The sequence below is a fragment of the Triticum aestivum genome, chromosome 2D (assembly GCF_018294505.1).
Source record: "Triticum aestivum cultivar Chinese Spring chromosome 2D, IWGSC CS RefSeq v2.1, whole genome shotgun sequence".
NCBI classification, from domain to species: domain Eukaryota; kingdom Viridiplantae; phylum Streptophyta; class Magnoliopsida; order Poales; family Poaceae; genus Triticum; species Triticum aestivum.
Window position 1 is genome coordinate 161,282,907 of NC_057799.1, and position 72,089 is coordinate 161,354,995.

Below are 72,089 nucleotides of genomic sequence, written 5' to 3' on the forward strand. Positions count from 1 at the left end.
TTAGCGAGGAATGCATACATTGGATTTCAACATAAAGTGGTTTCAAATATTTGAAAATCCAAATTGATGGATACAACCTTATGAATCTGAGATCATGCCATTTGTAAACCATATTTATGTATAAATGGTGTTGTGCTTTCGAAAGTATATATAAAAAAATGATGTATACAGAATGTAATTCCAATTGAAAATGGATCCCGCCCGAAAAAAATAGAATACAAACGGGATTCGAATTGAGTTGGCACAGTAAACGTGCACTCTGCAAAATTTGAACGAAGCGGGGAAAGTTGCAGTAACCGCCCGAAACCAAAATCTGCGAGATGGAAATCACTACTGCCTATCCCTCCCACGCAAAGCCTATCTGCTGGATTTCTATAGGTTTCGATAGGGGTAGGTTTGTAATTTCACCCAAACGTGACGTAACCGCCTCTCACCCGGATTCATACATAGTGGGCGCCAAAACACAGTGTGTCCTCGGCCGAAATCGACTCCCTCCCCGATTCATATTCATACACGGTGGGCGCCAAAAACAAACTCTCGTCGGCAAATATTCGGTGTATGCGAGATTACCGTCTTATCCCCAACCGACTAATGTTGCTGTGATGTAGTAGAAATTTGAAACGGGGGCTAAGTTTGTAAATTTCCTCGCATTTGAGACAAGCGCACCCTGAATACATGGTTCCCCCCTTCCTCTCTACCTCCCTTTTCCCCATTCGTACTCCGTGGGCGCCAAAACACCCTCTCCACCCCACCCTCCTCCATCCGCCACCCCATCCACCGCCGTCCTCCTCCACCATGCCGGAGCTGATACCCCGACGCCGCCGTCCATTACAAGAGATCGACCTCTCTCATCCACGGCTTCGGACCAGGATCCTTGCATCCCGTCCTCTCGCTTCATCCCCGCCGTCGTCCACCTTACCGGCGCCGCTCCTACGACCGTCTCGTCCACCGCGCCCCGCCGCCACCGTCTACCCTCCTAGATATGCTTCCACGCCGCCGACAGCCATCGCTACCACAGCACCGTCAAATTCTCAGCAAATGCGTACACGGCGCCGCACCAGAGGCGGTACTCTTTCGTATCTGCTCAACTTATTTATCGCAGCAAGGAAATAGATCGCCACTGCTTTACTCTGATTTCTTGTCTTGGTTGCGAAGTTGCCTTTGTCCGGTTTGCACCTTCAGATCCGCCATGGCATGCTCAACACTATACTCCCAATGCTTATGGTTTTCCCCTTTTATATTCCACACTAGTTAAATCACAGTAGACTAAATTTCAAAATTGGGTCAGTCGATTTTTCAGAGCTCGCCGGAGTTCGCCGGTGCGATCGAAGGGGCTCGGGTGGTTGTGGCGCCTCGCCGAATGAAGAAAACTCGACGCGGGTGGGGTTGGGGCGGTGGTGGGGGTGGGGGTGGCGGAGGAACACAGGCGGTGGGGGCCAGTGGTCCGGCCGGCGGCCCGTGCGGTGTCCTGTATGGGAAGAATCAGAGATGAGGAAGAAGAAGGGTTAGGAGACGTAGGATCTTCATCCAACCGCCGGAAATGGTCGAGAGACAGCTGGGAGTTGCAGTCTTAATGCGCTCTGGTTCATCATGTGTGGGCACTGCGCAACCAACATTTTATTATCCAAAATCTGCTTGCTCTTCTTTACCATGTTCCTCTTCCGTTCTTCTTTAATATGTACTCTCTCCGTTCCTAAATACAAGTCTTTGTATAGATTCCACCATGGACTACATATGGAGCAAAATGAGTGAATCTACACTCTAAAATGTATCTGGATACATCTGTATGTGATCCATAGTGGAAATCTCTACCAAGACTTATATTTTGGAACGGAGGGAGTATGATAGTAGTAAAGTATGTTCCTTATACTGAAGATGAGCAGGGACATTTGCAGTGTAGAGGTCTATACGGTCGGTTGTGATGGACACTTTGAGCCTCTTTGATTCGTAGGATCTTGTAAACATAGGAATAGGATTTGTAGTGGCCTGCCCACTTGAATCCTATAAGAATAGCAAGGAAATGCGGGGAGCTGTGTCGCCTTTGAGAGTTACACTGATATTAACAGTACCGCACCTTCACTTGAAGAGAGCTGGTATCCGAAGCCTTTCTAGCCGTACCTGCAATACTAGCACATATATTCCAGCAAGTTCCACTTTGCTGATTTTACTCTGATGCTTAAGGTGTTCCCGTTATATCTGCACTATAATCTGTGTAGCTGCTTTGTGTCGCACTAGCAGCAGTCCACTCTTGAAGCTAAACACTGCAATGACTTGCAAAATTGGCACCAAGGCATTGAGTGCCATTCTGGATGCAATGAAACTCATACGCTCCCCACCTGTTGATTCTTGTTCAGAATATGACCCTAATGACTATTCTAACCTCGAGGAGTCAAAGGCAGATGGCCTGTCCTATTCACCCATCAAGGTGCCTGTTCTAATTTGGCAATGTTTCATTGATTGCGGGTAACTTGCTGTTGGGGAACGTAGCAGAAATTTAAAATTTTCTACGTATCACCAAGATCAATCTATGGAGTCATCTAGCAACGAGAGAGAGGGGAGTGCATCTACATACCCTTGTAGATCGCGCGCGGAAGCGTTCAAGAGAACGGGGTTGATGGAGTCGTACTCGTCGTGATCCAAATCACCGATGATCCTAGCGCCGAACGGACGGCACCTCCGCGTTCAACACACGTACGGAGCGGGGACGTCTCCTCCTTCTTGATCCAGCAAGGGGGAGGAGAAGTTGATGGAGATCCAGCAGCACGACGGCATGGTGGCGGAAGTAGCGGGATCCCGGCAGGGCTTCGCCAAGCGCAAGCGGGGAGGAAGAGGTGTCACGGGAGGGAGGGAGGCGCCAGGGCTTGGGGTGCTGCTCCCATGCGCCTCCCCACTATATATAGGGGTGGAGGGGCTGGTTTCTTGCCCTCCAAGTCCATTGGGGCGTTGGCAAAGGTGGGGGAAAGAAATCCCATCATTTCCCTTCCCCACCGATTGTTATCCCCCTTTTTAGGGATCTTGATCTTATCCCTTCGGGATATGATCTTATTCCTTCTAAGGTGGGATCTTGGTGCGCCTTGACCAGGGGTGTGGGGCCTTGCCCCCACTACCCACGTTCATGTGGCCCCCCCCCCCATGCAGGTGGGCCCCACTTCGGAACCTTCTAGAGCCTTCCCGGTACAATACCGAAAAATCCCGAACATTTTCCGGTGGCCAAAATAGGACTTCCCATATATAAATCTTTACCTCCGGACCATTCCGGAACTCCTCGTGACGTCCGGATCTCATCCGGGACTCCGAACAACTTTCGGTTAACCGCATACTAATATCTCTACAACGCTAGCATCACCGAACCTTAAGTGTGTAGACCCTACGGGTTCGGGAGACATGCAGACATGACCGAGACGACTCTCCGGTCAATAACCAATAGCGGGATGTGGATACCCATGTTGGCTCCCACATGTTCCATGATGATCTCATCGGATGAACCACGATGTCGAGGATTCAATCAATCCCGTATACAATTCCCTTTGTCAATCGGTACGTTACTTGCCCAAGATTCGATCGTCGGTATCCCAATACCTTATTCAATCTCGTTACCGGCAAGTCACTTTACTCGTACCGTAACACATGATCCCGTGGCTAACTCCTTAGTCACATTGAGCATATTATGATGATGCATTACCGAGTGGGCCCAGAGATACCTCTCCGTCATACGGAGTGACAAATCCAAGTCTCGATTCGTGCCAACCCAACAGACACTTTCGGAGATACCTGTAGTGCACCTTTATAGCCACCCAGTTACGTTGTGACGTTTGGTACACCCAAAGCATTCCTACGGTATCCGGGAGTTGCACAATCTCATGGTCTAAGGAAATGATACTTGACATTAGAAAAGCTCTAGCAAACGAACTACACGATCTTGTGCTATGCTTAGGATTGGGTCTTGTCCATCACATCATTCTCCTAATGATGTGATCCCATTATCAATGACATCCAATGTCCATGGTCAGGAAACCATAACCATCTATTGATCAACGAGCTAGTCAACTAGAGGCTTACTAGGGACATGTTGTGGTCTATGTATTCACACATGTATTACGGTTTCCAGTTAATACAATTATAGCATGAACAACACACAATTATCATGAACAAGGAAATACAATAATAACCATTTTATTATTGCCTCTAGGGCATATTTCCAACAGTCTCCCACTTGCACTAGAGTCAATAATCTAGTTCACATCACCATGTGATTAACACTCAAAGTTCACATCGCCATGTGACTAATACCCAAGAGTTTACTAGAGTCAATAATCTAGTTCACATCACCATGTGATTAACACTCAATGAGTTCTAGGGTTTGACCATGTTATGCTTACGAGAGAGGTTTTAGTCAACGGGTCTGCAACATTCAGATCCGTGTGTGCTTTACAAATCTCTATGTCATCTTGTAGATGCAGCTACCACGCGCTACTTGGAGCTATTCCAAATAACTGCTCTACTATACAAATCCGGTTCACTACTCAGAGTCATCCGGATTAGTGTCAAAGTTTGCATCGACGTAACACTTTACGACGAACCCCCTTTCCACCTCCATAATCGAGAAAATTCCTTAGTCCACTAGATACTAAGGATAAGTTCGACCGCTGTCATGTGATCCCTTCCTGGATCACTATTGTACCCCTTGACTAACTCTTGGCGAGGCACACTTCAGGTGCGGTACACAGCATAGCATATTGTAGAGCCTACGTCTAAAGCATAGGGGACGACCTTCGTCCTTTCTCTTTCTTCTGCCGTGGTCAGGTCCTGAGTCTTACTCAATACTCACACCTTGTAACACAGCCAAGAACTCCATCTTTGCTGATCTATTTTGAACTCCTTCAAAATCTTGTCACGGTATGTATTCATTTGAAAGTACTATTAAGCGTTTTTGATCTATCCTTATAGATCTTGATGCTCAATGTTCAAGTAGCTTAATCCAGGTTTTCCATTAAAAACACTTTTCAAATAACCCTGGATGCTTTCCAGAAATTCTACATCATTTCTGATCAACAATATGTTAACAACATATACTCATCAAAAATTCTATAGTGCTCCCACTCACTTCTTTGGAAATATAAGTTTCTCATGAACTTTGTATAAACCCAAAATCTTTGATCATCTCATCAAAGCGTTCATTCCAACTCCGAGATGCTTACTCCAATCCTTAGAAGGATTGCTGGAGCTTTGCATACTTGTTAGCATCTTTCAGGATTGACAAAACCTTCTGGTTGTATCACATACAACCTTTCCTCAAGAAAATCGTCGAGGAAACAATGTTTTGACATCCTATCTGCAAGATTTCATAAATAATGCAGTAACTGCTAATATAATTCTAACAGACTCTTAGCATCGCTACGAGTGAGAAAGCCTCATCGCAGTCAACTCCTTGAACTTTCCGGAAAACATCTTAACGACAAGTCGAGCTTTCTTAATGGTGACACTTACCATCATTGTCTGTCTTCCCTTCAAAATCCATCTGTACCCAACAGCCTTATGACCATCAAGTAGTTCTTTCAAAGTCTATACTTTGTTTTCATACATGGATCCTCTCGGATTGTATGGCCTCGAGCCATTCGTCGGAATCCGGGCCCACCATCGCTTCTCCATAGCTCGTAGGTTCATTGTTGTCTAGCAACATGACTTCCAAGATAGGATTACGTACCACTCTGAAGTAGTACGCATCCTTGTCGTCCTATGAGGTTTGGTAGTGACTTGATCTGAAGTTTCATGATCACTATCATAAGCTTCCACTTCAATTGGTGTAGGTGCCACAGGAACAACTTCCTGTGCCCTGCTACACATTAGTTGAAGTGACGGTTCAGTGACCTCATCAAGTCTCCACCATCCTCCCACTCAATTCTTTCGAGAGAAACTTTTCCTCGAGAAAGGACCCGTTTCTAGAAACAATCACTTTTGCTTCCAGATCTGAAATAGGAGGTATACCCAACTATTTTGGGTATTCTATGAAGATGCATTTATCCGCTTTGGGTTCGAGCTTATCAGCCTGAAACTTTTTCACATAAGCGTCGCAGCCCCAAACTTTTAAGAAACGACAGCTTAGGTTTCTCTAAACCATAGTTCATACGGTGTCATCTCAACGGAATTGCGTGGTGCCCTATTTAAAGTGAATGCAGTTGTCTCTAATGGCTAACCCATAAACGATAGTTGTAATTCGATAAGAGACATCATGGTATGCACCATATCCAATAGGGTGCAGTTATGATGTTCGGACACACCATCACAATATGGTGTTCCAGGCGGTATTAGTCGTGAAACAATTTCCACAATTTCCTAATTGTGTGCCAAACTCGTAACTCAGACATTCATCTCTATGATCATATCACAGACATTTTATCCTCTTGTCACGATGATCTTCAACTTCACTCTGAAATTACTTGAACCTTTCAATAATTCAGACTTGTGTTTCATCAAGTAAATATTCTCAGCATCTACTCAAATCATCTGTGAAGTAAGAACATAACGATATCCACTGCGTGCGTCAGCACTCATTGGACTGCACACATCAAATGTATTACTTCCAACAAGTTGCTCTCTTGTTCCATCTTACTGAAAACGAGGCCTTTCAGTCATCTTGCCCATGTGGTATGATTTGCATGTCTCAAGTGATTCAAAATCAAGTGAGTCCAAATGATCCATCTGTATGGACTTTCTTCATGCATATATACTAATAGACATGGTTCACATGTCTCAATCTTTTCAAAAACGAGTGAGTCCAAAGATCCATCAACATGGAGCTTCTTCATGCATTTTATACCAATATGACTCAAGTGGCAGTGCCACAAGTATGTGGTACTATCATTACTATCTTATATCTTTTGGCATGAACATGTGTATCACTACGATCGAGATTCAATAAACCATTCATTTTAGGTGCAAGACCATTGAAGGTATTATTCAAATAGACAGAGTAACCATTATTCTCCTTTAATGAATAACCGTATTGCGATAAACATAATCCAATCATGTCTATGCTCAACGCAAACACCAAATAATTATTATTCAGGTTTAACCCCAATCTCGATGGTAGAGGGAGACTGCGATGCTTGATCACATCAACCTTGGAAACACTTCCAACACATATTGTCATCTCACCTTTAGCTAGTCTTCGTTTATTCCACAACTTTTATTTCGAGTTACTAACACTTAGCAACCGAACCGGTATCTAATACCCTGGTGCTACTAGGAGTACTAGTAAAGTACACATTAATATAATGTATATCCAATATACTTATGTCGACCTTGCCAGCCTTCTCATCTACGAAGTATCTAGGGTAGTTCTGCTTCAGTGACCGTTCCCCTCATTTCAGAAGCACTTAGTCTCGGGTTTGGGTTCAACCTTGGGTTTCTTCACTAGAGCAGCAACTGATTTGCCATTTCATGAAGTATCCCTTCTTGCCCTTGCCCTTCTAGAAACTAGTGGTTTTACTAACCATCAACAATTGATGCTCCTTCTTGATTTCTACTTTCGCGGTGTCAAACATCGCGAGTTGCTCAAGGATCATCATGTCTATCCCTGATATGTTATAGTTCATCACGAAGCTCTAATAGCTTGGTGGCAGTGACTATGGAGAACCATCACTATCTCATCTGGAAGATTAACTCCCACTCGATTCAAGTGATTGTAGTACTCAGACAATCTGAGCACATGCTCAACGATTGAGCTTTTCTCCCTTAGTTTGCAGGCTTAAGAAACTTGTCAGAGGTCTCATAGCTCTTGACGTGGGCATTAGTCTGAAATCCCAATTTCAGTCTTTGGAACATCTCATATGTTCTGCGACGTTTCAAAACCGTCTTTGTTGCCACAATTTTAAACCGTTAGCATCACACACTGAACTATCACGTAGTCATCAAAACGTGTATGTCAGATGTTTCGTAACATCTACAGACGACGCTCGAGGTTCAGCACACCGAGCGGTGCATTAAGGACATAAGCCTTCTATGCAGCAATGAGGACAATCCTTAGTTTACAGACCCAGTCCGCATAATTGCTACTATCAACTTTCAACTAAATTTTCTCTAGGAACATATCTTAGTAGAACTAAAGCGTAAGCTACGACATTATTTGCAAAGAACTTTTGACTATGTTCATGATAATTAAGTTCATCTGATTATTTAATGAACCCCCACTTAGATAGACATCCCTCTAGTCATCTAAGTGATACATGATCCGAATCGACTAGGCCGTGTCCGATCATCACGTGAGACGGACTAGTCATCATCGGTGAACATCTCCATGTTGATCGTATCTACTATACGACTCATGTTCGATCTTTCGGTCCTTTGTGTTCCGAGGCCATGTCTGTACATGCTAGGCTCGTCAAGTCAACCTAAGTGTTTTGCTTGTGTTCCGAGGCCATGTCTGTACATGCTAGGCTCGTCAACACCCGTTGTATGCGAACGTTAGAATCTATCACACCCGATCATCACGTGGTGCTTCGAAACAATGAACCTTCGCAACGGTGCACAGTTAGGGGGAACACATCTCTTGAAATTTTAGTGAGGGATCATCTTATTTATGCTGCCGTCGTTCTAAGCAAATAAGATGTAAACATGACAAACATCACATGCAAATCATAAAGTGACATGATATGGCCAATATCATCTTGCGCCTTTTGATCTCCATCTTCGAGGCGCGGCATGATCACCTTCGTCACCGGCATGACACCATGATCTCCATCATCATGATCTCCATCACCGTGTCTTCATGAAGTTGTCTCGCCAACTATTACTTCTACTACTATGGCTAACGGTTAGCAATAAAGTAAAGTAATTACATGGCGTTTTTCATTGACACGCAGGTCATACAATAAATTAAGACAACTCCTATGGCTCCTGCCGGTTGTCATACTCATCGACATGCAAGTCGATTCCTATTACAAGAACATGATCAATCTCATACATCACATATATCATTCATCACATCCTTTGGCCATATCACATCACATAGCATACCCTGCAAAAACAAGTTAGACGTCCTCTAATTGTTGTTGCATGTTTTACGTGGCTGCTATGGGTTTCTAGCAAGAACGTTTCTTACCTACGCAAAAGCCACAACGGTGATATGCCAATTGCTATTTACCCTTCATAAGGACCCTTTTCATCGAATCCGATCCGACTAAAGTGGGAGAGACAGACACCTGCTAGCCACCTTATGCATCAAGTGCATGTCAGTCGGTGGAACATGTCTCACGTAAGAGTACGTGTAAGGTCGGTCCGGGCCGCTTCATCCCATAATGCCGCCGAATCAAGATAAGACTAGTAACGGTAAGCAAATTGAACAAATCGTCGCCCACAACTACTTTGTGTTCTACTCATGCATAGAATCTACGCATAAACCTGGCTCTGATACCACTGTTGGGGAACGTAGCAGAAATTTAAAATTTTCTACGTATCACCAAGATCAATCTATGGAGTCATCTAGCAACGAGAGAGAGGGGAGTGCATCTACATACCCTTGTAGATCTCGCGCGGAAGCGTTCAAGAGAACGGGGTTGATGGAGTCGTACTCGTCGTGATCCAAATCACCGATGATCCTAGCGCCGAACGGACGGCACCTCCGCGTTCAACACACGTACGGAGCGGGGACGTCTCCTCCTTCTTGATCCAGCAAGGGGGGAGGAGAAGTTGATGGATATCCAGCAGCACGACGGCGTGGTGGTGGAAGTAGCGGGATCCCGGCAGGGCTTCGCCAAGCGCAAGCGGGGAGGAAGAGGTGTCACGGGAGGGACGGAGGCGCCAGGGCTTGGGGTGCTGCTCCCATGCGCCTCCCCACTATATATAGGGGTGGAGGGGGCTGGTTTCTTGCCCTCCAAGTCCATTGGGGCGTTGGCAAAGGTGGGGGAAAGAAATCCCATCATTTCCCTTCCCCACCGATTGTTATCCCCCCTTTTTAGGGATCTTGATCTTATCCCTTCGGGATATGATCTTATTCCTTCTAAGGTGGGATCTTGGTGCGCCTTGACCAGGGGTGTGGGGCCTTGCCCCCACTACCCACGTTCATGTGGGCCCCCCCATGCAGGTGGGCCCCACTTCGGAACCTTCTAGAACCTTCCCAGTACAATACCGAAAAATCCCGAACATTTTCCGGTGGCCAAAATAGGACTTCCCATATATAAATCTTTACCTCCGAACCATTCCGGAACTCCTCGTGACGTCCGGGATCTCATCCGGGACTCCGAACAACTTTCGGTTAACCGCATACTAATATCTCTACAACTCTAGCGTCACCGAACCTTAAGTGTTTAGACCCTACGGGTTCGGGAGACATGCAGACATGACCGAGACGACTCTCCGGTCAATAACCAACAGCGGGATCTGGATACCCATGTTGTCTCCCACATGTTCCACGATGATCTCATCGGATGAACCATGATGTCGAGGATTCAATCAATCCCATATACAATTCCCTTTGTCAATCGGTACGTTACTTGCCCGAGATTCGATCGTCGGTATCCCAATACCTTGTTCAATCTCGTTACCGGCAAGTCACTTTACTCGTACCGTAACGCATGATCCCGTGGCTAACTCCTTAGTCACATTGAGCTCATTATGATGATGCATTACCGAGTGGGCCCAGAGATACCTCTCCGTCATACGGAGTGACAAATCCAAGTCTCGATTCGTGCCAACCCAACAGACACTTTCGGAGATACCTGTAGTGCACCTTTATAGCCACCCAGTTATGTTGTGACATTTGGTACACCCAAAGCATTCCTACGGTATCCGGGAGTTGCACAATCTCATGTTCTAAGGAAATGATACTTGACATTAGAAAAGCTCTGGCAAACGAACTACACGATCTTGCGCTATGCTTAGGATTGGGTCTTGTCCATCACATCATTCTCCTAATGATGTGATCCCGTTATCAATGACATCCAATGTCCATGGTCAGGAAACCATAACCATCTATAGATCAACGAGCTAGTCAACTAGAGGCTTACTAGGGATATGGTGTGGTCTATGTATTCACACATGTATTACGGTTTCCAGTTAATACAATTATAGCATGAACAATAGACAATTATCATGAACAAGGAAATACAATAATAACCATTTTATTATTCCCTCTAGGGCATATTTCCAACACTTGCATATGTTGTCTTGCATTTCTTCTACTTTGTTGCACCGCCATCTGCTTAGTTTACTCATCATATATGTCGAGATGCCATGCCCATCCATTATCAATACATATTCCATCTGTCATCATACCATGTTTTTCCACTCAAATGCTGTTCTTGTGCATCAGACATCAAAAAGGAAGAGGGTGATTGCCGAACCTGAAGGAACACCAGCAAAGTCCTTGAAAAACATGGTGGTGCCGAAGAAATCAGACAACACCCCACTTATATTGGTTGTACAACCAGTGACACAAAACGTAGGACCGACTCTAGCAGACTGTACCCATACTTCACTGGCCACACCACTAGCCCCACCACACAGGACCTGCACTCCAGCAAAAGGTATACCGATTTCATTTGCCATAGCACCAGCTGTACCACAGAAAAATCCCACTCCAGCAAAAAGTACAGCAAGTCCATCGGCCGAAGACCTATCCCAACTGTAGAGACAGCCAATTCCTGCAGATTGGAACCCCATTCCATTTATTCCCAGTTTAAAAGACAATGCTTTCAATGTTGTTAGGGACTACGTGCATATATTCCCATCATGAGAAGATTATTGTGAAGACAAACACCATTTTCACATCTTCCTGTCCAACTTACGTGTAAGTGCTATTATTCATGGTTATTATTTTCCTGTTTTCTGCTGATTGAACACATCAATGATTTACATTACATTGTTGTAACTAGGCGAGGGTCAATCTGGATAGTCATGACGAGCAAAGCTTGCTTGTGCTTTTCAAGGAAGCATTGCAGCAGTATCGGTGTTACCTGAGGAAATCACACTTTGATGGCAAGTCTATAAACGAATTTCTGGTGAAGTCTCCTGTGCTAAATTTAGAAGACATTGAATGGAATAACCTTGTTATGCACTGGTCTCATTCCTAGGATGAGGTACTATCTATGAAATCACATGACAATTTGAACTTCTACTTTTCCGCATGTGCCTTACAGATCTTTTTTGCAGGAAATCTGCTCGAAGAAGAATTCCGGTTTGACAAGAACGACAGGATATCGCAAATATGCTGCCCGCTGCTTTGCTCTTGTTAGTACCTGTTGTCCTGTATCACTGTACTTGCATACATACCTGGTTCATTATGTGACAGCAGTATGCATGATAGCTTGCTTATCAATTGTTCGCTCCAAATTATCTGATCTGTATGAATGGTTACATTAGTGTAGAATATATCCAATGCCAATGTTTTTTTAGCTCTACATTGTTCTTGTAAGTACATGCTGTCCTTTATCAGTGTACTTATAATGACAGGTAGTTGTTCATGTACCATCACTCTGCATCTTATTTTCCTTTGCCCTCCATTTTCTACACATCAGATCCATATTTACTCTTACCATAAGGTTGGTACTGAAGAAGTTTAGCTGTGCATTGCTCTTGGCTGTATCTTTTGCCGGTATCGCTGCACTTACATTTATAGCTACTTGGTTATGTAGCATCACTCTTCATCTTATCTTAAATATTCTCCATTTTTTCGTATATTATCACATCTATATTTACTCTTAACAAAATGTAGAATAAAGGCAATGCTTTTGAAGAAGATTCTGTGGTAAACTTCTTGAATTGCCCCCATCAGCATGGACAAGGCCTTTATAGAGCCTGTCTTCACCAATAATCTAAGTTTGTCCATCTCAAGCCTTCAAACTTTGTTGTATATATTTGGTTAGGCATGACTGCAACAGCTGTTTATTTTTGGTGTTTGCATCAAATTGCTTGTTTAAAGTTTATTATGTAGTTCATAAACAAAAGTTTGTCCTTTCTCAATTTAAGTTTTCAGTTGTACAACCAAGTTCCTTCTTCATACCATGTAAATTAAACTATACAGAGCAAGTGATCTTCTTTTGCACTGCATGTATGCTTCTGTTCTTCATCCCTAATCCAGTGGTGTGGTGAACCTACCCACTAGAGCACAATGTCATATTCTACAATGTCTTAACTATGAACAATGTCATATCATTCTACTATTATTTAAACCGTCTCTTTATTTGCCAATCTGAAATGGTATAAATTGACAGCACACTAACCATTGATACTTATGAGTTCTTGATCTGTAATCCAGTGGTGTGGTGAAGCTGCCAACTCCTTCACAATGTCATTTCCTGCCATGTCTTGACCTGAACAATACCATATTGTGTTAATGCAATTTTAAACTATGTCACTTTATTCGTAAGTAAGAAATGTGATGAATTGTCAGCACTGATACTTTTATGTGCAAAACCTGTCATCTGTCAGCTTGTTTATCTTTCAGAGTGAGGAAGATATAAGTGTGGAACAAGCGCAGTCTCATCATCTTGCTCAGCTGCTTGCGCTGCAGCTCCCCAGCAGGGCTAACCTTTCTTGAACTCTATTAAAGTGCTGTCGGTTTTGTATATTATTTTGTCGGCATGTTTATTTGCACTCGTGGCAATCTTTGATGCCCAGTGTATGTAATCTGCTATCTGCTTGTGCTTTATTATCATAGTGGCGAACTTTGATGCCCAGTGGATGTAATATGTCGTAATTTCTTTATTGTATAGTCTAGGTTTTTTCTTATTCACGATGCTGCAGTTATTTTACTATATATATATATATCCTGTCTTCGTAGTAAACCGGCCAAACCGTAAAATTACGGTACATAATCGGCCGTCATGCAATCACGATGTAGGTTGGGCCTGAAACATGCCGAACAGCTCACGGGCCGGCAGCAGCCCGAAATGAACCCCGGCCCATGATTGTGCGAATCAAATCACGGGCTTTTAACAGGCCAAAATTGTCTCGGTCCTTGTTTGGCCCAATCAGATATCAGCTGCGAGCAGGCCGGATGCAAACCGGGCCGTAGTTAGGCCCAACTATATGATGGGCTTTTAACAGGCCGAAATTAATATAGGGCCAAAATGTTAAACGGGCCTTTAACAGGCCAAAACTAATATCAGGCCGAATTACTAAGTGGGCCTTTAGCAAGTGGGCCCAAAAGTATAGTGTCCAGTTGACGGGCCGAATCTGATATGGGCCATAATTGAGCCCAAAGCCTCTTAAAGGGCCGGACCTTATTTGGGCCGTAATTTGGCCCAGAACGTGGTAGGCTTTTAATGGGCCGGATCTCATATGGGCCACTATTAGGCCCGGAGCGTGGCAGGCCATTAATGGACCGGATCAAATATGGGCCGGCATTTGGCCCAAAACATGGCAGCCAGTTAATGGGCCGGCCTACTAGGGTCTTCAAAATCTTGTGGGCCTACAGCTGGGCTGGCCCGTTAATGTCGGCGAAATCTCGTGGGCCTTTAGCTGGGCCGGCCCATTATGATCCGCAAGAATCTTGTGGGCCTTTACCTAGGCCGGCCCATTATGGCACACAAAAATCTTGTGGGCCGGCCCATTATGGCCCGCAAAATCTTGTGGGTCTTTAGCTGGGCCAGCCCATTATGGTCTGCAAAATCTCGTGGGCCTTTAGCTGGGCCGGCCCATTATGGTCCGCAAAATCTTGTGGGCCTTCAGTTGGGCCGGCCCATTTAAACTTGATGGGCCGGTCCACGTGTCAACATATCATAGGCGCGTCTCGCCCATTGGATGAGTGACACCTGTGCCAACGCGGACCTGACACGTGTCTCCTCCAGCCAATGATGATTTTACACGTGGAAAATCCCCATTGGTCGGGGCTATTAACGGGTTATCGGATCCAAAACCCGACCCGATAGCTTAACGGCGTTCCGTTACGGTGGATGCCACGTGTCGGTCACCCTTGACGAAAGCACTTCTGTGACGCGCGATTTATCGTCATGGAAGTGGACACTTCCGTGATGATAATTTTGGTAATGTCATGGAACACTTCTACGACAGCACAGGTATGACTATCTTGATTCTGTCATAAATTTGTCATCGATGTACATGCATGACAAAAAACGCGACCTACTGTGACAAACACGTATCATCACGGAAGTGTATTTTTTTGTAGTGATATGCACCACAATCATGTGCATGAAGATTTCTTGCTGATGTACATACTGTTTGCAAGAAGGACTCATGAACATGAAGGTACATTTCCTATATTCACATCATTTGCTCTGATGCATATAGCCAAGATACATGTAACACATGGCTTACTCTGTCATGCTTATGCATTCACATGCTCATATGTTCCCTATTCATATGATTGCATACATATAGGGGGAGCCTATGCATGTTACACATCTTTCCAAAGCTTTACTTGTTGTTCTCTATATCTTTATCTAAAGCTGTGATGTATGTTGTCATCAATTACCAAAAAGGGGGAGATTGAAAGCACAAGTGCTCGCTGGGTGATTTTGGAAATTAATGTCAACATATCTCTTGTTGGACTAATACTTCTACCTAGTATGTTTCAGATAAGTTCAACAATGGAGTGGCATGGACTAGAGGACGTGGAACCCCTTCAAAATGCTGAAGACAAAGGATTGGTTCAAGCTCAAAGCTCAGGACTCTACATTTTCTATTTTAGTGGTCCAAGATCACATTGAGTCCATAGGAAAGCCAATACTATTAAGAGGGGATGAGGTGTTGCTTAATGGCCTGCTTGCTCAAAGTGCTTAGTGATATGCTCCAAAGCCCTCAACCACTTTCTCACATCCACATATGTCCCAAACCAAAAAGTCCAACTCGGCCCCACCGAAACTTTCTATCCGGCGCCACCGAGTTCAGTTGACATAGCCACTACCAGAAACCCTAATCAATTCGGTCTCACGATGGGATCTCAGTCTCATTGAGATGGGCTTGCAAACTCTCTGTTGCCTATTGCAATAATTTCGGTCCCATCGAGATATGCAATCGGCCCCACTGAGTTTGCTTGGCCAACTCTCTGTTTCGCTTATTAACCAAATCGGTCCCACCGAGTTTGAGTAATCGGTCAAACTGAGATGTGGATTTACCCTAACCCTAGCACATCGGTCCCACCGAGTTGATCCATTTGGTCCCACCGAAAATCCTAACGTTCACATTTTGAACTAAATCGGTCCGACCAAGTTTCATGATTCGGTCTCACCGAGTTTGGTGATTTGTGTGTAACGTCTAGATTTTGTGTGGAGGCTATATATACCCCTCCACCCACTCTTCATTCGTGGAGAGAGCCATCAGAACATGCCTACACTTCCAACACATATTTTCTGAGAGAGAACCACCTACACTTGTGTTGAGGTCAAGATATCCCATTCCAACCACATAAATCTTGATCTCTAGCCTTCCCCAAGTTGCTTTCCACTCAAATCTTATTTCCACCAAATCCAAATCCTGTGAGAGAGAGTTGAGTGTTGGGGAGACTATAATTTGAAGCACAAGAGCAAGGAGTTCATCATCAACACACCATTTGTTACTTCTTGGAGAGTGGTGTCTCCTAGATTGGCTAGGTGTCACTTGGGAGCCTGCGTCAAGATTGTGGAGTTGAACCAAGGAGTTTGTAAGGGCAAGGAGATCGCCTACTTCGTGAAGATCTACCCTAGTGAGGCAAGTCCTTCGTGGGCGACGGCCATGGTGGGATAGACAAGGTTGCTTCTTCGTGGACCCTTCGTGGGTGGAGCCCTCCGTGGACTCGCGCAACCGTTACCCTTCGTGGGTTGAAGTCTCCATCAACGTGGATGTACGATAGCACCACCTATCGGAACCACGGATAAAAAATCTCCGTGTCTCCAAATTGCGTTTGCACACTCCAATCCCTTCCCTTTACATTCTTGCAAATTGCATGCTTTACTTTCCGCTGCTCATATACTCTTGTCATGCTTGCTTGATATGTATTGTGAATGCTCAAACTTGTGCCAAAACTCCACTTCAACTTAAGGAAACTAAAAACTGCAACTTTTCTTGATTAGAGTCTATTCACCCCCCTCTAGACACCTCTTCTCGATCCTTTCAAAGATTAGGTTAGTGCGAAGCTTACCTTAAACCCTACCGACGTCGTTGAAACGAGGCAAGCGTCAAGGGAACCATGGAGAACGGCGGGGAAGCGACGTTGTGCCATCCGGCCTCCTCTTGCGATGGGAGAATGAATACTCCTGTGGCTCAGGCTGGCTCTGCACCCTCACGAACGGCACACCGTACTCGATCGATTCGTTATCCTCTGGGTGCTTGACCTTCGACCTGTATGCCCACCACCTCCACCTGACTTTCGCCTCGGGCAAATCTGTGTGCTCCATCGCCTATGGGAGATACTTGATGAAATCGAAGGACTGCAGCGTGACTGCCGCCGAGGAGTACATCGCCGCCGTCTCGCTCTTTCGTATACATTGCCACATGGCCCTCACCATCCTCGAAATCTCCCACTCATTATCAAACCAAGTAAGGATCTCCTTCAACCTGGCTAACTTTGCCTGGTCGCCGCCGGCGATCTGCCTGATTCGCTACTGCATCCTCTCCATGGATGTCCTTCTAAGGGGTCCGGTGCTAGCTTTGGAAGATGGGAGTAGAGATGGTGGTCTTGCAATAGAGAAGAGGGAGACGCGAGACGGTGGTTTTGGAATGGAGATGATGGAGAGGAGAGGGGGTGGTTTTCAAATGGAGAAGAGGGAGAGGCGAGACAGTGGTTTTGGAATGGAGATGATGGAGAGGAGAGGTTTCCCTGCCTTTCGGTCGATGATAGGTGGGCCCCGCGCTTGGTGGGACCCATGTGTCAGTGTCTCAATGGAAGGATGGGCTACGTCAGGGGATCCTTGCCCGAGGAGAGAGGAGGTGGTTCTGCAATGGAGAAGAGGGAGAGGCGAGACGGTGGTTTTGGAATGGAGATGATGGAGAGGAGAGGTGGTGGTTTTGCAATGGTGAAGAGGGAGAGGAGTGTGCTGTAGCTATTTAGGATTGGACGAGAGGGCCGGTGTGCTGTGAGTGGATCAAAATCAAAATCAATTTACCCTTCAATTAAGGAAGCGACCCCACATTAACTAGTCTCCTTTTATTCTGGGTCATAATTGACCATGATTTTCACAAAATAAAATATATGGTATACGTTGCAAAAATAATATAATTTGAAAGTACATTCATATACGAACCAAACGATACAATTTTTGGTGACATGCATTCACATTTTGCTTGTCAAATACAGTACGTCGTCAAACTTTGACCCAAAATACGCAAAACAAAAAAATACTTCCAAGACTAGCGCCGCTCCTCTCCTCTTAAACCACCGCGCTCCTCTCCTATTCCAATCTAAATCCAGCGCCGCTCCTCTCCTCTTCCATTTCAAAACCACCGCCCCTCCTCTCCTGTTCTAATCCAAAACCAGCGTCGCTCCTCTCCCGTTCTAATCCAAAACCAGCGTTGCTCCTCTCCTCTTCCATTCAAAACCACCGTCGGCGAGTGAAGGTGCTGTGGAGAAGTAGATCGATGGAGGAGTACAACCGATACGTGAGGATCGCAGACGGCGACCCTATGAAGCTAGCTAGGATGTTGGAGATACAGTCTTGGTTTGACAACAAGGACCAACTAGCGGCGACGGCGACATCCATGGCCAAATATCTGCAATAGAGCAAAAAGGCAGCGATACTCCCGAAGGGAGTCGCGCGGGAGTACATAGAGCTGCTCCTCTGGGCCATGGAGCAAACAGATTCACCGAATCCGATCGTGAGGGAGCGGTGGTGGGAGTATCGATCCCAGATGGAGCATCCACCAGAGATTGAAGGATCGAGCATCTACAGGGTGCCGTTTGAGATGGCGTCGTTCCAGAGCGAGCCGGTGGAGTCTTCGTCGACCGAACCCAGCTGCAAGAGAAGAAAAGCAGTTGGCCCGACGACGCTTCCGCGCCATCCTCTCCCTCGCCGTTCACATCGTCTCACGGGGCGGCTGTCTGCCGCCGAGGAATAGGAGGGGACTGCCCCCCCCCCCCCCCAGCCCAATAGTCGGGTAGGTTGTGAATTGTCAGGAGGAGCTTAGGGTTGTCAGTATTTGCAGGTTGTGAATTGTGTTTTGTGTTGTGTATTTTGAGAGTACTTTCAGATATGAATGTCTTTTGAATTTCAGATTTGCAGTATTGAGCATATGAAGTATTTTATGAATTCTAGAGATCTATTTTTAGCACTTAAAAAAATGTAGTTTCATAGGAGTATAAAAGTGCAGACAATGTGATTCTCAGAGAAGAAACTGCAAGTTTCAGGTTCAGATAAGAAACTGCATGTTCAGTTTTAGATAAGAAACTACAACTTTCAGAGGCAGAGCATTTATATTAACACGGCCTTTTCAAACAGGGTTAACATTATGTTGGAAGTTTTATTCATGGTCGAAAATGGAACTACCAGCCAGTTAACATCATGATGATCAACATTCATGCATAGCACATCTTCATATGATGCACAGTCAAAAAGATATGCTATTTTCAAAATGCCCACACAACGTCGAGTGTGCGAAAAACAGAGAAAACGAGGGACGAAGTTTTGGCAAGTGTTGGACATGGTGTGCGTAGATGACAATGGGGGCCCACATGTCAATAATGGCAGAGGCAAAAAATTTGGAGATATTTTCCCTGCATCAGGTGGAATCGAACCCGGGCGGAACAGCTGTCGGGTAGTGTCACTTAACCACTGGGCTAGTTCAGTAATTTCGTTACAAATAAGGCACTGCCTTGGGTGGTCCGATCACCTCCTGCACCTTTGTGCGCTCGCCGTGGCACCGCTGTCTGCCATTGTGAACATGCTGAACAAACGAGAGGAATCTGGAGAGGACTATACGTGGAGAGGCGGACAGTCGGGACCCACCAGGTCTATGGCCGTACGCAAGCAAGTGCCTCATGGAAAAAAACTTCCTCCTAATGCTATACTGACGTTGGGGCCCACGGGTTTGTCAGCATAGTTACATTTTTTAGGTGCTTCAATGTAGGAGATAAATTCACAACGAAGCTATGGAGCTAGCGGGTAGTATCATTTATTATCACTGGGGCAGCAAGTATCCGCTGGGTTTTGGGCTGCCCCGTCTAGGCTTTCTTTTTTAACATGCGCAACCCACAACATGCCGGTTTGTATTTTTTGAGGGCCATCATGTATCGACCGGCCTATGGACCTCCCATCCAAGGTTTTATTTTTCCTAAAACATCGGCAGCCCAATTTATGCATTTTTTTGAAGAAAACGCAGAGGTCTGTTCTATTTTTCTATATAAGAATAGGAACGCTTGGTCCAACTTTTGTTTCCCTTCTAACTATATTATATATATTTAAATTATTTTATATGTTAATATATATCATTGTTATTGTCATCATATATTTAACAGATACTTACAGATGTAAGAAAACAATATCCCACATCTTATTAACTTATAAAAATAATTACTTAACCATAAAATCCATCGATTTTTTTGGCAACAAAAATCCTGGTGATTGTGTACAAAAGCTTGTTAATATTTAAGGACCAATGTAATAATAAATCACTTATTATTTAAATATATTTATAACAAAATTCTCAGCCGCTGTTTATTTTTTGATAACATTGCTGCGCCCAACCCAACATTATAATTAGAATCAGCCCAGCAAAATCGTGTATTTCGAGAAAGTGCAAATGCCCTGTAATTTTTAGGAGTAAAATAAATGGGCCGCATGGACGCTACATTATTTGTTCACCCAGCCCAGCAAATGGACTGTAATTCCAAAAAAAGAGATCAAATTGACTGTAAATTCTGAAAAAATGGGTTGAATACGTGCCACATTATTGGAGGCTAAAATGTGGGCCAATAGGTCGAAGCCAACGCAAGTCGTTGTCAACTTTGTCAACAAATGATTCTGACATTGTTAGCCGTTGGATTTACATCCAACGACCGGCATCCATCTTCAATCTCTCGTCTTCTTCCTCCAGCGCCGCCGGGACCACCTGCTCCCGCCTCCGGCTGCTAGCAGCTCTGCTTAGCACGCTTCGCTGTGAAGCGCTACCCCACCGTTGGCCAGGCCATCCCTCCACCCTCCACACCTCCTGTTCTTCTCCACCGACTGCTGAACCACACCGCACCAGAACCAGTTAACCCTCTACACCTCTCCGTCTGCGACTCTACTCCCGCGTCTTCCCATCTTCGGCTCGTCGCCGTCCGGGGCCTCGCCGTCGTCCACCACCTTGGATGCGCTCGGTGCGGCGTAGTCAACATGGTCAAAGAACGACATCCATCAGAAGTAGACTGTGCATGGAGAGGCTGACAGTTGGGTCCATGGTCGCACGCAAAGAAATGCCTCCTTATTACGCGCAAAATAATGATTCCTCCACCTGACAGTTGGGACCCACCGGAAGGGCCTCTGTATTTCGCGGAAAAAATGTTCCCCCCGCTGACAGGTCGGACTCACCAGCTATATCTTCGCACGCAAGGAAGTGCCTCCTTATTACGCACAAAAAAGGAATACCCCTTGCTAGCTGGTACCCACCATAGTGGGAGGCTGACTTGTGGGCCTACTAAGTTGACGGGGACGGAGGGCTTTGTCAACTTAATCAATATGAATGATTCTAGCTCCAGTGACCGTACGATGTCCATCCAACGGTCGTAGTGCTTCTTCAACCTCTGGTCTTGTTGATCCAGCCGCCCAAACCAGCGTCGGTCGTGCCGGTGCTCCTGCTTCCCATGGCCGGCTATGATGCCGCGGAGGCCTCACCGCCCCCTACTACTCCCACCGCTGGCCAGGCCCTGCGGCGACGCAGCCTCACATCGCAGCCGAACCAGTGAACCCTCGTACTCCTCTCCGCATGGGCATCCACTGTTGTGTCTTCCCCGGCTCCCCGTCGTCCCCTTCCTAGGCCTCGCCGTCTTCCACCGCCCTGGTGCTCTCGGCGCGGCGTGGTCAATGTGCTCAAGGAACGACTTCCATCGGAAGAGTACTGTATGTGGACAGGCTGACAGCTCGGTCCACGGTCGCAGCAAGGAAGTGCCTCCTTATTACACGGAAAATAATGATTCCTCCACCTGACAGCAGGGACCCACCGGACGGGCCACCGTATTTCGCGCAAAAAATGTTTCCCCCTGACTGCTAGGACCCACCAGCTACATCTTCATACGCAAGGAAGTGCATCCATATTACGGGCAAACAAAAATGATTTGCCCCCCTGACTGCTGGGACCCACCAGCTACATTTTCGCACGCAAGGAAGTGCCGGACAGTCGGGACCCACCCGGTCGAAGTGTACGTAGCGTTGTCATTCTGGTCACGAATGTGTATGTACATACTGGTCGATGTGGAGGCGTGCACGTGTGGTAGTAGAGGTGCGCACGTAGCATGTACACGTACGTACATCGGCCAGGGTGCAAGAAAGTAAATACGGCCACGTACGTACATACGGGCGGGGTCTGGAACGCCACTCATGCATACATACGTCCAGGGCTCGTGTACATGGCTGTGGCTGGGTCGGAACGGAGAAACCGCGTCATCGTCGTGTTCATGGGGAGGCAACGGAATGCGTCGTGTTCATCGGGAGGCAACGGAACACGTGTTGTTCATCAAGAGCCAACCGGCTTGGACGGAACAGCCGATCGAAACGAGGCCTGGCATACCACAGAATGGAGGAAATGGCCTTGTGTTCGACCGACCACGGTGGAAACGGGATCTTGTTCATCGGGAGGTGTCTGGCGTACCGCAAAACGGAGGAAACGGACCTGCTACGATCGAAATGGGGTCATGTTGATCGGGAGGGGTGTGCCGTACCACAAAAAGGAGGAAACGGACTTGTGTTGGAGCGCTACGGTCGAAGCGAGGGTCCTGTTCATCGGGAGGGGTGTGGCGTACCGCAAAACAGGACTCCACGGGATACTGTTCATCTCCACCGTCGACCTCCTCCAGCCTCCACGGGCTACTGTTCATCCACCGTCGACCTTCTCTAGCCTCCACGGGCTCCTGTTCATCCAGCCTCCATCGGCTATTGTTCAACCAGCCCTCTCCACGGGGTCCTGTTCAACCACCCCTCCACGGGCTAATGTTCATCCAGCCCTCCATCGGCTACTGTTCAACCAGCCCTCCACCGGCTACTATTCAACCAGCCCTCCACGGGGTCCTGTTCATCCACCGGCTCGATCGATCGGGGTACTGTTCATCCAGCGGCAACAGCCTCTACTAGCACGGGGTCCTGTTCATCCAACCTCCACCGGGAACTGTTCATCCAAACCACCAACAATGCTCACTGTTCATCCAGAGGCTGCATTGATCGGCTTCAGTTAGCAGCAGTAGCGAAGGAATCGCTCGATCGGGTTCAGTTAACAGCCATCGATCGATCGCTCGGGTTCAGTAACGCGTAACCTACAGTGCAATCGCTCGGGTTCAGTTAGAGCCCAACGCCTCACTCGGGTTCAGTTAGAGCGCAACGCCTTGCACACACGAGCGTACGTACGAGAGAAACGCGCATCGCTCGGCCCCGACCACCCACCGTAACCGGGAACTCCCCCGATATTTTCCTCGCCCTCGCTTCTACCACGGTTTTCTCCGTCATGGACGGCCCGAAGAATGTCATGCAGCTGCGTCGCCGGCCCGCCCAGGATGAAAAGCCCATTTTCTGTCATGATTTTTTGTCATAGAAGTAGGAGCCCACCACATCTATGATGATACCGGGTTTTGTCACAATTATCTTCCTCCTCGAGGCTCCGAGGACGCCAGCTGTGGTGTTTCCTCAATGGAGCGTTGGAAAATTCAGGAAGGCCCATTCGGACTGGGTCGGGGAGAGCGACATCTTCAATATAAAACTACTCTGAGGGCCAGTCTTCGGACGCCTTCTTCGACGTGCCAGACAGGTATCCGGTCCCGGCTATGCGCCATACCATGGCGCCGCCCGCCTCAAATACAGATCCCTTTTGGGTGCGAGGGAAGAGGCAGAAAAGCTTCCTCCATAGCTCAAAATTGGCCTCGCAGCCCAGGAATAGCTCGCAAAGAGCAACAAAGCCCGCGATGTGCAGGATAGAGGCCGGCGTAAGATTGTGCAGTTTGAGGCCGTAGTACTCCAGAGACCTAGGAGGAAAGGGTGGATTGGAAATCCGACGCCTCTTAATAATAAGGAGATGAAGCACACTCGCTCCCCCTGGTTGGATTGGGGAAATTTTCCGCCAGGGCTTTGCCGGTGAAAGAGGTCAATCCTGCCCGAACCGGGACTAGCTCCGCTGGGGGGAAGGAATCCCTGCGTTTAAAGCTTAACCAGCTGGTCATGGGATACTGAACATCTCTCACAATCGCCTTTTTGGAGCCATGAGGGCGGGAGGAAGAACTGGGAGCGCTAGCCATGTTTGAATGTTTTCTCCTAGCAAGCTCTAAGGATTTTCCGCCTGGTGTGGAATGGCATCTGAGATCCAATCCCTTTAAATAGACGCCTTTCTTACATGGCCAGGGTGTTATGTGCAAAAAATACTCTGAACTTTTGTATTCGCTCGACACGTGGAAGCAGAAGCAACGGAGGCGCAGAAGCCAAAGGGTATGACATTAAATGAAAAGCCGAGTATAACTCTTCGGGTCAGATGCTTTGAAGTATTTGGAGGAGGAACCCGCCTTGCAATGCCGAAGACAATCTGCGCACCGGACACATCGTCATTGAAGCCTGGTTCAGGGGCTACTGAGGGAGTCCTGGATTAAGGGGTCCTCGGGCGTCCGGGCTACGTGACGTGGGTCGGACTAATGGGCCGTGAAGATACAAGACAGAAGACTTCCTCCCGTGTCCGGATGGGACTCTCCTTTGCGTGGATGGCAAGCTTGGCATTCGGATGTGAAGATTCCTTTCTCTGTAAACCGACTCTGTACAATCCTAGGCCCCTCTGGTGTCTATATAAACCGGAGGGTTTAGTCTGTAGAGGCAATCATAATCATACAGGCTAGACATCTAGGGTTTAGCCATTACGATCTCGAGGTAGATAAACTCTTGTAAACCCCATATTCATCCAAGATAATCAAGCAGGAAGTAGGGTATTACCTCTATCAAGAGGGCCCGAACCTGGGTAAACATTGTGTCCCTGTCTCCTGTTACCTTCGATCCTCAGACGCACAGTTCGGGACCCCCTACCCGAGATCTGCCGGTTTTGACACCGACAGCTTCCTTGGTCGCGTAAGTTATGTAGGCTAGATTTAGAGGTACCTCCCACGTGTTCAGGTCCTTGGTGTCGTTGTCTTCTTTCATGTTGGCATAACAGGGGTCGATGATGGTCTCGGCGAGGTCAACCACGGAGTCCTTCTCCTGCTCGTTGCCGATGATCTTGTATTGCTTCTGGATGACGACAAGCTTGTTGCACCAGATGGCCGAATCGTCGCGTTCTTCCTTCTCTCCAGCATAGCGAATGTGCAGTCGGCTCTGCCGATGAAACGGGCGAATGCTCCAGAACCTCTGATGGCCCTACAGCAGTGGTAGACGAGAACCTCGTCCCGCACGCATACCTGGGTGACGGAGATCCGCTAGTCCCTGTCAGGAGATGAATGGATGGGCACAAAGTCTAGTCCCGCGACCTTGTGCTTTCTCATCTTGTAGGTACTGCTTGAACTCGGCGAGGCAGAGCTTCACCGAGTCCAGATCATTGATGTACATCACATTCAACTTGGTGCAGCCATGGGACTGAACGGCGAACTCAAAGGTGAACTCCTTGCTAAAGTCCAAATCCAGCAGGCTCACCCCTTGGATCGCCATTGGAGTCTCTTCAAGGGAACGAGTGGGTAGGCGGCGGCTGCAATTCATTTTTCAGCTCTTGGGGAACTTGATTCAACAGCAAACTGAGTGTGTACAGGAGACAACAGTTACTACCCCTCCCTCGCCTGCTGCACGCCCGGCAGAACATGCACCCTCAGCGCATTCAAACGCCTCCATTAAGAAACCTATTCCGGCCACACGTCGGTTCACGAGCGGGTCTGTATTGGTATTGTAATAACAAGTGTTAGTGGTCACTTTACTTAATTTTAATTAGCTTTAATTAAAATTTATTCTTAAAACAAGCAATGCATTGGCTCGTTCTATCAGTGCCACAGGATCAACATCCGCAACAATTAGAATTATTATTCTCAGGACGCACCCAATCAGTTCATTTTTCCCACTTTCACACAAATAATACTACCAAGTTTGAACTGTTTGTTATGGTTGATGTCCTGTGCATCATCATGACGTGTTTCCTAGCTTGCAAGTTTCAGAACCAACAAATAAGATTCAAATAATAAGTACAACAAAGATGTCCACACATCTCATTGATTCCTAGCTTGCAAGATTCAGAACCAACAAATAAGATTCAAATAATAAGTACAACAAAGATGCCTACGCATCTCATTGATTCCCAGCTTAATTGCAAGATTCAGAACCAACAAATAACATTCAAATAATAAGTACAACAAAGATGCCTACACATCTCATTAATTCCCAGCTTGCAAGATTGAGAACCAACCCATTAGAGACTCTAATAAAGTGAATATTGGGATTAAATCCATCTTGGCTAGCCATGTCATACAACCCAAAAACTTGGCGAATGCTCTTGACCATCACAACATCTCTAGTTGAGTATTCCTATTTGCACAGATAAGAAAGAGCATGATTACTATAATAGTGGCACTAGTTGAAGTCAACCTGCAGCTCCACTCTATGATTCAATTGATGCGACTTTTTCTGCAATTCACCTGAAATGAAGCAAAGATTGCATTTTCAGCTGGCAAGAAGTACTTGCTCTCGTGAGCTGGCAGGTTTTCTTTAGTAGTTCCACTAAAATTGAGCAACATTAAGGTTGGTTGTCCTGCTCATGTAAGGTGCAATTATAATTTTCTTATCCTTTTGTGCAGTTCCACTGAAATAAAGTGCCATTGTGGTGACAGTGATGGCTCATCTTGCAAAGGCTAATAAAATGTTGCAAGAGATTACCAGCAGAATTTGATGGAGATTTTGGAAACTCCAATCACCATTTTGTGCAGTTCCACCAAAATTGAGAGATGTTGCCCACGTGACATTTTAGTTGAACTGCACAAGACACCCATTCAAAAAAAGTGTTTTGTGTAGTTCACCAAAAGGTCACAATAGCAACAAGGTGAAATGGATATCCCTATCTGCACAAAAAGATAGAAAGAAAACAGTTGTTGGTCAATAACAAGATACGAAATATACATAAATGAAAAGAAGCATCTTGATTATGGTCATGGCAATCACGCAAGGAGAGTAGAAAATTTAAAACGTCAGCAATGCTTCATGTGACCGGAAGCATTATGATCAACAATGACATTCGTCAAATATGGGATTACTTTAATGGTGGCATTGCTTGTTTACCAGATACAGTAGATCAACAGTAGCTAAAGAATTGGTTTAAGGGCATGGGATCATGGGGACACCAGGACACTCAGCAGCGTAAAGAATCAACTTACTTATCATACTGGGGAAAACAACATGATTACCATTTGTAACACAGTTTAATTGCATCATATCACTGGAGGCATTAGATTAACAATAACACTGGTTAGACATGTCCTTAAGGTAACAGTGTGATCGCTTCATTTTACATGTGCCCTTACATTAAAAACAACAAAAAGTTGGTATAAGGACAAGCGACAGTGGACGCATCAGCACAATGTACCTACAAGGAGGCATAAAGTGGTGATGCCGAGTTTGTTCATACATTGTGAGGGCAGAAAATCTAATCCTGGAGACCTTTTACTATGTGAGGGCAGTAAATCTAATCCTGGACATACTCTGTTGACTTGTCCACCAGCCGCCACTTTCTATCCTTTTTTTCAACCAATAATAGATCTGTTCCTTATCCAGTTTGTACTGCCTTTTCCCTTTACTTCCCTTTTCAACCAAGAGACCGGTTGGGTATCTAGTCTCTACTACTTTCCCCTTGTTATTTCCTCTTTGAATCAAGTCCTAGCTTTATGCTAAGACTTTCCCCCTTTCTTCGTTGTTTGAACCAAGTCCTAGATTCGACTGCATGAATTGGCTTTACCTCCAATAATACTAAAAATTTAGGTGGCTTTGGAAGAGCTGATGGAAGTAGAAAAAGATGCACATGCAGACAAGTGTGGAGCTTGGGCAGTAGAGCAAGGCCACTTTTGAAGAACTTATACCTGAGGGTCGGCGGGATGTCGGCGGCGGCATGTCGGATCTACGGACAATACGACAGGGAGGAACAAGGGTCGGAGGACCTCTCGAGCCGGCGCTGTGTCGGAGAGAACGACACGGGCAGAGGATCAGGACCCGCCGACAGCTGTGGGTTTCCTCCCTCGCCACTGATAACTGCGTGAACAATGCACCTAGTCCTCTACACACACCGGCTGAAGGGATACAACCGGATCTGTGACCAATGGTGAGCAAAGAGAAAATGTCGCTACCGCTGTCTTGTTTAGATTTGGAGAAGATGAGAGAATGAAGAGAGCAACCCTAGTAAAGCAAGCGCTCAGGCCCCTGCGTATATATATATATATATATATATATATAGTGGAGTGATTATCTTTTTCTCTCCACAACAAGCGTTTTAATTTGTCTACGTGGCATTCAAGAAAAGAAACTCTCTATTTAACGTGACTAACTGTACGAATCCTACTTACTAGTACAGTAGTAGTATTGTTCACTTGTGTTCCCCGGCCCTCCATTCATTGAATAACCCCACGGGTGAATAAACATATACTACTAGTATTTATATAGAACAAACAAGCTCGAACTGTTTTGGCTTTGAGATATTGATGGTACAGTTTGACCACATTGCATCAATGGACTTAGTACTTTGAAGTAACCTATACTTATAAACACATGCATGGTTTACATTCCGAATCGCTAGCTAGAGCTTGAACTGTATTTGGTTACATGTACCACATTTTTCTTTTGGTTTTCTGCTCCATGGCGCAATTGATCGATACAAAATTATACTATGAGTAGTTAAAAGTTGAGGGCGGGGCTTTTCCCGGGCAGTACGCGTGGTAGTTTTCGCATAGGCGGTTTGACAGAGAGGCGAGGAGGGTGAAGGAGTAGCGGATTCAACTTACTGCTGGAAAGGTAGGGCTGTGCGATTTGACGGCGCGTTACTGCTGGAAAGACGGGGTCTTGTGATATGACTACTCAGTATAGTCATGAATTACTGGCGCTACTAATAATCCCCAAGTGCAAGGAATCATCGTAGCAATTTCCAAAGGTGGAAGTGCTAAGTATGGAGTGTCGAACCCAGAAGGAGCTAAAGGTAAGATCAATATTGTCTGAAGTCCTATCTGCCACTGATACGACTTTACGTACGCCGAACGTTTGCTTCCAACTAGAAACGAGAAATAAAACTACGTGTGGGTATGAAGAGGATAACTTTGCAAGATATCGGAGAAATAAAATATAAAAATAGGTGTTGTTAACATAAAGTTAGAATATTTACTATATATTATAAATAGCGAGTGTGGAATAATGATGGGTCGGTGTGCAGAATTGTCCTAGGCAATTATTAACAAGATCGGTAATCATTATCGCAATTTCGTATGAGGGAGAGGCATAAGCTGAAGGAAATATGCCCTAGAGGCAATAATAAAGTTATTATTTATTTCCTTATTTCATGATAAATGTTTATTATTCATGCTAGAACTGTATTAACTAGAAACATAATACATGTGTGAATACATAGACAAACATAGTGTCACTAGTATGCCTCTACTTGACTAGCTCTTTAATCAAAGATGGTTGAGTTTCCTAGCCATAGACATGAGTTGTCATTTGATTAATGAGATCACATCATTAGGAGAATGATGTGATTGACTTGACCCACTCCGTTAGCTTAGCACTTGATCGTTTAGTATGTTGCTATTGCTTACTTCATGACTTATACATGTTCCTATGGCTATGAGATTATGCAACTCCCGTTTACCGGAGGAACACTTTGTGTGCTACCAAACATCACAACGTAACTAGGTGATTATAAAGGTGCTCTACAGGTGTCTCCAATGGTACTTGTTGGGTTGGCGTATTTCGAGATTAGGATTTGTCACTCTGATTGTCGAAGAGCTATCTCTGGGCCCACTCGGTAATGCACATCACTATAAGCCTTGCAAGCATTGTAACTAATGAGATAGTTACGGGATGATGTGTTACGGAACGAGTAAAGAGACTTGCCGGTAACGAGATTGAACGTATTGAGATACCGACGATCGAATCTCGGGCAAGTAACATACTGATGACGAAGGGAACAACGGATGTTGTTATGCGGTTTCACCGATAAAGATCTTCGTAGAATATGTGGGAGCCAATATGAGCATCCAGGTTCCGCTATTGGTTATTGACCGGAGACGTGTCTCGGTCATGTCTACATACTTCTCGAACCCGTAGGGTCCGCACGCTTAAAGTTTGATGATGGTTATATTATGAGTTTATGTGTTTTGATGTACTGAAGGTAGTTCGGAGTCCCGTATGTGATTACGGACATGACGAGGAGTCTCAAAATGGCCGAGACATAAAGATCGATATATTGAACGACTATATTTGGACACCGGAATGGTTCCGGGTGAGATCGGGATAATACCGGAGCACCGGGAGGTTATCGGAACCCCCCGGGAGGTATATGGGCCTTAATGGGCTTTAGTGGAAAGGAGGGGAAAGGAGCAAGGGAGGGGGCTCCCCCCCCAAGCCCAATCCGAATTGGGAGGGGGGCCGGCCCCCTTTCCTTCCTCCCTCCTTCCTCTTCCTTCCCTCTCCCTCTCCAAATAGGAAAAGGAGGAGTCCTACTCCCGGTGGGAGTAGGACTCCCCCCTTGGGCGCGCCTCCTCCCCTTGGCCGGCCCTCTCCTCGCCCCTTTATATACGGAGGAGGGGGGCACCCCATAGACACAACAATTGATCTCTTGATCTCTTAGCCGTGTGCGATGCCCCCATCCACCATAATCCACCTCGATCATATCGTAACGGTGCTTAGGCGAAGCCCTGCGTCGGTAGCAACATCATCACCGTCACCACGCTGTTGTGCTGACAGAACTCTCCCTCAAAGCTCGGCTGGATCGGAGTTCGAGGAACGTCATCGAGTTGAACGTGTGCAGAACTCGGAGGTGCCGTACGTTCGTTACTTGATCGTTCGGACCGTGAAGACGTACGACTACATCAACCGCATTGTGCTAACGCTTCCGCCTTCGGTCTACGAGGGTACGTGGACACACTCTCCCCTCTCGTTGCTATGCATCACCATGATCCTGTGTGTGCGTAGAATTTTTTTTGAAATTACTACGTTCCCCAACAATGGTATCAGAGCCAGGTTTTATGCGTAGATGTTATATGCACGAGTGGAACACAAGTGAGTTGTGGGCGATACAAGTCATACTGCTTACCAGCATGTCATACTTTGGTTCGGCGGTATTGTTGGATGAAGCGGCCCGGACCGACATTACGCGTACGCTTACGCGAGACTGGTTCTACCGACGTGCTTTGCACACAGGTGGCTGGCAGGTGTCAGTTTCTCCAACTTTAGTTGAACCGAGTGTGGCTACGCCCGGTCCTTGAGAAGGTTAAAACAGCACTAACTTGACAAACTATCGTTGTGGTTTTGATGCGTAGGTAAGCACGGTTCTTGCTCAGCCCGTAGCAGCCACGTAAAACTTTCAACAACAAAGTAGAGGACGTCTAACTTGTTTTTGCAGGGCATGTTGTGATGTGATATGGTCAAGACATGATGCTATATTTTATTGTATGAGATGATCATGTTTTGTAACCGAGTTATCGGCAACTGGTAGGAGCCATATGGATGTCCCTTTATTGTATGCAATGCAATCGCCCTGTAATGATTTACTTTATCACTAAGCGGTAGCGATAGTTGTAGAAGCATAAGTTGGCAAGACAACAACGATGCTACGATGGAGATCAAGGTGTCGCACCGGTGACGATGGTGATCATGACGGTGCTTCGGAGATGGAGATCACAAGCACAAGATGATGATGGCCATATCATATCACTTATATTGATTGCATGTGATGTTTATCTTTTATGCATCTTATCTTGCTTTGATTGACGGTAGCATTATAAGATGATCTCTCACTAAATTTCAAGGTATAAGTGTTCTCCCTGAGTATGCACCGTTGCGAAAGTTCTTCGTGCTGAGACACCACATGATGATCGGGTGTGATAGGCTCTACGTTCAAATACAACTGGTGCAAAACAGTTGCACACGCGGAATATTCAGGTTAAATTTGACGAGCCTAGCATATGCAGATATGGCCTCGGAACACTGAGACCGAAAGGTCGAGCGTGAATCATATAGTAGATATGATCAACATAGTGATGTTCACCATTGAAACTACTCCATCTCACGTGATGATCGGACATGGTTTAGTTGATTTGGATCACGTGATCACTTAGATGATTAGAGGGATGTCTATCTAAGTGGGAGTTCTTAAGTAATACGATTAATTGAACTTAAATTTATCATGAACTTAGTACCTGATAGTATTTTGCTTGTCTATGTTGATTGTAGATAGATGGCCGGTGTTGTTGTTCCATTGAATTTTAATGCGTTCCTTGAGAAAGCAAAGTTGAAAGATGATGGTAGCAATTACACGGACTGGGTCTGTAACTTGAGGATTATCCTCATTGCTGCATAGAAGAATTACATCGTGGAAGCACCGCTAGGTGCCAGACCTGCTGTAGGAGCAACACCAGATGCTATGAACGTCTGGCAGAGCAAAGCTGATGACTACTCGATAGTTCAGTGTGCCATGCTTTACGGCTTAGAACCGGGACTTCAACGACGTTTTGAACATCATGGAGCATATGAGATGTTCCAGGAGTTGAAGTTAATATTTCAAGCAAATGCCCGGATTGAGAGATATGAAGTCTCCAATAAGTTCTACAGCTGCAAGATGGAGGAGAATAGTTCTGTCAGTGAACATATACTCAGAATGTCTGGGTATAACAATCACTTGATTCTACTGGGAGTTAATGTTCCGGATGATAGTGTCATTGACAGAATTCTTCAATCCCTGCCACCAAGCTACAAATGCTTCGTGATGAACTATAATATGCAAGGGATGGATAAGACGATTCCCGAGCTCTTCGCAATGCTAAAGGCTGCGGACGTAGAAATCAAGAAGGAGCATCAAGTGTTGATGGTCAACAAGACCACCAGTTTCAAGAAAAAGGGCAAAGGGAAGAAGAAGGGGAACTTCAAGAAGAACAGCAAACAAGTTGCTGCTCGGGAGAAGAAACCCAAGTTTGGACCTAAGACTGAGACTGAGTGCTTCTACTGCAAACAGACTGGTCACTGGAAGCGGAACTGCCCCAAGTATTTGGCGGATAAGAAGGATGGCAAGGTGAACAAAGGTATTTGTGATATACATGTTATTGATGTGTACCTTACTAATGCTCGCAGTAGCACCTGGGTATTTGATACTGGTTCTGTTGCTAATATTTGCAACTTGAAACATGGACTACGAATTAAGCGAAGATTGGCTAAGGATGAGGTGACGATGCGCGTGGGAAATGGTTCCAAAGGTGATGTGATCGCGGTCGGCACGCTACCTCTACATCTACCTTCGGGATTAGTTTTAGACCTGAATAATTGTTATTTGGTGCCAGCGTTGAGCATGAACATTATATCTGGATCTTGTTTGATGCGAGACGGTTATTCATTTAAATCAGAGAATAATGGTTGTTCTATTTATATGAGTAATATCTTTTATGGTCATGCACCCTTGAAGAGTGGTCTATTTTTGTTGAATCTCGATAGTAGTGATACACATATTCATAATATTGAAGCCAAAAGATGCAGAGTTGATAATGATAGTGCAACTTATTTGTGGCACTGCCGTTTAGGTCATATTGGTGTAAAGCGCATGAAGAAACTCCATACTAATGGACTTTTGGAACCACTTGCTTATGAATCACTTGGTACTTGCGAACCGTGCCTCATGGGCAAGATGACTAAAACGCCGTTCTCTGGAACTATGGAGCGAGCAACAGATTTGTTGGAAATCATACATACAGATGTATGTGGTTCGATGAATGTTGAGGCTCGCGGCGGGTATCGTTATTTTCTCACCTTCACAGATGATTTAAGCAGATATGGGTATATCTACTTAATGAAACATAAGTCTGAAACATTTGAAAAGTTCAAAGAATTTCAGAGTGAAGTGGAAAATCATCATAACAAGAAAATAAAGTTTCTACGATCGGATCGTGGAGGAGAATATTTGAGTTATGAGTTTGGTCTTCATTTGAAACAATGCGGAATAGTTTCACAACTCACGCCACCCAGAACACCACAGCGTAATGGTGTGTCCGAACATTGTAATCATACTTTACTAGATATGGTGTGATCTATGATGTCTCTTACTGATTTACCGCTATCATTTTGGGGTTATGCTTTAGAGATGGCTGCATTCACGTTAAATAGGGCACCATCGAAATCCGTTGACATGACGCCTTATGAACTGTGGTTTGGCAAGAAACCAAAGTTGTCATTTCTTAAAGTTTGGGGCTGCGATGCTTATGTGAAAAAGCTTCAACCTGATAAGCTCGAACCCAAATCGGAGAAATGTGTCTTCATAGGATACCCAAAAGAAACTGTTGGGTACACCTTCTATCACAGATCTGAAGGCAAGACTTTTGTTGCTAAGTTTGGATCCTTTCTAGAGAAGGATTTCTCTCGAAAGAAGTGAGTGGGAGGAAACTAGAACTTGATGAGGTAACTGTACCTGCTCCCTTATTGGAAAATAGTTCATCACAGAAACCGGTTCCTGTGACGTCTATACCAATTAGTGAGGAAGCTAATGATGATGATCATGAAACTTCAGATCAAGTTGCTACTGAACCTCGTAGGTCAACCAGAGTAAGATCCGCACCTGAGTGGTACGGCAAACCTGTTCTGGAGGTTATGTTACTAGACCATGACGAACTTACGAACTATGAAGAAGCGATGGTGAGCCCAGATTCCGCAAAATGGCTTGAGGCCATGAAATCTGAGATGGGATCCATGTATGAGAACAAAGTATGGACTTTGGTTGACTTGCCCGATGATCGGCAAGCCATCGAGAATAAATGGATCTTCAAGAAGAAGACTGACGCTGACGGTAATGTTATTGTCTATAAAGCTCGACTTGTTGCAAAAGGTTTTCGACAAGTTCAAGGAAATGACTACGATGAGACCTTCTCACCCGTAGCGATGCTTAAGTCTGTCCGAATCATGTTAGCAATTGCCGCATTTTATGATTATGAAATTTGGCAAATGGATGTCAAAACTGCATTCCTGAATGGATTTCTGGAAGAAGAGTTGTATATGATGCAACCGGAAGGTTTTGTCGATCCAAAGGGAGCTAACAAAGTGTGCAAGCTCCAGCGATCCATTTATGGACTGGTGCAAGCCTCTCGGAGTTGGAATAAACGTTTTGATAGTGTGATCAAAGCATATGGTTTTATACAGACTTTTGGAGAAGCCTGTATTTACAAGAAAGTGAGTGGGAGCTCTGTAGCATTTCTGATATTATATGTGGATGACATATTGTTGATTGGAAATGATTAGAGTTTCTGGATAGCATAAAGGGATACTTGAATAAGAGTTTTTCAATGAAGGACCTCGGTGAAGCTGCTTATATATTGGGTATCAAGATCTATAGAGATAGATCAAGACGCTTAATTGGACTTTCACAAAGCACATACCTTGACAAAGTTTTGAAGAAGTTCAAAATGGATCAAGCAAAGAAAGGGTTCTTGCTTGTGTTATAAGGTGTGAAGTTGAGTAAGACTCAATGCCCGACCACTGCAGAAGATAGAGAGAAAATGAAAGATGTTCCCTATGCTTCAGCCATAGGCTCTATCATGTATGCAATGTTGTGTACCAGACCTGATGTGTGCCTTGCTATTAGTCTAGCAGGGAGGTACCAAAGTAATCCAGGAGTGGATCACTGGACAGCGGTCAAGAACATCCTGAAATAGCTGAAGAGGACTAAGGATATGTTTCTCGTTTATGGAGGTGACAAAGAGCTCGTCGTAAATGGTTACGTCGATGCAAGCTTTGACACTGATCCGGACGATTCTAAATCGCAAACCGGATACGTGTTTATATTGAACGGTGGAGCTGTCAGTTGGAGCAGTTCTAAACAAAGCGTCGTGGCAGGATCTGCGTGTGAAGCGGAGTACATTGCTGCTTCGGAAGCAGCAAATGAAGGAGTCTGGATGAAGGAGTTCATATCCGATCTAGGTGTCATACCTAGTGCATCAGGTCCAATGAACATCTTGTGTGACAATAGTACTGGTGCAATTGCCTTGGCAAAGGAATATAGATTTCACAAGAGAACCAAGCACATCAATAGACGCTTCAACTCCATCCGGGATCAAGTTTAGGTGGGAGACATAGAGATTTGCAAGATACGTACAGATCTGAATGTTGCAGGCCCGTTGACTAAGCCTCTCTCACAAGCATAACATGATCAGCACCAAGACTCCATGGGTGTTAGAAGCATTACTATGTAAGCTAGATTATTGACTCTAGTGCAAGTGGGAGACTGAAGGAAATATGCCCTAGAGGCAATAATAAAGTTATTATTTATTTCCTTATTTCATGATAAATGTTTATTATTCACGCTAGAATTGTATTAACCGGAAACATAATACATGTGTGAATACATAGACAAAAATAGTGTCACTAGTATGCCTCTACTTGACTAGTTCGTTAATCAAAGATGGTTGAGTTTCCTAGCCATAGACATGAGTTGTCATTTGATTAATGAGATCACATCATTAGGAGAATGATGTGATTTACTTGACCCATTCCATTAGCTTAGCACTTGATCGTTTAGTATGTTGCTATTTCTTTCTTCATGAGTTATACATGTTCCTATGACTATGAGATTATGCAACTCCCGTTTACTGAAGGAACACTTTGTGTGCTACCAAACGTCACAACGTAACTGGGTGATTATAAAGGTGCACTACATGTGTCTCCAAAGGTACTTGTTGGGTTGGCGTATTTTGAGATTAGGATTTGTCACTCCGATTGTCGGAGAGCTATCTCTGGGCCCACTCGGTATTGCACATCACTATAAACCTTGCAAGCATTGTAACTAATGAGATAGTTACAAGATGATGTGTTACGGAACGAGTAAAGAGACTTGCCGGTAATGAGATTGAACTAGGTATTGAGATACTGACGAGCGAATGTCGGGCAAGTAACATACCGATGACAAAGGTAACAACGTATGTTGTTATGCGGTTTGACCGATAAAGATCTTCGTAGAATATGTGGGAGCCAATATGAGCATCCAGGTTCCGCTATTGGTTATTGACCGGAGACGTGTCTCGGTCATGTCTACATAGTTCTCGAACCCGTAGGGTCCGCACGCTTAAAGTTCGATGACGGTTATATTATGAGTTTATGTGTTTTGATGTACCGAAGATAGTTCGGAGTCCCGGATGTGCTCACGGACATGACGAGGAGTCTCGAAATGGTCGAGACATAATGATCGATATATTGGACGACTATATTTGGACACCGGAATGGTTCCGGGTGATATCGGGATAATACCGGAGCACCGGGAGGTTATCGGAACCCCCCGGGAGGTATATGGACCTTAATGGGCTTTAGTGGAAAGGAGGGGAAAGGAGCAAGGGAGGGGCCCCCCCAAGCCCAATCCAAATTGGGAGGGGGGCCGGCCCCCCTTTTCTTCCTCCCTCCTTCCTCTTCCTTCCCTCTCCCTCTCCAAATAGGAAAAGGAGGAGTCCTACTCTCGGTGGGAGAAGGACTCCCCCTTGGGCGCACCTCCTCCCCTTGGCCGGCCCTCTCCTCCCCCCTTTATATCCGGAGGAGGGGGGCACCCCATAGACACAACAATTGATCTCTTGATCTCTTAGCCGTGTGCGGTGCCACCCTCCACCATAATCCACCTCAATCATATCGTAACGGTGCTTAGGCAAAGCCCTGCGTCGGTAGCAACATCATCACCGTCACCACGCCGTCGTGCTGACGGAACTCTCCCTCAAAGCTCGGCTGGATCGGAGTTCGAGGGATATCGTGGATTTGTCACGGCAGATGTCCTGTGTGAGGACTTAGTAGTGAGGCGAACGCATCTATGTGGTAGCTTGAGAGGGGTTGATCGGGATGAGAGACGCAACAAATAAGACAAGGATTTAGACAGCTTCGGCCCCCGGGAAACATCATCCGGTAATAGCCCTACATGCTGTTTGTGGCTAGGTCTCATTATGCTCATGAGGGAGATGCCATAAATCCAGCTCTCCTCTCTTTGTGTCTAGCCTTAATGATTCTTTTCTTGCTTATTTTGGGGTGCCCTGCCCCTCCTTATATATGTTGAAGGGGCGGGTTACATTACTAGTCCTAGTAGGATTAGGATTACTCTATTATAAGTGGAGTCCTAGTCTTGCTTCCTTTGTAGGAGAATATTCTTTTATGCCTTTCCTCTTAAGCCGGCCCATCATAACATGAGCCGGTCTTCTGGGCCTTAGGCCTTGTCATCTGTTTGAAACGCCCGCCGGGTCACCAATGAGTCTTCAGGCTCGTGAGTCGTCACACCAGTGAGCCGCCATACACGTAAGTCGCCAATCCTCTGGTGGGTTAACAATGAAACGCCAAGTCCGACCGGGTCATATATCCGGCCGGGTCATACCGCGGGGTATATCCCCGACAAGGGACGTCATCGACTTGAACGTGTGCAGAACTCGGAGGTGCCGTACGTTCGGTACTTGATCGGTCGGATCGTGAAGACGTACGACTACATCAACCGTGTTGTGCTAACGCTTCAGGTTTCGGTCTACGAGGGTACGTGGACACACTCTCCCCTCTCGTTGCTATGCATCACCATGATCCTGTGTGTGTGTAGGAATTTTTCGGAAATTACTACGTTCCCCAACATAAGCTAACATACTTTCTCTTCTTGGATCATATGCACTTATGATTGGAACTCTAGCAAGCATCCGGAACTACTAAAGATCATTAAGATAAAACCCAACCATAGCATTAAAGTATCAAGTCACCTTTATCCCATACGCAACAACCCCCTTACTCGAGTTTATGCTTCTGTCACTCAAGCAACCCACAATAAGCGAATCATGAACATATTGCAACACCCTACAACGGGAATCCTTCACGTGTGCGCAACATGGAAGGCACCATAAAACAGCACCAAAATAAAACATACAACTCAAACCCATCTATATCGTCAATCAACAGAAAAGACAAAAGAAATCTACTCAAAACATCATAGGATGGCAACACATCATTGGATCATAATATGTGTCATAAAGCACCATGTTCAAGTAGGGGATTACAGCGGGGTGCGGGAGAGTGGACCGCGTGGTGATGAAGATGGTGATGTTGATGAAGACGATCATCGCGGCGATGGTTCCCCCGATGGAACTCCGGTGCCACCGAGAGAGAGGGGGAGAGGTTCTCCCCTTGTGCTTTCTCCTCCATGGCCGCCCCCTAGATTGGGAGATGTTCTCCCTCTGGTCCTTGGCCTCCATGGCGATGACGGCCCTCTTCGGGACCCTCCTCCATGGCCTCCGGTGATGATGGCCCCCTCCGGCAGGGTGCTAGAGAGGGCCTAGATTGGATTTTTGTGGCTACAGAGGCTTACGGCAGCGGAAATCCCGATCTAGGTTTTGTTGTGGGTTTTTTGGGATTTATAGGAGGTGTTGGCGTGGGGGACAAGTCAAGGTGGCCCGCGAGGCGACGACAAGATAGGGGGCACGCCCTAGGGGGGTGGGGCGCCCCCACCCTTGTGGTTACCCCAGGACTCCTCTCTGGTATCTTTTCGCTCCAGTATATTTTATATTTTCCAAAAATATTCTCCGTAAATTTTCAGCCCATTCCGAGAACTTTTATTTCTACACAAAAACAACACCACGGTAGTTCTGCTGAAAATAGCGTTAGTCCGGGTTAGTTGTAATCAAATCATACCAAAATCATATAGAATTGTTGTAAACATGGCATGGATACTTCATAAATTATAGATATGTTGGAGACATATCAGTATCCCCAAGCTTAATTCCTGCTCGTCCTCGAGTAGGTAAATGATAAAAGAAATAATTTATGAAGTGTGAATGCTAGCAAGTGCACAAGTTTGATCAATGATAATTCCAATCACTTTTTCTAACACTATTCTCTATCATAAACAGTAGCTCATCTCATAAAACTCCTCATGATCAAGCAGCAAGCTATACATATGTTAAGGTATAGACCATAAAGTTTCTTGAAAACTAACAAACCATGTTCTTAGTCATCAAACAATTGCGATTCATCTTATTTTCAGGAAGGGTCTATGTAAGAGCTTTGATTTAGAAAATCCCACATACTCAACTATCGTATAGTCTTCCATGATTGCTAACAGTCAAAGCTTATTTTTAGAACAAATAACATCCGTCGAACACAGAGAAAGATAGGGGCTTAATGTTTCGCCTCACAACTTATTTATCATATAGATATGGTCAACAATAATAATTCATGATTAAATATATTTGAGTGGCCATATATGCTTGGATCTTTCCCCACCACATGATGCTTGCCAACTAAAGGATAATTGAGGTTGAAATAAGAAGGAATACTATTGACTCTTGCATAAAAGTAAATACATGAAAGTAAAAGGTAGGCCCTTCGCAGAGGGAAGTAGAGGTTGTCATGCACTTTTTAGTTTTGGATGTGCAAACCCTTAATGCAAAGGAACATCACGTTGTATTGCCTTTGTGATAGCAACCTTTATTATGCAGTCCGTCGCTTTTATTTCTTTACCACCACAAGTTCGTACAACGCTTAGTTTCCTTTACAATAAAAGATCATACATATTTAGGAGCAATTTTTATTGCTTTTTGCACCGATGACAACTTACTTGAAGGATCTTATTCAATCCATAGGTAGATATGGTGGAAACTCATGGCATGAAACTGGGTTTAAGGGTTTTGGATGCACAAGTAGTATCTCTACTTAGTACAAAATTTTGGCTAGCAAAAGATCCTAAGGAAGCACCACATGTTAGAGGATCCATAACGATATAAGTTCTATGCAAATATACCCAAACATAACTCATTACATTGTCTTCTTTGTCCAACGTCAACTAATTTGCTCCAGTTTGAAAATAATCAATGGGGCTCACAATCATAGAAGATGTCAAAGATAGTACATTTATATGTGAAATCTCTCTTCCTTCAATATTCTTTCATGAATTGTTCAAGTGACCAAAGTTGAGTTTGCTAACTTTCAATAAATTTTACCACCTATACTTCTTATAAGTGAAGTCATTACTCCCCATGGGATAAGCATATGAAGCATATATAATTTCAGATCTATGATATTGAATTCATTCAACCATTTACTCATAGGATATAAGTGAAGCACGTGAGTAAATGACAAACTACTACAAAAAGATATAAGTGAAGAACACTTAGTAGTCAAATAGTTAACTAGCCATGGGAGGACTCTCTCTCATTCAAGATTTCAGATCCAATGATTTTATTCAAACAGCAAGTAAAATGAAAATACGCTCCAAGCAAAACACATATCATGTGACAAATAAAAATATAGCTCCGAGTAAGGTATACCGATGGTTTTGAAGACGAAAGAGGGGATGCCTTCCGGGGCATCCCCAAGCTTACGCGCTTGAGTCTTCCTTAATTATTACCTTGTGGTGCCTTGGGCATCCCCAATCTTAGGGTCTTTCCACTCCTTATTCTCCTCATATCGATATCTAACCCAAAACTTTAAAACTTCAATCACACAAAACTTAACGGGACTTCGTGAGATCGGTTAGTATGATAAAGAGTAAATCATTCACTTTTATGTACTGTTAAGATAAGATTCATAATTGTTCTCACACAATGCCTACTGTATCATATAATTTCTACAATTTATATGGAGCAATATAAGCCATAGAAACTAGAAGACAAGCAAACTATGCATTGAAAACAGAATCTGCCAGAAACAGAATAGTCTGTAATGATATGAACAACAACCATACTTCTGTTACTCCAAAAATTCTGAAAAATTAGGACGACCTAGGAAGTTTGCATATCAATCTTTTGTTAAAAAATCAGATTAAAATCACGCTTCTGTGATTGTTTAAATTCTGGCAATGAGCGCAAAAGTTTCTGTTTTTCAGCAAGATCAAATCAACTATCACCGTAAGCCATCCCAAAGGTCTTACTTGGCACTTTATTGAAACAAAAGCTATAAAACATGATTACTACAGTAGCTTAATCATGTGAACACACAAAAATAGTAGGGGTAAATATTGGGTTCCTCTCAACAAGCGCTTTTCGTTAATGCCTTTTTAGCTAGGCATGATATTTTAATGACACTTCCAAGCTCAACTCCAATAATAATTTTATTCATAATCTAAAGGATATAAGTGAAGTTCATAGAGCATTCTACAATTAATATATATCAACCAATATCCAAGCTCCAAATATATAAGTGAAGCACACGAAGCATTCTATAAAACCATACTCAAAAGATTTAAGTGAAGCACAAAGAGCATTATATAAAGCCATACTCAAAAGATTTAAGTGAAGCACATGAAGCATTCTATAAATCAATGAAGGACTATCTCATAATAGCATGGTGCATAAAGGAAAAGAAACGAAAATTATGCACGAAAGACGCATAATATGTGAACAAAACAAAAACCGAGGTATACCGATAATTGTTGAAGAAGAAAGATTGGATGCCAACTGGGGCATCCCCAAGCTTAGATGCTTGAGTATCATTGAAATATTTACTTGGGGTGCCTTGGAATCCCCAAGCTTGAACTCTTGCCTCTCCTTATTCTTCTCATATCGGTAACTCCTCGTTCTTCGAACACTTCATCCACACAAAACTTAAGAAACAACTTTGTGAGATCCATTAGTACAAGAAAGCAAATCACTACCTTTAGGTACTGTTGTAAACTCATTACAATTTCATATTAGCATTATATCTACTGTATTCCAACTTCACCATGGTTCATACCCCCCGATACTACCCATAGATTCATCAAAATAAGTGAACAACACATAGAAAACGGAATCTGTCAAGAACAGGATAGTCTGTAGCAATCTGGAACTTTCGTATACTAACTTCCAAAATTCCAAAAAGTTATGACAATCTAAACAATTTGTAGAACAGTACTGTGTAAAAATTTCAAGATTTTATCATGCTCCAGTAAAAAATAAAAATTCAAATACTACAACAAAAGTTTCTGTTTTTCTGCTCCACACACCAAACAAGCAATTTAAACATTCTAAAGCCAAAGCTTGGCACATTATTTTTATAATACAATGGATATATACAAGGGGATACTTATTTTTTAGGAACTTCCATGAAAAATTCTACATTGTTTCCATGAGCATGAACACAAGTGTTCAAGGTCGACCCTCACTTCTCCAATGCATGACCTTCCAATCACTTCTCTTTTTGAAAAAGTTTTTAGGCATAAGAGGCAAGATTTTTTTTGTATTTTGAATTTTTTTTTATTTTATTTGTTTCACTCACAATAAACAAAAACAAAAGGGAAAACAAAAACTACTTAGTGAAGAAAGAAAACAAGCATACACGAAAATAACAATCCCACGCTATTGTTCCTTGGCAACGGTGCCAGAAAAGAGCTTGATAATCCCCAAGTGCAAGGAATCATCGTAGAAATTTCCAAAGGTGGAAGTGATAAGTATGGAGTGTCAAACCCACAAGGAGATAAAGGTAAGATCAATATTCTCTCAAGTCCTATCTGACACTGATACGACTCTACGTACGCCGAACGTTTGCTTCCAACTATAAACGAGAAATAAAACTATGTTGTGGGTATAAAGAGGATAACTTTGCATGATATCGGAGAACTAAAATATAAAAATAGGTATTGTTAACATAAAGTTATAATATATTACTATATGTTATAAATAGCGAGTGTGGAATAATGATGGGTCGGTGTGCGGAATTGTCCTAGGCAATTGTTAACCAAATCGATAATCATCTTGCAATTTCATATCAGGGAGAGGCATAAGCTAATATACTTTCTCTTCTTGGATCATATACACTTATGATTGGAACTCTAGCAAGCATCCGCAACTACTAAATATCATTAAGGTAAAACCCAACCATAGCATCAAAGTATCAAGTCCCCTTTATCCCATACGCAACAACCCCCTTACTCGGGTTTATGCTTCTGTCACTCAAGCAACCCACTATAAGAGAATCATGAACATATTGCAACACCCTACAGCGAGAATCCTTCATGTGAGCGCGACATGGAAGGCACCATAGGATAGCACCAAAATAAAACATACAACTCAAACCAATCTATATCGTCAATCAACCCAAAAGACAAAAGAAATCTACTCAAAACATCATAGGATGGCAACACATCCTTGCATCATAGTATGTGGCATAAAGCACCATGTTCAAGTAGGGGATTACAGCGGGGTGCGGGAGAGTGGACCGCGTAAAAGAGATGAGGATGGTGATGAAGATGGTGATGTTGATGAAGACGATCACTGCGACGATGGTTCCCCCGATGGCACTCCGGCGTCACCGAGAGAGAGGGAGAGAGGTTCTCCCCCTTGTGCTTTATCCGCCATGGCGTCCCCCTAGATGGGGAGAGGTTCTCCCTCTGGTCCTTGGCCTCCATGGCGATGATGGCCCCCTCCGGCAGGGTGCCAGAGAGGGCCTAGATTGGTTTTTCATGGCTACAGAGGCTTATGGCGGCGGAACTCCCGATCTAGGTTTTGTTGTGGGTTTTTGGGATTTACAGGAGGTGTTGGCATCGGGGACAAGTCAAGGGGGCCCGCATGGCGACGACAAGATAAGAGGGCGCGCCCTAGGGGGTGGGTGCGCCCCCACCCTTGTGGTTACCCCGGGACTCCTCTCTGGTATCTGTACGCTCCAGTATTTTTGTATGTTCCAAAAATATTCTCCGTAAATTTTCAGCCCATTCCAGGAACTTTTATTTTTGCACAAAAACAACACCACGGTAGTTCTGCTGAAAAGACTGTCAGTCTGGGTTAGTTCTAATCAAATTATACCAGAATAATATAGAATTGTTGTAAACATGACATGAATACTTCATAAATTACAGATTAGTTGGAGACGTATCAGCTACGACCGGGGTGATGCCCCCCTTCCGTTCCCCACTCTAATCTGGTTCATGACACGTCGACCCGGATGCTGGCACTCCCACATGTCGGCGAAGTACGTAAGAAGGAGCAAAGAATCATGCGGTATTTATAGTGTATATACTAGTACTACTACTCACATTGGAGGAGTGCGAACCACATCAGCCTAGTGAACCAGCACGCAATAGGCCATAGAAAATAATGTGGTGATATGGCCATAAAAAACAATGTGCTACAGTCCAGTCTATAGCATGTATAGTACTACTCCTCTTCCTCATCGTCTCGGTTCATCACCATCATACTTTCCCCATTCCTGTGCTTTCATTATCAAGCGAATCAAAGAGGCCCTTAGACTGGTTTAGGTCCGGTCGTTTATTATAAATGCGTTATGTCCAAAATTTAATGAATGTGCTCCGTTTTCTATGAAAATAATCCGGTTTGCATGTAGTAATTCTTTTATTTATTTATTCTTCCGCGGGGGGTTTGCATGTAATTCGTGAGGTCTGAAATGTAAAGTTCACCGGCATGGTTGCATATGCTCCGAGTAGTGCATGCACTACGACCCAGATGCTCTATGTCCCACATGTCGGCGAAAGGGAGCACGTGGAAATAGCCTAGTAGTACATATAGGAGGATAAATGCGTGAAAAATATGTACTATGAAGCGTAGCTGCGGTTTGAAAAGGAGACCTAAAGTGATGACAGGTATAGGTCGCACGCACCCAACTAGTGGTACTAGACGTACGACTACTTTTTCCCTAAAAAAAGAGGTACGAAGAAGGTCCTTTACTTGCCCTAGCACATCCTGCCAGTCCGGTAAGTTTTCCTGTTTCAAGATGCATCCTTTACTTGCTTGTTCAGTGAAGATGCTTAAGCTTCACCATTCATTCTTCAGGGCTGGACAAAGAAGGCGGAGCGGATTCAGTGTTCGGCTCCGCTGCCCGAAGAACCAGTCATCCCGCTCCTGGCGAAGATGCTAGTTCTGGCGCCCTACAAAGCGCCGGAGAAGAAGGCCAAGAAGAAGTCCAAGGGGGCAAAAGTGGCCCTCGCCGCAAGGGTGCTTCAGATGTGACGTCCGAAGACAACGAGACTCACTCCTCCGTCGCCGAAGACGACGAGGAGGAGAAGGAGAGCAACTCTCCCCCTGAGGGGGAAGGAAGAAGAGGGCAGCCTCCACAAATCTGGAGGCGGAGGCATCCAAGAGGGGGAAGGGCTCCCTTGCGGGTAACTCCACGTGGGACATCGATAGCAGTCCGGAGCGACGCCCCCGAAACAAGCCCCTGGCCGCATCGTAAGTACTGAAAACCCGCATACGTCTATGTAGTCCGGCCCATGACAGCTCCCTGTGATCCTCATCAGGAGGTTCGCTGGATTCAAAGGCGATGGCCAGTGAGTCACCGCCGGCCGCTCAATCTCCCAAGGCCAAGGGCGACACAGAGGTGCTGTCCTAAAGGACCTTCCCCGGCCAGGGAGAGGTTCAGGGGGCCGTCAGGGAGGCGCCGGAGGGCGAAACCTCCATCACCGGACACATGGGGGAGCAGATCCCCATCGAGACGGGCAATGGGGGCCGTGTTCAGTTTGGCCCCTAGCAGAATATGATTCCGGAGACCTATACGGCTCCGGAATCCGGCGAGCAACCTCCTTCGAAAGAAGGAGGCATGCCTATCCCGCCGGTGACCTCTATCCAACCAGAGGCACTGGATAATCTTCTGGAAGCGCTACGAGGCGCTTCCATTGTGGAGGAACACCGTATCCTTATGGGTACGGTGGTTGAGAGGGTTCAGTCCATCAAGAGCGGACTGACCGAAGCCTGCAGCAGCCTGCTGACAGGTTTTCAGGTAAGCGACGCAAAAGAGAATCCTAGTATAGACAGAGCCCCTGAGACACTATCCTGTGTTCGGAAATAAAAGCCGGACAGAGGATCGAGTAATTTTTGCAGGAAACTAACTAAATATGTCTTGTATGAATAAGCAGGTGCCGTTGCTGGCCGCGACCTCTCATGCTGCTGAGGTCTCCGGACTAAAGAAGAGTCTGGAGTGGGCCGAAGAAGATCTCGGCCTTGTAAAAAGGCAGCTGGAGGACAAGCGAGGTATGTGGTGACTTGCTGTATATTCGAAAAGAATAAATGATGTGTATTGACCGTAGTGCCATGATATTTGTAGGAGCGGCGACCAAGGTTGAGGTCCTTAAAAAGGCCCTGGCCGAGGCCGAGGAGAAAGCTGCCAAGGAAAAAGCCGCCCATGAGAAGCACGAGGCCAGACTTGATGAGGTCCAGCAAGAGCTCCAGGACGCCGTGAAGAAATTCGAATCCTTGGAGGGCGATATTTCGGCTCGAGAGACCGAACTCGCTAAGGCTCGCCAAAGCGCGGAAGAGGACCGAGTTGAAGCCCAGGGCACCCTCCAGGAGATCCAGGAGGCCATGAAAATCGCAGCGGGTAAGGCATTTAGTATGCAAAGCAAGTATGTGAAGAAGAAGTATCTCTTACTAACCCGGATTCGGAGTTCTCTAGGGGCATTTGAGGATCTGCCGCGCAGTGTGTTTGACGCAGCGGAGTTCTTCCGAGCCGAAGAAGGGAGCTCAACGGAGAAGCTGTTCTGGTCGCAATATCTTGCGCCAGAACATCCAGTGCCCTTTAGCGATCAGCTAAAACAGCTGGTCGAGCTGCATAGGGTGGCCGAACTGGCCATGAAGGATTTAATAATCCGGTTGTGGCCTGCCGAAGCTATACCTAGCAGCTACGTCGGGCTCGTGAAGCGGCTGGTGAATGCCTGCCCTCGGCTCGACGTCATCAAGCGGTCGGTCTGCATCGAGAGCGTGCGCACGGCCTTCACCCGCGTCAAGGTGTGGTGGGCGAAGATGGACGCCGTTAAGCTTGCGACCGGGGGACCGCCGGAGGGCAAGGAGCACCGCACGCCCGAGCGGTATTTTGATGACGTCCTGGAGGGATCTCGTATTGTGGCGACGCAATGTGCTCAAGACATTATTTTCGAATGAATACATTCATGTTGTCTCTGCCTTGTATGATGAAACAGAGTCGTTATGTAATATAATGTTTGTTATGTAAAAAAATTACCTCCTGTGCGGCCGTGTTTTGTGAAATCTTAGAGTTGGCCAGTCGTCGGCTTCTGCCCCCACGTAGGTAGTACGGGGGTGTTCGAGATGTAATCTAAACACTCTTGATCAAATTGTTTGGTCCTTGAAGGAGGTGTTTAGCGCAATGAACCAGGCAAACGGACTATGCGGCTTTAGCACCCTCACTTAGCCATAGGAGTTTGACAATAAAAATTTAGGCGCAGCCCCTAGTCTCCGAACTAGGATGCTGTAAACACCTGATCGGGTAAGTACCAATCCCTCGCGTAATGCGGAAAAATTCGCTAAAGATTTGAAACCTCCGAAGAGCTGACCGGCTCTCGCCGCATCATGACAGTCAGTTTTCGGCTTTCTCTACTGAGGTGCTCATCCGGGTAAACTAGGGCACAATCGCAGTAGTTCTCCCTTTACCACCCTAGCCGATATAGCAGAATGTAAGGTAGCAAGCACAGGAGCCGGGCAACCCAACTATTGACCAAAGACATGATTCGGAGCGAATGCATATAGTGCTAAATTCGGGGTGCCGAACTATATTGTAAAAAGTGTTCGGACTTTGTTGCCGTATTACGGGGTGCTATGAAGCCCCTGGCAGATAAAAACGTACCAAAGTGTACGGGTGCTATTTGATAAGGTTATCAAAAAGAAAAAGGAGAAAGAAGAAAGTGTAGTAAGCTAGAGCCGTAGAATTTGGGCCGCAAACTGTTTCCATTATAATTTCATTAGTACGTGAAAGCGCATTTATACAAGTAGTGCAATAAGCAGAAGGCTATTTAATATGCCATAACCAAGGGAGACCTGCGTGTGGGTCCTGAAAACAGGTAAAGGGATCGTTAAAGAGACCACCTAAAAATTCCCCCATACGTCCATGCTTCTTGCCGTCTTGGTGTATTTATCCTTCAAAAGGACCAATGGTCAGGCCGTCAGGGAAGGCCTGTGGAAAACAAACCTGAAAAGGTGAAAGAAGAAAAAGTGAAAGTACGCGTATCCGGGGACGGTCGAGCCCTATTGTGGATCACAAGCTAGTTATGCCTCCATCCATGCCCATGGTATTTTGAGTGCGTAGTTATGTACGCGCGGTACGATTGCCGCCACTTGGTCGGGACTGGGACGGAGGCTGAATTGCTTGTCGAGCTCTTGACGAGCTGAGCTATCCTACTGCAGAATAGTCCGGACTCTCTTGACGGTCTCCGGGAGCTCGGCCGCAAAATTAAGGTTCTGCTTGAAAAGGCCGCTCTGTTCTTCTGCTTCCAAGGCAGCGGTGTGTTCCTCGGTACAGGGGGAGCGTTCTGTGTTTCCATTAACTATTATGACGCCGCGTGGTCCGGACATCTTGAGCTTGAGATAAGCATAGTGTGGCACCGTGTTGAATCGAGCGAATGCGGTTCGTCCAAGCAGTGTGTGATAGCCGCTGCAAAAGGGGACGATATCAAAGATTAATTCTTTGCTTCGGAAGTTGTCCGGAGATCCGAAGACAACCTCTAGTGTGATTGAGCCCGTACAGCGGGCCTCTACACTTGGTATGACTCCTTTGAAGGTAGTCTTTGTGGGCTTGATCCGTGATGGGTTAATGCCCATTTTGCGCACTCTATCCTGATAGAGCAGGTTGAGGTTGCTGCCACCGTCCATGAGGACTCGCGTCAGGTGGAATCCATCAATTATTGGGTCAAGGACCAGTGCGGCCGAACCGCTGTGATGGATACTGGTCGGATGATCCCAACGATCGAAGGTGATCGGGCATGACGACCATGGATTAAATTTTGGGGCGACTGGCTCTATCGTGTAGACGTCCCTGAGCGCGCGCTTGCGCTCCCTCTTGGGGATGTGGGTGGCATATCTGATGTTCACCATTTTGACCTGAGGGGGAAACATCTTCTGTCCCCCTGTGTTCGATGGCCGAGGCTCCTCGTCATCGTCCTCGCTTTGCGATCCCTTCTCCTTGTTCTCGACATTTAACTTGTCGGCCTGTTTAAAAACCCAACAATCTCTGTTGGTATGATTGGCTGGTTTGTCTGGGGTGCCATGGATGTGGCACGGACGATCGAGTATGCGGTCCAAGCTGGATGGTCCCTGATTGTTTATTTTATATGGCTTCTTCCGCTGACCAGACATGGAGCCACTGAATGCTGCGTTGACTGTCGTGTCATTGGTATTGTCACCATTGTTTCGACGTTTGTGCCTGTTGCGTTGGAGCTTACCATTGTTGTTTCTGACCTCGAAGGTGCCCGCTTCGCTTGCCGTGTTTTTGCTACGGGCCAGCCAACTATCCTCACCCGCACAAAAGCGGGTCTTGAGTGCCGTGAGGGCTGCCATGGACTTCGGCTTTTCTTGGCCGATGTGGCGGGCGAGCCATTCGTAGCGGATGCTATGTTTAAAGGCCGCTAGGGCTTCGGCATCCAGACAGTCGACGATCTAGTTCTTTTTGGTTAGGAACCTAGTCCAGAATTTCCTGGCTGACTCTCCGGGCTTTTGAACTATGTGACTTAAGTCATCCGCATCTGGAGGTCGTACGTATGTGCCTTGGAAGTTGTCACGGAAGGTGTCTTCCAAGTCCTCCCAGCTACCAATAGAGTTTTCAGGCAGACTGTTTAACCAGTGTCGAGCTGGTCCTTTGAGTTTTAACGGGAGGTATTTGATGGCGTGAAGGTCATCTCCGCGAGCCATACGGATATGGAGAAGAAAATCCTCGATCAATACCGCAGGATTAGTTGTTCCATCATACGATTCGATGTTGATGGGTTTAAAACCTTCTGGGAATTCATGCTCCATTACTTCATTAGTGAAGCAAAGAGGGTGTGTGGCGCCTCTATATCGGGTCGCATCGCGACGTAGCCCAGATGGAGTCCGTCTGTGGTTTTCAGCCCGGGCGTGACTAGGCTTGTCACGTCCGAATAGATGGCCATCGTCGCGTGTCGAGGCACGTCCTCGCGATCCGTAGATCATTCTGGTATGTCCTACTCTACTGTCCAGGTCCTACCGAAGGTCATATGTATAACCCCAAGCTGTTTTATCTCTGCTTTTACGTTGAGGTGGGGCGGGCTGCTGTTCAACTTGAGTTGCCGCTTTGTCCCGACCACGTGGTGGTCGGTCAGTCGCATTGCGCGGTGGTGGTACAAGCTCCGGCGCCTCGTCATCGAACTGAGGTAGCAATTTGCGCTTCGGGTAACTTTTGGCTAGGCGCTTGAGGCTGTATTCTTCAGCTGCCAGGACATGAGTCCATCTGTCATTGAGCAGATCTTGGTCTGCTTGAAGCTGCTGTTGTTTCTTTTTCAGGCTCCTTGTAGTGGCTATTAGCCGGCGCTTAAAGCGCTCTTGTTCGAGAGGTTCCTTAGGCACGATGAAGTCCTCGTTGCCGAGGCTCACCTCATCCTCGGAGAGCGGAAGGTAATTACTGTCCTCCGAGTCATCGTGTATGGCCTGTTCATCAGGGCTAACCTCGCCGTTTTCCCGTTCCTCCTGTTCGGAAGTTGCTTCAACAGGGTCTTCATTGTCTTCGGCATCGTCCGAAGTATTATTTTCTCCGGTGCCGGTATTGCTGTCTTTTGAACGATGTGACTTAGAGCGGCGCCGCTGACGCCGGCGTCTGGGCTGTGTCTCAGAAGGTTTATCCTCGACTGGATCTTCTTTGTCATCATCGTTAGTTTCTTTAGGTGTATCCACCATGTACACGTCCTACGAAGAAGTGGTCGTCCAGCGTCTGGTAACGGCAGGTTTTGGCCCTGGTCCTCATTGGCATCATCGTCCATACTGCCGATGTCATCGGAGCCGTAATCGAGCATGTCATTTAAGTCCTCGAAAGTGGCTATGAAGTGGGCGGTGGATGGGAAGCGAAATTCTCCGTCATCAGCCTCCAGTTCAAACCGGATATAATTCGGTTGTGAGTCCCCCGCTAAGGATAGATTTTTTAATGAGTTTAGCACGTCGCCTAAAGGCGAGTGCCGGAAGATGTCCGCGGCGCTGAATTCGACGATTGATGACTGATCAAGCTCGACGTACACGGACGCACATGGTTCGGAACTTATAGCCAGAAATGAGTCCGAGGTTCCGGTAACACAGATATCACCCGAGGTTAGGTTTGTGTGCGGCTCCAACGCCGCGGAGTCTGCGGCTTCTGTGGCGGGGTTGAGCTTCCCGTCCTTAGATAGTGCGATCTGCTCCGGATCTAAGGCGAGAGTGGTTACAGGTGCAATTTCCTGGGTATGGTCCGATGACAGATTTAAGTCATGTTCATCGCGGTGACAGGGAGCGGCTGCCGTGGTCTCAAATCCGTCGAAGATCAAGTCTCCACGGATATCCGCGACGTAGTTCAAGCTGCCAAATCTGACCTGATGGCCAGGGGCGTAGTTGTCGATCTGCTCCAGGTGGCCAAGCGAGTTGCCCCGCAGTGCGAAGCCGCCGAATACGAAGATCTATCCGGGGAGGAAGATTTCCCCTTGGACATCATCGTTGTAGATGATTGAAGGAGCCATCAAACCTTTTGGGGACGACACAGTGGAACTCTCAATGAAAGCACTAATGTCGGTGTCAAAACCGGCGGATCTCGGGTAGGGGGTCCCGAACTGTGTGTCTAAGGTCGATGGTAACAGAAGACAGGGGACACAATGTTTACCCAGGTTTGGGCCCTCTCTCTGGAGGTAATACCCTACTTCCTGCTTAATTGATCTTGATGAAAAGAAGTGTTACAAGAGTTGATCTACCATGAGATCTTAATGGCTAAAACCCTAGAAGTCTAGCTTGTATGACTATGTCTATCCTCCGGACTGAGCCCTCCGATTTATATAGGCACCGGAGGGGATTTAGGGTTGTACAAAGTCGGTTACAGAGAAAGGAATCTTCATATTTGGACGCCAAGCTTGCCTTCCACGCCAAGGAGAGTCCCATCCGGACACGGGAGAGAGTCTTCGGTCTTGTATCTTCACAGCCCATTAGTCCGGCCCATGTCCAATAGGCCAGACGCCCGAGGACCCCTTAGTCCAAGACTCCCTCACCTGCGTCTCGTCACATTCCAAATTACAAACCTGTTCAATATGATTACCATGCTATATTTAATTGCAAACCCGTTCACACCGATTACAACCTAAATGGTTTCCCACATAGGAGCATATTATTACTCGGTTATAAATACCACTATGCCAAGATGACTGCACATTCCTCCTCAAATCCTCATCCACAAAAACAAACAAGTCATTCAGCATCGTTCCCTTGCGCCTGCCATGGCCAGCGTGAGTTCTGGGCCGAGAGATTACCACCAGGAGAGGCGAGCATGGAAGCGGAAGCACGAGAGATGTCCCGCCTCACCGCGAAAGCAGTCGACATGTCCCGCCCCGCAGCAGTAGCAGCACAGAGGTCCCGCCCCGCTGCCGAAGCATCACGGAGGTCCCGCCGCACCGTCGATGCAACAGACTGGTCCGGCCGCGTCGCGGAAGCAGCAGAGATGTCCCGTCGCGCCGTGAATGCAGCGGAGATGTCCTCTTGCGCTGCGGCGGCCTAGGAAAATGTCTCGCGGGCAGGCGAGGACTCTTCCAGGCGCATGCATGCGATCGTCCATAGCCAGATGGATCAGATCTCCGGCTGGGCGAGGTTGCAGGACGACATGAAAGCCTCGTTTGAACAGGCTACCGGCGTCATCCGGCAACTAGGGGAGGGCAATGCGAAGCTCCGGGCCGAGCACGACCTGCTGAGGGCGAAGATGGCCGAAAGGGCGAAGCAAGCGGAGGAGACCGCTGCCTTGTTGAAGAGGACGGGCATCATCGTCAAGAAACTTATGGATGAGAATGTCGTGCTCCGCATCGAGCGCAAAAGGCTGGTGGAGGAATCCGTAGATGCTACCAAGCAGCATATTATGGACATGAAACTGATGAAAGAGATCATCGCAGCTCGCCGCGAGAACTAGTCTCCGCGACCTGCAGCGCATCAAGAAAGTAGAGATCAGCGAGCCAGACCATTGTACGTGTCTTCCTTCTTCTTTTGCCCTTGTGTATTTCGGGCGTAGCCACATGTGGCTTTTTTAATCATCTTCCTAAATATGTAAGACAATTATTATCCACTGTGGTCGTCCTTATATATTCATCAGTCTAGCTATATGTCGCAGTAGATGTTATATAGGTCCGTCGGATCTTACATCAAGATCCGTGCAAAAATTTCTTTTCAGATTTTCTTTTTCTCTCTTAAATCTCAGTTGAGTGAGACATAGCCACGCCATTAAACAGGGGCTCGAGCGCCATTAATGGAGACCTTGGGAGAGAGGTGGGCGGCAGATGGAGGTCAAAGGGCTCTCGTCCTGATAAGCACGCGCAGGGGTTTGATCGCACGCCTCCCGTACTCAAATAGCTACCCTGCACGTCGCCTCATAGCTAATAAAAAAAGGGATGTGTGGTGGCACTTAAATGGTAAGTAGAACGCCCACGGTTTCAATAATACTTGTGTTTCTGATTGTAATGTGACAGCACTTGTTCCAAAATGACTTTGTTGATTGTTAATGTGTGTGCCTTCGCAAATCGGACAACAAAATTACCACAGCATGTTGGTGCCATGTCATGACACCAAGCCAAGTTTCATGATTTTCATGCGTGTTTTGGATTTACAGGAATTAAAAAACCAAGTTTCTCAATGTTTCCGGCCGAGCCACGATGCCCAGATGTTTGAATTTCATTCCCATTTCTTGCATGGGACCTAGAAATTTACTCGAGGACACACATGTGATTTTTCAACCAACTTTGGTGCACTGTAGCATGTGCTTGTAGTTCAAATTTGAATTATGCACATTAAATGACCAGAAACTCAATTAATGTATAAAAACGCCAAACAGACCCGGAATAATTCCAAAATTTAACACGACACTCGTATAGTTCTATGTTGCCTCTGTAAAGAAAATCAAGGGGGGTAGCGTATATCATTTCGCACACAAAGGTGACACGTTCCCTATCAGAACCACGAGCCTTCTTGAGAGAAGCTCCGGTTTGCAAGAAGCTTATATCCAAAACTTGTTCCAATTCGGCCAAAAAAATTACCACAATATGTTAGTACCATGACATGACACCATGCCAAGTTTCATGATTTTCAGGCGTGTTTTGGATTTACAAGAATTTTAAAACCAAGTTTCTCAATGTTCTTGGCCGAGCCACAACGCCGAGATGTTTGAATTTCATTCCCATTTCTTGCATGGGACTTAGAAATTCACCCGAGGACACACATGTTATTTTTCAACTAACTTTGGTGCACTGGAGCATGTGCTTGTACTTCAAAATTGAATTATGCACATTAAATGACTAGAAACTCAATTAATGTATAAAAAAGGCCAAACGAACCCAGACTAATCCCAAAATCTAACACGACACTCATATAGTTCTATGTTGCCTCTGTAAAGAAAATCAAGGGGGGGCAGCGTATATCGTTTCGCACACAAAGGTGACACGTTCCCTCTCAGAACCATGAGCCTTCTTGACAGAAGCTCCGGTTTGCAAGAAGCTTATACCAAAACTTGTTCCAATTCAGCCAAGTTTTTTACCACAGCATGTTAGTGCCATGGCATGACACCATGCCAAGTTTCATGATTTCCAGGTGAGTTTTGATTTACAGGAATTTAAAACAAAGTTTCTCAATGTTCTCGGCCGAGTCACGACGCCCAGATGTCTGAACTTCATTCCCATTTCTTGCATGGGACCTAGAAATTCACCCAAGGACACACATGTGATTTTTCAACCAACTTTGGTGCACCGGAGCATGTGCTTGCAGTTCAAATTTGAATTATGCACATTAAATGTCTAGAAACTCAATTAATGTCCATTAAGATAGTAACGTTTGCAACCACAACAGGCACATCCTCACAAATACCGATGGGTATAGCAGTTTATTTATCGGCCATTTGCAAAGAGATTTTAGTAGGTGTCAACTTATTCAATTCAAGTCTACGATATAAAGAGAAAGGCATAACACTAACACCGGCTCCAAGATCACATAAAGCAGTTTTAACATAGTTTCTTTTAATGGAGCATGGTATAGTTGGTACTCCTGGGTCTCCTAGTTTCTTCGGTATTCCACCCTTAAAAGTGTAATTAGCAAGCATGGTGGAAATTTCAGCTTCTGGTATCTTTCTTTTATTAGTAACAATATCATTCATATACTTAGCATAAGGAAACATTTTCAGAATATCAGTCAAGCGCATACGCAAAAAGACAGGTCTAAGCATTTCAATAAAGCGCTCAAAATCCTTATCATCCTTCTTCTTGGAAGGTTTAGGAGGAAAGGTCATGGGTTTCTGAACCCATGGTTCTCTTTCTCTACCATGTTTTCTAGCAATGAAGTCTCTCTTATCATAACGTTGATTCTTAGATTGTGGGTTATCAAGATCAACAGCAGGTTCTACCTCCACATCGTTATCATTACTAGGTTGAGCATCAACATGAACATCATCATTAACATTAGCACCAAGTTCATGTTCATCACGAGATTGTGTCTCATCATCAGAAATAGAAATATCATTGGGATTCTTAGGTGTGTCTATAAAAGGTTCACTAGAAGCACGCAAAGTCCTATCAGTTTTCCTTTTCTTTTTATTAGAAGGACTAGGTGCATCAGTATTAGTTCTTTGAGAATCTTGCTCAATTCTCTTAGGATGGCCCTCAGGATACAAAGGTTCCTGGGTCATTTTACCACCTCTAGTCATAACTCTAACAGCATTATCATTGTTCTTACTATTCAACTCATTAAGCAAATCATCATGTGCCTTAAGTACTTGTTGTACTTGAGTTCTAACCATGGAAGCATGTTTACAACTAATCTTAAGATCACTAACAGTTCTCCGCATATAATCGCCCAAGCAGTCGAGCATGTAAGCATTACGTTTCAATTGTCTACTAACATAAGCATTGAAGTTTTCTTGTTTAACAATAAAATTATCAAACTCATCCAAGCATTGACTAGCAGACTTATTATGAGGAATATCACCTTCATCAAATCTATAGAGAGATTTTACCTCTACTAACTGTGTCAGGTTATCAAGACCATGTATTTCTTCAATAGGCGGTAAATTCTTAACATCTTCAGCTTTAAGACCTTTTTCTTTCATAGATTTCTTTGCCTCTTGCACATCTTCATGACCGAGAAATAGAATACCTCTTTTCTCTGGAGTTGGCTTAGGAGTTGGTTCAGGAAGTGTCCAAGCATTATCATTACTCAATATATTATTCAATAGCAATTCAGCTTGCTCAACAGTTCGTTCCCTGAAAACACAACTATCTAGGTGGTCCCTAGAAGTATCGGTTAGTCCATTATAAAAGATATCAAGTATTTCATTTTTCTTGAGAGGATCATCAGGCAAAGCATTAAGTAATTGGAGAAGCCTCCGCCAAGCTTGTGGGAGGCTGTCTCCTTCAATTTGCACAAAGTTAAGTATTTCCTTTAAAGCAACTTATTTCTTATGAGCAGGGAAATATTTTTCGGGGAAGTAGTAAATCATATCCTGCGGACTATGCACACAACCAGGAGCAAGAGAATTAAACAATAACTTAGCATCACCCTTTAACGAGAAAGGAAACAACTTAAGAATATAGTAATAGCGAATTTTTTCCTCATGAGAAAATAGGGTGGCTATATCATTCAATTTAGTAAGATGTGCCACAACAGTTTCAGATTCATAACCGTAGAAAGGATCAGATTCAACCAAAGTAATTAACTCAGGATCGGTAGAGAATTCATAATCCTTATCAGTAACAAAGATAGGTGAAGTAGAAAACTTAGGATCATATTGCATTCTAGCATCCAAAGATTTTTCTTTCCACTTGCATAATAATTTCTTAAGATCATCTCTATCCTTACAAGCAAGAAAGCCCCTAGCTACCTCTCCATCCATAACATAACCCTCAGGCATAACATGAAGTTCATATCTTGTAGAGCTAGTCTTATCAGGTGTTTCAAAGTTTTCAGTTTCAATAATTTCATCAGTTTCAGAAATATCATCATCTTCAGCATAATCAATAGTAAAGTAGTAGCAACGACAAAGTTTTACCAAGCAATATGTTCATCAAGTAATTCACCCAGTGGCACAGTTTTATCAAGTAAAGTAGTAGCATCATAAGCATCATTCATAGTATAAGTAGCATCATCAATAACATGCGACATATCAAAATCAATAGCAGGTGTAGGTGTCGCAAGCTTACTCAAAACAGAAGGTGAATCAAGTGCAGAGCTAGATGGCAGTTCCTTACCTCCCCTCGTAGTAGATGGAAAAATCTTGGTTCTAGTATCTTTCAAATTCCTCATAGTGATCAGCAGATATAAATCCCAAGTGACTCAAAGAATAGAGCCATGCTCCCCGGCAACGGCGCCAGAAAAATGTCTTGATAACCCACAAGTATAGGGGATCGCAACAGTTTTCGAGGGTAGAGTATTCAACCCAAATTTATTGATTCGACACAAGGGAAGCCAAAGAATATTCTCAACTATTAGCAACGGAGTTGTCAATTCAACCACACCTGAAAGACTTAATATCTGCAGTAAAGTATTTAGTAGCAAAGTAGTATGGAAATAATGGCAACATTGGCAAAAGTAACAGTAACAATTTTGTAGCCATTGTAACAGTAGCAACGGCAAAGTAACGTAGCAAAGATCAATATGTGAAAAGCTCATAGGCAATTGATCAATGATGGATAATTATGTCGGATGGCTTCATCATGCAACAATTATAACCTAGGGTGACACAGAACTAGCTTCAATTCATCAATATAATGTAGGCATGTATTCCGAATATAGTCATACGTGCTTATGGAAAAGAACTTACATGACATGTTTTGTCCTACCCTCCCGTGGCAGCGGGGTCCCAATGAAAACGAAGGGATATTAAGGCCACCTTTTAATAGAGAACCGGACCAAAGCATTAGCACTTAGTGAATACATTAACTCATCAAACTACGGTAATCACCGGAAAGAATCCCAATTATTGTCACCTTGGGGTATGGAGATCATAACTCGTAATAGGTGTCTACAACTTGCAAGATAGGATCAAGAATGCAAATATATTCATGAAAACATAATAGGTTAAAATCTGAAATCATGGCACTCGGGCCCTAGTGACAATCATTAAGCATAGCAAAGTCATAGCAACATCAATCTTAGAACATAGTGGGTACTAGGGATCAAACCCTAACAAAACAAACTCGACTACATGATAAATCTCATCCAACCCATCACCGTCTAGCAAGCCAACGATGGAATTACTCATGCACGGCGGTGAGTAATATGAAATTGGTGATGGAGGAAGGTTGGTGATGATGATGGCGACGATTTCCCCTCTCCGAAGCCCCGAACGGACTCCAGATCTGCCCTCTCGATGAAGAACAGGAGGTGACGACGGATCCGTATCGTAAAACACGATGAACCCTTCTCTCTGTTTTTATTCTCCCCGAAAGTGAATATATAGAGTTGGAGTTGAGGTCGGTGGAGGTCCAGGGGACCCACAAGGTAGGGGGGCGCGCCCTAGGGGGGCTCTCTCCACCCTTGTGGATAGCCGGTGGGGCCCCTCTGGTTGATTCTTTCGCCAATATTTTTTATTTATTCCAAAAATATTCTCTGGGAAGTTTTAGGTCATTCCGAGAAGATAAAATGGAGACGAATCAACTCCCCCAAGCTTAACCCATTGCTTGTCCTCAAGCAATTCAGCTGACAAACTTGAAGTGATAAAGAAAAACTTTTACAACCTCTATTTGATCTTGTTGTTGCAAATATGTAAAGCCAGCATTCAGGTTTTCAGCAAAGATTATGAACTAACCATATTCACAATAACATTTAGGTCTCACATTTACTCATATCAATGGCATAATCAACTAGCGAGTAATAATAATAAATCTCAGATGACAACACTTTTTCAAAACAATCATGATATGATATAACAAGATGGTACCTCGCTAGCCCTTTCTGAGACCGCAAAACATAAATGCAGAGCACCCCTGAAGATCAAGGACTGACTAGACATTGTAATTCATGGCAAAAGAGATCCAGTCACAGTCATACTCAATATCAATTAATAGCAAAGCATACAAATGACAGTGGTGCTCTCTAATTGGTGCTTCTTATAAGAGGATGATGACTCAATATAAAAGTAAATAGATAGGCCCTTCACAGAGCGAAGCAGGGATTTGCAGAGGTGCCAAAGCTCGAGCTTTTGAAACAGAGATGAATATAATTTTGAGCGGGATGCTTTCATAGTCAACATAAAAACCAAGAGATCTCGGTATCTTCCATGCTAGATACATTATAGGAGGTTCCCAAACAAAATGGTAAAGTTTTTATTCCCCCTCCACCAACAAGCACATTCCACGGCTGGTCCGAAACAACGGGTACCGTCCATACAAAAAACAGTCCCGGGGGAGTTTTGTTTGAAGTTATATTTTAATTTGATTTGAGCATGGAACTGGGCATGCCGAATACCAGCCACTTTCTCGTGAATGACAAGTGAATCAACACTCATCGTGAGGATAACCCACATACCATGGAAGATACTGACAGCCCCCAGTCGCTACATAGCGATTCGGGCATACAAAACAGATTATTATTTGAAGGTTTAGAGTTTGGCACATGAAAATTTACTTGGAACGGCAGGTAAATACCGCATATAGGTAGGTTTGGTGGACTCATATGGAGCAACTTTGGGTTTATGGAAGTGGATGCACAAGTAGTATTCCCTCTTAGTACAAATGAAGGCTAGCAAGAGATTAATGAGCGACCAACTAGAGAGAGACAACGGTCATAAACATGCATTGAGATTAACCAACATTGATTGCAAGCATGAGTAGGATATAAATAACCATGAACATAAATATCGTGGAGGCTATGTTGATTTTGTTTCAACTACATGCGTGAACATGTGCCAAGTAAAGCCACTTGAATCATTCAAAGGAGGATACCATCCTATCATATTACATCACAACCATTTTAAATGCATGTTGGCACGCAAGGTAAACCATTATAAACTCCTGGCTAATTAAGCATGGCATGAGTAACTATAATCTCTAATTGTCATTGCAAACATATTTCATTCAAAATGGGATGATCAAGAACGATAAACTAATCATATTTACAAAAAATAGGTCGAGTTCATACTAGCTTTTCCTCATCTCAATCATTTCATCAAATATCGTCATTATTGCCTTTCACTTGCACGACTGAACGGTGTGGATAATAATAATAGTGCACGTGTGTTGGACTAAGCTGGAATCTGCAAACATTTATTCAAGGGAGAAGGCAAGGTAATATGGGCTCTTTGTTAGATCAAAAATAATGCATATGAGAGCCACTCAACATTTTCATCGTGGTCTTCTCCTCTCGACCCAATTAAAGGAAAAAGAAATTCAAAGAAACAAACTAAAATGTTTTTGGTGTTTTTGTTTTTCTGAAGGAAGTAAAACAAGAACAAGAAAAAAACTATTCACACGGAAAGCTCCCAACAAGCAAAAAAAGAACGAGAAATCTTTTTGGGTTTTCTTTTAATAGTACTACTAAATAAGCGTGGAAGAGAAACTAAAAAGAAACTACAAATAATATTTTGGATTTTCTCAAAGTTTTTCAAACACACAAGAAGAAAGCGAGAAAAAGAAAATAAACTATCATTGATAATACAATGAAAAAAGTATGCACACCGACAACTGGAATGAGTGTGTGAACATGAATGTAATGTCGGTGAGAAATACGTACTCCCCCAAGCTTAGGCTTTTGGCCTAAGTTGGGCTACGCCCATGGATCAAAGTAGCCTTCCCCCGGGTGTTGAGGAGGATCCTGGGGTTCCACTGGTTAGCGAGCTCCTGCGGTTCTCACTGACAAATAGACTGCTGATAAGGATCAGGGGATGGTTCTGGCTCAGGAACTGGGGATCGCGTCCGCTCCCAGTATGCATAAATGTCCTTGGGCAAAATGAGGTACCTGCCTGAATGAATATCGAACAAAGAAGGTGCAGGCAAGGTAATAATCTGACAAGTCTTCTGGCTGAATACCAGGTTATAGACGAGTCTCTTGTCCTTATCATCGCTAATAAAATCATGTGAGACCATACTGTTATAGTCTAAGTATATAGTAGGTAGTATCATCTCCTCTTCCTCATCGTTCCTAATAGGTATCTCAAAGCATCTAGCTAGGCGTGAGGCATAGATACCTCCAAAGATAGGACCCCTCGAGCAGTGTAAACTCCATCATCGAGCAACCATGGTGCCCAAACTGAAAGTTTTATCACGAAGTAAAGCATGGTGCAAAATAGTGAGGTCGGGGGCACTAAGGCCTCCACTCTCTCCACGACCAACTAAACATCTCCCTGCAAATAATGAGTAATAGCATAAAACAGGAAAAATGTAAACTAGCCACTCTCACTTCTGACACCCTTCTTCTTTCCCCTACAGTAACTTCATTAATAAAATCTTCCACATCCCTAGGACGTGGTTAATTGACGCTGCCCTCATAGGGTGACTTGCAAACCTCACAGAAATCATAAAGTGTCATCTCCTTATGCTCATCATATAAATAAAATTCTACCATGGGTGGTGATTTCCTTGCATGAAAGTGAAAATTTTGCACGAAGGTATTAGCGAGTAGGAGGCATATCACACTTACCGTTGAGGAAGTCGATGATGCCAGCATTCTCCGCCAAATAATAAAAATCTTCATAAATTCCGGCAGCCCCCAAGAATGCATCACTTGGCCATTCACACGGTCGAACCTCCGCGGTGCGAGGAAGGTTGTACTTGGGCTTCTTCTTCTCTTCATTTTCATTTTCCTGTGAACCCCGGCTTGAAGAACCTCTCAACCATCTCTTCATCATTTCTTTTCTCTGAAATTTTTAGTGACTCAAAATAAAAGTGAACCAAACTCAACAAAAATGATAGCAACTACTCCTACAAGTGTCTAGAGGCTATATCACGCATCAAAACTACTTTCGACCATATAAACATGACACGCAAGCTCAAGAACAAGGTCACCACAGCAGGAAAAATTTGCAATAATTAAAGCACTAGAACAAAAACTAATTGGACCATTGGAGGAGTCACATACCGAACAACAATCCCCCAAAATAGTTTTGCAAATGGAGCTTTGCACAAGCAGATCGAAAATAGCAGCAAGATGAGCTAGAACATGGTTTTGAGCAACGGGATGATTTTTTCTGGAGGAAGACGAAGTGGATGGGTGCTGGAACAAGTGAGGGAGGCCTACGTGGGACCCACAAGGCAGGGGCGCACCCAGGGGGTAGGGCGCACCCTACACCCTTGTGGTCCACCGGTGCAACCCCCTGGTGCATGTTCAGTGCCAGAAATTCTAAAATATTCTATAAAAACATACTAAATTTTCAAGGCATTTGGAGAAGTTTTATTTTCGTGACATTTATTGCACGGATAATTTAGAAATCAGACGAATAATACTATTATTACTTTATTTATTCTAAATAACAGAAAGTAAAAGGTGGGTACAGAAAGTTGTGCTTTCTAAATTCATCCATCTCATGCCCATCAAAAGGAATCTGTTAACAAGGTTGATCAAGTCTTATTAACAAACTTCTTCCAAATGACATGAAACCGGAGAACTTTCGAATAACACTAGGTTACCTCAACGGGGATATGCATGTCCCCAACAATAAGAATATCGTATTTCGTTTTGACAGTAGGAAGAGGGAATTCAAAACCTCTAATAGTAATAGTTGAAATTTTTCCAATAGAATTGATACTATGAACTTGAGGTTGTTTCTTTGGAAAGTGTATCGTATTCTCATTGCCATTAACATGAAAAGTGACATTGCCCTTGTTGCAATCAATAATAGTCCCTTCAGTATTCAAAAAGGGTCTACCCAGGATGATCGACATACTGTCGCCCTCGGGAATATCAAGAATAACAAAGTCTATTAAGATAGTAACGTTTGCAACCACAACAGGCACATCCTCACAAATCTCGATGGGTATAGCAGTGGATTTATCGGCCATTTGCAAAGAGATTTCAGTAGGTGTCAACTTATTCAATTCAAATCTACGATATAAAGAGAAAGGCATAACACTAACACCGGCTCCAAGATCACATAAAGTAGTTTTAACATAGTTTCTTTTAATGGAGCATGGTATAGTTGGTACTCCTGGGTCTCCTAGTTTCTTTGGTATTCCACCCATAAAAGTGTAATTAGCAAGCATGGTGGAAATTTTAGCATCCGGTATCTTTCTTTTATTAGTAACAATATCTTTCATATACGTAGCATAAGGAGACATTTCCAGAATATCAGTCAAGCGCATACGCAAAAAGACAGGTCTAAGCATTTCAACAAAGCGCTCAAAATCCTCATCATCCTTCTTCTTGGATGGTTTAGGAGGAAAGGGCATGGGTTTCTGAACCCATGGTTCTCTTTCTCTACCATGTTTTCTAGCAATGAAGTATCTCTTATCATAACAGAAGGATGATGGTGTTGCAAGTTTACTTATAACAGAAGGTGAATGTAAAGCAGAACTGGATGGTAGTTACTTACCTCCCCTCGTCTTAGAGGGATAAATCTTAGTCTTAGCATCCTTCAGATTCTTCATAGTGATAAATTGATAATAATCCCAAGTGACTCAACAACTATAGCTATGCTCGCCGGGAACGGCGCCAGAAAAAGGTCTTGATAACCCACAAGTATAGGGGATCGCAACAGTTTTCGAGGGTACAGTATTCAACCCAAATTTATAGATTCGACACAAGGGGAGCAAAAGAATATTTGAAGGTATTAGCAGCTGAGTTGTCAATTCAACCACACCTAGAGATTAATTATCTGCAGCAATGTGATCAGTAGCAAAGTTGTATGATAATTTTGATAATAGTAGCAGTAGCAATGGTAACAGTAACAGTGATAGCAGTAGTTTTGTAGCAAGTGCAATAGTAACGATAGCAGTAGTAACTTAGCAAGAACAATATAAGATAAATTCGTAGGGATTGGATCGGTAATTTGTTGGATGATATTCATCATGTGACAGTCATAACCTAGGGCGATACAGCACTAGCTCCAGTTCATAAATATAATGTAGGCATGTATTCCGTAAATAGTCATACGTGCTTATGGAAAGAACTTGCATGGCATGTTTTGTCCTACCCTCCCATGGCAGCGTGGTCCATATTGGAAACTAAGGGCCTCCTTTTAATAGAGAACCGGAACAAAGCATTAACACATGGTGAATACATGAACTCCTCAAACCACGATCATCACCGGGAGTGGTCCCGACTATTGTCACTCCGGGTTTGTCAGATCATAACACGTAGTATGTGACTATTACTGCAAGATCGGATTTAGAACATGGATATAATGGTGATAACATAAACGGTGTTGTTTGAATGATACTTATGATATGTCACAAGTTATTGATGATGCTACTTCTACTCTGAATGATACTTATGATGATGCTAGTACCTTGTTTGATAATGATGTGCCACTTGGTGACTTTCTTGATGAACAAATTGCTAGAGTAATACAACATGATGTTGTTGAATATGATGATGAGCTTGAAACTGAAACTCCTGAAACGCCTGCTACAACTAGCCTTCCTAGATATGAATTGCCTAAGGTACCGCAAGGTTATGTTACGAATGAGGAGACAACTAGAGATATTCTTGCTTGTAAGGATAGAGATGATCTAGAGAAATTGCTATGCAAGTATAAAGAAAAATCTCTCAATGCTAGAATGCAATATGATCCTAAGTTTGCTACCTCACCTATCTTTATTGATGATAAGGATTATGAATTCTTTGTCGACCCAGAGTTAATTACTTTGGTTGAATCTGATCCTTTTCATGGTTATGAAACTGAAACTATTGTGGCACATCTCATTAAGTTGAATGACATAGCCACCATTTTTACTCATGATGAGAAAACCCGCTATAACTATATTCTCAAATTATTTCCATTCTCATTAAAGGGTGATGCTAAAGCTTTGTACAATACTCTTGCTCCTGGTTGTGTGCGTAGTCCCCAGGATATGATTTATTACTTGTCTAAAAAATATTTTCCTACTCATAAGAAACAAGCTGCCTTACAGGAAATATTTAACTTTGTGCAAACTAAAGAAGAGAGTCTCCCACAAGCTTGGGGGAGGCTTTGCCATTTACTTAATGCTTTGCCTGATCATCCTCTTAAGAAAAATGAAATACTTAATATCTTCTATAATGGACTAATTGATGCTTCTAGGGATTTCCTAGATAGTTGTGTTGGTTGTGTTGTCAGGGAATGAACTGTTGGACAAGCTAAAGAATTATTGAATAACATATTGAAAAATTATGATGATTGGACTCTTCCTGGACCACCGCCTAAGCCCACTCCAAAGAAGAGGGGTATATTATATCTCAGTCCTGAAGATATGCAAGAGGCAAAGAAATATGTGAAGGAAAAAGGTATTAAAGCTGAGGATGTTAAAATTTTACCTCCTATTTAAGAAATACATGGGTTTAATACACCACCACTGCCTAAGGTGGTAGAGATAAATTCTCTAATGAAATTCAATGATAATGATAATCCTCACAATATGCACCCTAGCCAATGCCTTTATGAGTTTGAGAATTATATTAGATAACAAGATCACTTCAATGCAAATGTTATGAAACAATTGAAATATAACTCTGATATGATTGCTCGCTTGAGTGACTTGTTATTTAGAATCTCAAATGATGTTAGAGGTGTGGGAAAGCATGCTTCTATGGTACAAACCCAATTAGAACAAGTTGCTAAATCTCAAAGTGAATTGCTAGATGAAATGAATAACAACATACATGACTTTGCTGTTAGAGTTGCAACTAGAGGAGGAAAAATGACTTAGGAACCACTTATCCTGAGGGACACCCAAAAAGAATTGAACAGGATTCACAAAGGAACAACACCACTGCACCTAGTCCTTCTAAAAAGAAGAAGAAAAATAAAAATGATAGGATTTTTTGTAGAGGTAGCTAGGGACCTATTATGCTCCCCCATACTCCACTACGGGTGAGCCACTCTTCATCATATCTTCACAACTCCATTGACACCACAATGGACAGCAATCTTGAAGCATGATCTCTTCGTGATGCTCCACTTGAACTTGCACACCGCAATCTTGATGACGATCACCACTTGATGTCATCCTCCATGGGTTATATTAGATCTTCCTCTTGACGCAAGCCCATGGAAACACACCTAACCCCACATAGAACTCTCACGTAGAACATAGGTTAGTACACAAAGCGTATTAGACAATGCTTACCATACCATGGATCACTTGATCCCTCTCAGCACATCTTGTACGCTTTATGTTGATCAACTTGATTCACTCTTTGACTTAGTCTTGATCAACCTTCTATCATGTCTTCTCTATGACCAATCTTTGGATAATTCCTCGAATAGAACCTTGGTCAACACATAAACTTATTGAAACCAACCAATGGACTTCAAGAAATGCATATGGATAAATCCTATGAATATAACTCAAGGTAACCATTAGTCCATAGAGATTGTCATCAATTACCAAAATCAAACATGGGGGCACCACATGTTCTTTCACCAAGCCTATGAAAATGTTAAACTATTCAAAGAAAAAGTCAAAAGATGGCATGACAAAAGAATCCAAAGGCGGAAATTCAAAGTTGGTGAATATGTTCTATTGTACAATTCTCATTTTAGTTTTTTTGCATGAAAACTTCTCTCCAAGTGGGAAGGAGAGTTATATAATAATTTTTTCAGTTTTTGCTTCTTTACCTTTTTGTTTCAATCAAAATAAAGAAAATAATGAAAAATATCATATGCTAATTGATACGTCTCCAACGTATCTATAATTTATGAAGTTTTCATGCTGTTATATTATCATTCTTGGATGTTTTACAATCATTTTATAGCAACTATATATCATTTTTTGGGACAAACCTATTGACCCAGTGCCTAGTGCCAGTTGCTGTTTGTTTGCTTGTTTTTTACATCACAATAAATCAATATCTAACGGAGTCCAAACACCGCGAAACTTCTTGTGGATTTTTTATGGACTAGAAGACATCCAGTGGGCCAGAGAAGCACCTAGGGGGTGCCCCAAGGGGGGCACAACCCACCAGGGCGTGCCCAGGTGGGTTGTGCCCACCTCGGTGGCCTCCCGCACCCCCTCTTTACCCTATAAATTCCCAAATATTCAAAAAACCCTCGAGGTTTAACCTAGATCAGAAGTTCCGCCGTCGCAGGCCTCTGTAGCCGTCGAAAACCAATCTAGACCCCGTTCCGGCACTCCGCCAGAGGGGGGAATCATCACCGGTGGCCATCTTTATCATCCCGGCGGCCACCACGATGAGGAGGGAGTAGTCCACCCTCGGGGCTGAGGGTTTGTACCAGTAGCTATGTGTTTAATCTCTCTCTCTCTCTCGCGTGTTCTTGAGAAGTCACGATATTGATGTATCGCGGGCTTTGTTAATATAGTTGGATCATATGGTGTTTTCACCTCTCTATCTTGTTGTGATGAATTGAGTTTTCCCTTTGAGATTTTGTTTTATCAGATTGAATAGTTTTATGGATTTGAGAGCACTTGATATATGTCTTGCATATGAATACTGGTGACAATGGGGTATCATATTGATTCACTTGATATGTGTTTTGGCACTCAACTCACGGATTCCCGAGGTGACATTGGGGTAATCTACGCATAGGGGTTGATGCATGTTCTTGTCTTTGTTTATCTGGTAGAAATCTTGGGGCACTCTTTGAGGTTCTTTGTGTTATTTGGTGTTATTTTAGTATGAACTCTTAGATAGATCGATTGGAAAGAATAGCTTCGAGGTGGTTTCATACCCTACAAACAATTTCTTCTTATGTTCTCTGCTAGATAGGAACTTAGGAGTGATTCTTCATCGCACGTTGAGGGATGGTTATATTATCCAATTATATTAGCATTGTTGAGAGATTGCACTAGCGAAAGTACGGACCCTAGGCCTCATTTTCAAGCATTGCAATACCGTTTGTGCTCCATTTTATCAATTGCTACCTTGCTGTTTTTTATTGTTCCTATTACAAAAATCAATATCTACTATCAGTATTACACTTGTATCACCATCTCTTCGCCAAACTAGTGCACCTATACAAATTACCATTGTATTTGGTGTGTTGGAGACATGATGGTAGCCGGAACTACATCTGTATTTCCCTGGAGAGGGAGGGCTGATGTAGCACAACGACGGTAGGTATTTCCCTCAGTTATGAGACCAAGGTAACGAACCAGTAGGAGAACCAAGCAACACAACATAAGCAGCACCTGCATACAAACAACAACACCTCGCAACCCGACGTGTTAAAGGGGTTGTCAATCCCTTCCAGGGTACGGCGCCTCATGATAGGCAAACGGACATGAGGTAAATTGTAGTAGATTCATAGATCGAATGCCAAATAAAATAAATAAAGATAAAACGCAGCAAGGTATTTTTGTATTTTTTGGTTTAATAGATCTGGATAAAAATGCAAAAGAAAAAGTAGATCGCAAGGCAAATATTTGAGAAAAATAGAAACCGGTGGGTAAACAAATTACTGTTGGGCAATTGACAGGAATTCAAATAATTATGACGATATCCAGGAAATGATCATTACATAGGCATCACGTCCAAGATTAGTAGACCGACTCCTGCTTGCATCTACTACTATTACTCCACACATCGACCGCTATCTAGCATGCATCTAGTGTATTAAGTTCATGGACAAACGGAGTAATGCAATAAGAACGATGACATGATGTAGACAAGATCCGTTTATCTATATGGAGGTAGATATAGATCTCGTCTTTTTATCCTTTGTAGCAACGATACATACGTGTCGGTCCCCTCTCTGTCACTGGGATCAAGCACCGTAAGATCGAACCCACTACCAGGCACCTCTTCCCATTGCAAGATAAATAGATCAAGTTGCCCAAACAAAACCCAAATATCGGAGAAGAAATACGAGGCTATAAGAGATCATGCATATAAGAGATCAAATAAACTCAAATAACTTTCATGGATATAAAAAGATATGACTGATCATAAACTCGAAGTTCATCAGATCCCAACAAACACACCGCAAAAAGAGTTACATCATATGGATTTCCAAGAGACCATCGTATTGAGAATTCAGCGAGAGAGAGGAAGCCATCTAGCTACTAACTACGGACCCGAAGGTCTACAAAGAACTACTCATGCATCATCGGAGAGGCACCAATGGAAGTGATGAACCCATCCGTGATGGTGTCTAGATTGGATCTGGTGGTTCTGGACTCTGCGGCGACTGGATGAATATTTCGTCGATGCCTCTAGGGTTCTGGTATTTTTGGGGTATTTATAGAGCAAAGAGGTGGTCCATGGGGCACCCGAGGTGGGCACAACCCACGAGGGCGCGCCAGGGCCTCTTGGCGCGCCCTGGTGGGTTGTGCCCCCCTCAGGGCACCACCCAGGTGCAACCAGGGCCCATTGCCTTCCTTCTGGCCCATAAAAAATCATCGTGGAGTTTCGTGGCATTTGGACTCCGTTTGATTTTGATTTCCTGCGATGTAAAAAACATGGAAAAAACAGCAACTAGCACTTGGCACTATGTCAATAGGTTAGTACCAAAAAATGACTATAAAATGATTATGAAACATCCAAGATTGATAATAAAACAGCAAGGAACAATCAAAAATTATAGATACGTTGGAGACGTATCAGCATCCCCAAGCTTAACTCCTACTCGTCCTCGAGTAGGTAAGTGATAAAAACAGATTTTTTGATGTGGAGTGTTGTTCATCAAGTCATATCATATTCTTTTCTTTATAGCACGGACATTTGGAATTTTATGTGATTCAAAGCAATAGTCTAGTTTTGACATAATAATTTAGATACTCAAACATATCAACAAGCAACCATGTCTTCCAAAATATCAATGCCAAAACAAGTTATCCGTAGCCCATCATGCTCAACCATTGATCCATTCTTGAAACACACTCGAATATTAACTACACCCAATACTTAAGCATGATCATATTGCCTCCTAGTTGGTGCTTTTGTAAGAGAAGATGGAGACTCAAATTTCAAAAATAAAAATTGCATAAAATAAAAGAAAGGCCCTTTGCAGAGGGAAGTAGGGATTTGTAGTGGTGCTAGAGCTCAATGCGAAAAAAGTTAAAGATAAAAAAACATTTTGGGAGGTGTATCCATCCCACCAACGAAAATGACGTAGAGCTACGAATACTTTCCATGCTAGATATGCCATAGGCGGTTCCCAAACAGAAAATAAAGTTTATTCCTTTTTCCACCATACTTTCACTTTCCATGGCTAGCCGTATCCACGGGTGCCCTCCATACCAACACTTTCCAAGGAATTTATTATTTGACAACATAAAGTAAATTCTCTTTTGCATTTCGGGACTGGGCATCCCTGAAACATTTGCCTTACTCTCGTGCAATGACAAGTGAATAAACACTCATCGTGAGAATAACACATCTAGCATGGAAAATATTAGCCACCCGTTACCGTTCCGCGAGCGATACAAACACACAAAAGAGAAATTTATTTTGAAAATTAGATATGGCACATGCAAATTTGCTTAGAACGGCAAAATAATACCGCATATAGGTAGATATAGTGGACTCATGTGGCAAAACTGGTTTAAAGGATTTTGGACGCACAAGTAGAGATCATACTTAGTGCAAAATGAAGGCTAGCAAAAAGATTGAGAAGCGACCAACCAAGAAACGAATAATATCATAAGCAAGCATTAAGAATAATTAACACCTAATAATGCACCACAAGTAGGATATAATTTTCATTGCATGATTATTGACTTTCGTGCATGCATATGGAATCACAAACCTTAACACCAATATTCTTACTTGAGCACAATTACTCATCAACATAACTCACATATCACGTCATCATATCTCAAAACTATTACTAAGAATCAAGTTTATTTTGTCCAATGATCTTCAT